This window comes from Cynocephalus volans, chromosome 5 (assembly GCF_027409185.1).
Source record: "Cynocephalus volans isolate mCynVol1 chromosome 5, mCynVol1.pri, whole genome shotgun sequence".
NCBI classification, from domain to species: Eukaryota; Metazoa; Chordata; class Mammalia; order Dermoptera; family Cynocephalidae; genus Cynocephalus; species Cynocephalus volans.
The window spans coordinates 8,932,909-9,004,997 of NC_084464.1; the positions used below are offsets into that span (position 1 = coordinate 8,932,909).

General features: G+C 40.9%; 2 protein-coding genes and 1 pseudogene across 2 annotated transcripts; 2 read left to right on the top strand and 1 right to left on the bottom strand.

The window, feature by feature from the left end:
- Positions 1 to 1,303: 1,303 nt before the first annotated feature.
- Positions 1,304 to 27,594, bottom strand: LOC134378271 (synaptonemal complex protein 2-like). Its single transcript, XM_063097252.1, is given in 19 exon segments — positions 1,304 to 1,452; positions 1,948 to 2,041; positions 3,334 to 3,479; positions 7,386 to 7,446; positions 7,548 to 7,640; positions 12,037 to 12,082; positions 12,785 to 12,837; positions 14,882 to 15,048; positions 15,941 to 15,975; positions 17,893 to 17,981; positions 18,102 to 18,187; positions 20,801 to 20,825; positions 21,233 to 21,337; positions 24,052 to 24,171; positions 24,255 to 24,289; positions 24,292 to 24,391; positions 25,614 to 25,968; positions 26,228 to 26,268; positions 27,298 to 27,594. Coding segments are annotated over 19 exon segments (2,097 nt in total).
- On the top strand, positions 16,694 to 16,805 carry LOC134379307 (U4 spliceosomal RNA; annotated as a pseudogene).
- A 3,752-nt stretch (positions 27,595 to 31,346) lies between the features above and the next one.
- Positions 31,347 to 37,851, top strand: LOC134379278 (chorion-specific transcription factor GCMb-like). Its single transcript, XM_063098472.1, is given in 7 exon segments — positions 31,347 to 31,436; positions 34,844 to 35,042; positions 35,045 to 35,095; positions 35,203 to 35,315; positions 35,861 to 35,985; position 36,392; positions 36,913 to 37,851. Coding segments are annotated over 7 exon segments (1,518 nt in total).
- Positions 37,852 to 72,089: the final 34,238 nt, after the last annotated feature.

Below are 72,089 nucleotides of genomic sequence, written 5' to 3' on the forward strand. Positions count from 1 at the left end.
TGCCGACACTGCCCAAGCTGTTCTGCAGACAACTTCACACAGTGCTCAATCCATGTGCATGCATGCATGTGCGTGTGTGTGCGTGCATGTGCGTGTGCATGTGCGTGCATGTGCGTGTGCGTGTTGTGGGGTGGGGGGCGGGGGGGTAGCCGCAAGAAAGGGGGAAAGTTCACATTAACAATGATCTACATGGTTTATCAGTTTTAAAATCACTTACCTACATTCCTCATCCAGTTTAGGAGTCTGAATTGTGTCTAACGATTTTTGTAAATCTGAAGAGTCCTCATGTTTTGAAGTAACTTCTAATGATGAAAATTAAAAACAAAAAATATTAAACATCTCAAGTAAACCTGTAAATATACTATTCAAGTCTTACTGATGAGAGGTAAAAAATATCTGACCTTGCTGTGTATCATCCAGTTTTAATTTTTCAGGTAAACTATCAACTGTATTTGTTTGTTGCAGAAAAAAAAAATTATTCTGATACCTTTGAGGCCTGTCCTTTGAAAGTCTTTTGTAACCACTTTGCACCTTGTAAGAAAAGCACAGCCACTGAATACTAAGATACCAGTCTCTTTATTCATTAATAAATAAATTTGTTGGTTCCAAATGACTGTTAGCTATTTTAAAATAACTCATATCCACCCTCAGGAAAGCATTTGCCACTCACAAAGACAATCACAGAGTGTGTCACGGGTTCTAAGAAAAACACCAGAGGAAGACTTACAAAATGTCTTCAACAGCATCAGTACTGTTGGGATAGATGCACAGCTTCCCATGGAGACTACATAAAAGGTGACAATTTATCTGGAGGAATAATCTCTGGTATGTTTGTTTTTAAAAAGAATCATGACACCATGTGACACATCCATGTAATGTATTCATGCAGTCAAGCACAGGAAAAAGAGGAATGGACTAAAAACCTATACATGGCACGCAGGGCATCAGGTGCTCTATTGTCATCCTAGGGGGGCCACACCTGTGATTAGCTGTTACATCCATTTTATGCTTGAGAAGCCTCAGGCTCATCGATGTTAAGTACTTTGACCAAGTTCCTATGAAAACCACATCTGAGTCCAAACATTAGCCTCCTTTCCCTACATCTCAGTCTCCAGATCCTGAGTGAGGGAATGAGGCAGAGGCCAGCCAGGTCACGCATTCCGTGGGAATACCAAGTTGTGAAAAAAGAGAATCCATAAACATAGCGGGCAAAAATAATTTAAAGGAGGGGGTGGTTGAAAACTCGACATATGACTGGCCAGGAGAAAATGGTCTACAGACTAGGAGAGGCGGCTCCCACCTGTCAGTACCTTAGTGGACACAGTTCAAAACCTTGACCCCGGCTCCCTGTACTCACAGGCGGCTCAGACTGGTCATTCAAGAAGGTTATGAAGGAGTGGTCATCTGCGGCACTCAAGTCCTCTGCCAGGAGGGTGGATTCTTCTGCCTGCTCTATATACAGTTAGAAAAGAACATTTAAAGTGCTAATAACCACGTGCAACGCTGGCACACCCTCCATCGCTCTTCATGGGACACATACTGCTGGTACATTGCCTTCTTTCAGTAAGAGCTGGTATTTAGTCCTGCCTCAGACCTTAGATCAGCAATCTGTGGGCACTGGGAAAGACAACCTTGGGACATAACTCAAAAGAGATGTAGAATCGAGTGCAGGGCTGGCTGTGTGGGTAGGCAGGACCTTTCCTGTCCTCATCTCCTGCCAGCCACACCATCTGTCTTCCTCTGTCATTTCCACCTGACCCACAAGAAACACTTTATCAGGTGTGGGAAATGATGCAAGCCTATTAGCAGCTCTTCTTTGTCCGGAGCTAAGATGGATCACTTATGAATCTAACATGATCACAGGTTTCTAGTGACCTTTTCTGAGTAAGGTTTCATCAGTGCTTTTATAGGGAATTCAGAGTCAGAACATATTATCTCCCAACATACCTCTTTCTCTTTCACGACTACTAGGAATCTTAGTGTCTTCTTTCTCAAACTTACTGGAACGTTCTGGGGAGATTTTCATCTGGTCAGACAACATCTGAAATGCAAGCCAAGTGACTTTTAAAAGCAGTAATCCTTAAAAAACAGTTTAACGGAAAACTTAAAGCTTAGAACACAGCACACTGATAAATTAGAAGTTAGAGTTCAGCTTGTCCTCTCTAAAAGATGTTTCACTGTTTCCAGCTTCTCCATCCCTGCCTCCCTCCAGCCCCAGCTCCGGCTGATCACCGCCCTGCACCTGACCACACTGCCCTGGCGTCTCCACGACCTCTCTCTCTCTGGCCCAAGTCCAACCCCACTGGTAACTTCCGACCCCTGCACCGCGCAGGGACTGAGTCTCTCTCAGGACGGATCTGCAGGTGAGTTCCCCACAGCACGATCCTCCACCCACCTGGTCCTCACAGGAGCTGCGGCTTCATCCCATGCAGACCCCAACTCACCCCCAGGACATTTTATTCATTTTGCGAAATGTGGAAACATATAATATTTTGGTGTTTTTCATTAGTAAAGGCAAACCTGTCATACAGGTCAATCATATATAATATGACAGAGGAGATTTTTTTTTAATCAGATGATTGATTCACCTTTACTTCTCATCCTCACCCATGACATGGCTTCTCAGAGTCCTTTGAAAACTAAATTTGTGGAGCAACTTACTACATATAAACACCTTCATATACAATTCAAACCAAAAGGAAGCTGGCCTAAGACTTCCTCCCTCTGTGACCCCAAGTTCAGCTCCCTAGTAGCCATGACCAAGTATTTTATATGTCCTCTTTACACAAGTTTCTTTGCTCTGCCTGCCATATGTAATAGAGTAAGGCCTCTTCTTGTATAAAAGTAGGAAACATTATGGTCAGAGAGATGGAGACCATAGCAATCTAGAAGAGGCACAGACCATTTCCACAAGGTGAGACCAGTATATAAAACTGTGGAAAACTCCCTAAGAAACCCCTTTCCTGAAGATCCCCCCCTAACTCCAGGAGGAGCTCAGAGAGGAGGAGACAAGAAGTCCACAGTGAGTATCCTCAGAACTCCAGGAAGAATGTGGGAGGGACGTGATGCCATCCTAGAACAGCTCCTGACTGTCACATCAAATGGAATAAAGCACTTCAAGGCACATAGAGGCTCTGTATCCTACATAGTTAATGACACATGAAAAGGAAGAACTGGGACTAGAACCCAGAACCCTCAACACTTTTACACGGTATGCAAGAGACCGAGTCTTCCGCTCGATCAGATGTTCACATCAAAACCCAATGAGGACATTTAAGAGACATAAAACATACTAAAACATTTTCAAATAATCAGAAGAATGAAACCTGCCACCTGTTTATCCTGTCCTAAAGCTTGAACGGAAGCATGTGATATGTCGAATTGCAGATCAAAATGGATTTCTATTTTTGTCACTTCTTTGCTACTGATAATAATAGGTTTCTTCAGGTAAATGATAAATGTCTTCATCTTCTCAGTTTCTAACAAAAAAAATACAGTATATCAATGTGTATCAACATACTGAAAGGTTTTATCTTGAAATTTTATATTTTTAAATAACTGCATTGGGATACTTGTCAATTTTTCTACGATTAAAAGTTGAAAAGAAATTACATTAAATTACTTAGAAATTATTTTTATTAGATGCACACATGTGCATCTCGTGGTTAACCGTAACCACTTAAGTGGTTGATCTAGCAAAAATAGGAAGCAGTTTTCCCTAGAGGCAAAGAAATGAAGATAGTTTTGTCTTTTGCAATTCAATCAGTTTTTTAAGAGCATTTTGTTTATACAAAGCTATCATCCACAACAGGTATTTTACTTCCAAATATACTAAGCATAACATTCATTCATTCTCTCTGAAATCCTACTTATTTCTAAAATTCAAAATAAAATTCACTGTTCCCAACACACAAAATGAAATAATCCACCTCCGTTTCAATAGACTCCTCTTAAAGAGAAGTGGAAACCTCTTGGAAATCTACATCTCAGACAATAGCTTCCTTGAGGGCTTCCTACCAGATCAGCTCTTTATAGACAAATAATAATTTAGAAGACAAAATGCTTAGATCAAATTTACAAAGTCCAAGAATGAGCCACAATAAGTACAAGGTAAGGTGGAAACAGCAGGAGAGAAAAGGCAGTGAAGTCCGTGAAAGAACAGGCAAAGTGAACAGCCACACACTGATGGGAATGGAAAGTCAGTCCTTTGTGCTGCCCAGCACGGTGGAGCGCTTGAAGCATGGCTCGTATACACTGAGATGCCCTGTAAGCATGTGACACACGAGATTGCAAAAACTTAGTACAAAAAAGGAGAATGTAAAGTATCTCATTAACAATACATTATACTGAGTACTTGTGAAAATAATATTTTGGATATATTGGATTAAATGAAATATAAAAATTAATCCACTTTATTATGTACGTGGTTACTAGACTACTTAAAATTAAATACATGGCTCACGTTATATTTCTATAGGACAGAGTTGGTCAGCAATCTCCCCAAAATACTGATCTTACTGGATACTTACTCATCACTGCAGGGAAAGTCTATAAAACCCTGCAAGAAAAATAATTCTAAAAAAAATCTGAAAATGTAAATAGCTAGGTGGGCTTGTAGGGATCACTGGAAACACATAAGGGTCTTAAGAAAGACCATGAGAACTTCACCAAGCTTCTGACTTACTACATTGCCAACACCTAAAGCAGAAGGGTGTGTACACAAAGTCTTGCTTGTAGAGTTTACTAGACAATCTTCAGTTTCCTTGGCTACAAAACTGGAAACAGTAAAACCTACTTACTCTAGATACTGTGAGGAACTTTGTAAAGTCTCACAGAAATATGGTATATTAATGAAATATAGATTGATTTTGGCAAGTTGGTCCCAAAAACCACTACAGTGGCAAATTTTAGAGTTACAAAATTTAAAATAAGAAAAACAATGTTGGGGCTACCCCAGTCAGGAAACCCACGTCCTCATAGCATACTTATATATTCACTTACACTAAATATCAGTGACATTTTATGTATCTTAAATTAATCCTAACAGGTAATTACTACATAAATTAAGTTACTCTTCTTTATATTGATTACATTTAGTTTGCATTTCTAGTGGGATGTTTGTAAACTGCTTGCCTTTACTCCAGATAGGAGGCCCCTCTAACTCAATGGAGTCTGTCTTTCCAGTTCTGCGACTGCATAATTGCTGGCTTCCACCTCTTTCATCTCTTTTGGTTTTCTCAACTCCCCACCTTCTCACATGCCAACAGGTATCATTGCAAACTTTGTGCTTACTTTTCTTCATCCTCCCTTCCTTCTCCTAGAGTTCACTGTGAAAGTTTCTTCTCTTCTGGCACTTTGTTTACTTTCTAATTTATTCCTTATCCTAAATTCCCTCTTTTTTCTAATAATCCCCAACAGGAGAAACTCAAAATACTTGCACACTGGAACAAATTCTCACAGGCACAGAAAAGAACTACATCAGGGAAAATTGTAAATGGTTTTGAAATGGACCAAGGAGTTACTGGGTGCCTGTCTACCACACCCTCCTGGGTTATCCACGCCTTTCATTGTTTTCAAGCTATTTTAGAAAACTGATAACAATGCAAGGGATTTTTGTCCATAGAAATGCAAACTAATTGTGTCTGTGGAATTCAACTGTCTAGTTTTGCATCTATTTGTAGATGAATTTCAGCATTGTTTATGTAGTTTTTGAATTCTCCCTTGAACTAGTTATTACATCTTACTGATTTCCTTGTTAATAAATTAAAAATCCTCAACACATTCACTTTATAATTGTCATGATTTCACCCTCTCAACAATTATCTTTTAACAGAGCATTTAAGTTAATTCATATATACAAAAAATTCCAGCAAGGGGAACCCAGAGATGAAGGACTATCCATAAATAGTCCCCTGGGAGAATTTTCAGTTAGAGTTCAAGGTTAGAAAGGATTTTTTCTCTCCAAGACTTCTGTGATGAGAATCATATTACAGGTCATGTTTCTCTTATTGCCCTGGCTTCTAGGAAGCTAAGTATCAAATCCCCATGGTGGCCACTGTGGAGGAGCCTTCATGGCAGATGTTTTTATTCTTGTCTGTGGTTCCAATTTTCCATTTCTCTTACTTTGGCATAAATGTATAAGCTGCTTTAAATCCTTTGTAGAAAGAAGTGAAATATAATATTCATAAATTACTTAATATTTAGTTTTAACTCTTTAGTAAACCTAGTTACTTAGAAATGTATGCATAATAAGTTACTTTCAAAAACATTCTTCTATTTTTTAAAGTCAGAAAACATGATCAAATACGACTATAACTAAAATGCTGAACTGGACTAACAGCTTATTTACACACACTCAGAAAAGGATCACTCCTCATCCCACGCCCCTTAGTGCCATCTACCAAGCTGAGCTGAAAGGTGAGAGATGGAGGCTTCAGGGGAAAGAGGTCAGAGAGCTGGTATTTAAGTAGAGGTGGTACCACCCATATACACTCATTAATTATTACTACAGCTCCGTGGGTGAGGAAGGGCGGGTACTATATAATCTATTTTCTTAAATTGTCATAAATAAAACACCCACATGAAATAAAATTTCCCATCTTAGTTATTAAGTGTACAGTTCAGTAGTGTTAAGTATATTCACACTGTTGTACGACAGATCTCCAGAGTTTTTCATCTGGCCAAACTGAAACTCTCCATCCATTGAACAACTCCCTACTTCTCCCTTCCCCAGCCCCTGACAACCACCATTCTACTTTCTCCCCATAGATCTGACCACTTTAGAGAGCTCGTATACTTGTAAGTGTCATCATACAGTATTTGTCTTTTGAGGACTGGCTTATTTGACTTAGCATAATGTCTTCAAGGTTCATTCATGTTGTAGCATGTGTCAGAACTTCCTTTTTTATAAAGCTGAATAATACCCCATTGTATGTACACACCACATTTTGTTCATCCATTCATTCCTCAACGGACATTCGGGTTGTTTTGACCTTTTGGCTACTGTGGAAAATGCTGCTTTGAACATATGCATACAAATATCTCTTCGAGATCCTCCTTTCAATTCTTTTGGCTATATACCCAGAGGTGGGATTGCTCGATCATATGGTAGTTCTTCTAATTTTTTGAGGAATTATGCCATTTTTACAATGAGAAAACTAGGTAAGTGATTTAACCCTAAAGTCCCAAAGTGAAGGAGTCACCAACCCTGTCACCCTTAAATCCTGGCCTTGAGCACAGTACGCCTTACACCGTACTACACAACCTCTCTTCCACCTCAAGGCATGATCAAAATCTGCCCTAGAATGAACTAAGCATATACTGTAAATATAAACAAAAACAATACTCAGAATTAAATGTGGGGTAGTTTAAAATCATCCTCTTACCCATTATGCTGAAATTAACCACTGCTTCCTTCAAAAGTCTCACTGAGTCCCACAGAAGGCTCTTGGGAAGATAAATAAGTGACATTCATGAGCAAATAAAACATATTTATACAGGAACAGTCTCTAACTGGTTACATCTAATCAGGAATCAAACATCATTACCTCAGCATTGACTATATAAAAAGTTACACTCTGACTTCCTAGGTTGAAATCAATCCAAAATTTCTCTAATTTTTCATCTGCTGGTTTTCTCATCTGTAAGAGATAATTTCACCATGAATTATACACATAAAAATTATGTTAAAAGGCGACGTAAAAATTATCCCGTTAAAAACAGAACTTGTGCTTTTCCTGAAACGGCACTATCCTGATATTACAGGACCTCTCTTTATTGCTCGACTCACTGTGCAAAAAGAGGAGGAGGATGTCAGTTTTAAATAAGCCATTTCCAAAATGAAAAAATATTCTGCTTTAGCATATTTAATAGATATTTAAATGTGTCACATAGCTCTAGCCACTCAATTCTTTTTCTGGTGAGAAGCACAGAGAAAATAATTCTGTGTTGAAGCAGTAACAATCTACACTGCACATGTATGGAAACTTCTAGAGAAGGAGGTAGTGTGATAAAATATAAGTGGAGATTTACCATCCATTAGATGTAGGAGAGCTAAGACTTGAAGATTTCAAATTACCTTCATTTAAATTGATTATTATAAAATAAATATAGGGTCATAGTAAAAACAGAGAAGAAAAAGAGTCAAACAGGATGGTGTTTACAGAAACAGTGATTGTCTCCTCTGCCTTCCCCCCACCCCCAGCAACTTACACAGAAACCTTTCATGGCACCATTAACGATGCCTTTGTTTCCTCCCAGAGGTTTTCTAGAATATATCAGCAAGTGTGTATAAAGTTTCTATTCCCTTACAATGAAGCAAACTTTAGACTTAACTATTCTACAACCTGCTTTTCCAATGAGTGGTATTTCTTAGGCATCTTTCCTTCATCAAACATGCCTACTTTTTTAATAGCTATGGAGCTGAATGAAGATTTTTTCGCACAATGTGTGTCGCCAGGAGCCCGTGTAAGGGTCCTGATTGAAACTGATGGAAACGTGGAAGTCCTAGAAACAAGGAGAACCAAGCAGAGAATGGAATCCTCAGACAAACAAAGGAAAAATAAACAGAACTGAGAGACACAGAACAACCTTCCAAAAGCAGTTCCAGAGAGAAGGCACGTGTAGTGCAGTCATGAGCTGAAGGCTCAGCTCACAGAGGCCAAGAAGGGGGCTCTGAACCCAAAACAGAGAAAGAGTTGATGAACACATTCTGGAAACAGGTTCCAGGAAACCTTAGCCAAGTCAAAGTTCCAAGAGCCCTGAATATTTGCCTTGAAACTGAGATGCTGTAGGTTGGGGCTCCTTTACTTGAAGGGCCTTGTTCCTCTAGAAACCAAAAAAGGAGATGAAAATAAACTGGTCAATCTTGAACTATAAAGTACAAGGTTGAATGAACCAGAGAAAAGGAGAGTGACCCTCCTGCTGGAGATACAGGGAGAGGCACCACCTGGAAAGAAAGAAGCAAGAAAATCATCCTTCTTCCTCCAGTGGAGGCATGGATAATGTTTCCCACAGAATAAAATGAGGCAAAGCTCCTGTAATTAACCTTATGTGTACAGTGCAGACCCTAAAACTCCTTTTTCCCGTTCAGGTTGATTATCTCTAATCCAAAAATCCAAAATCCAAAATAGCACCAAATCCAAAACTGTTTGAGCGACAACACAACGCTCAAAGGAAATGCTCTTTTATGCCAGTACCATACTGTTTTGGTTATTATAGCTTTGTAGTATAGCTTAAAGTCAGGTAGTGTTATGCCTCCAGCTTTATTTTTTTTGCTGAGCATTGCTTTGGCTATCCGTGGTCTTTTATTGTTCCATATAAATGTCTGAATAGTTTTTTCCATTTCTGAGAAAAATGTCTTTGGAATTTTGATGGGGATTGCATTGAATTTGTATATCACTTTGGGTAGTATGGACATTTTCACTATGTTGATTCTTTCAATCCAAGAGCATGGAATATCTTTCCATCTTCTTGTATCCTCTCTAATTTCTCTCAGCAGTGGTTTGTAGTTCTCATTATAGAGATTTTTCACCTCCTTGGTTAACTCAATTCCTAAGTATTTTATTTTTTTGGTGGCTATTGTAAATGGGCAGGCTTTCTTGATTTCTCCTTCTGCATGTTCACTATTGGAGAAAAGAAATGCTACTGATTTTTGTGTGTTGATTTTGTATCCTGCTACTGTGCTGAAATCATTTATCAATTCCAGCAGTTTTTTTGTAGAGGTTTTAGGCTGTTCGATATATAGGATCATGTCATCTGCAAACAGGGACAGTTTGACTTCATCTTTTCCAATCTGGATGCCCTTTATTTCCTTCTCTTCTCTGATTGCTCTGGCTAGTACTTCCAACACTATGTTGAATAGGAGTGGTGAGAGTGGGCATCCTTGTCTAGTGCCTGTTCTTAAAGGAAAAGCTTTCAGCTTTTCCCCATTCAGGATGATATTGGCTGTGGGTTTGGCATATATGGCTTTAATTATGTTGAGATACTTTCCCTCTATACCTAACTTATAGAGGGTCTTTGTCATGAATGAGTGCTGAACTTTATCAAATGCTTTTTCAGCATCTATAGAGATGATCATATGGTCCTTGTGTTTGAGTTTATTAATATGGTGTATCACATTTATTGATTTGCGTATGTTGAACCAACCTTGCATCCCTGGGATGAATCCCACTTGATCGTGATGAATAATTTTTCGTATGTGTTGCTGTATTCTGTTTGCTAGTATTTTAGTGAGGATTTTTGCATCTATATTCATCAAGGATATCGGCCTGTAGTTTTCTTTTTTGGTTATATCTTTACCTGGTTTTGGTATCAGGATGATGTTTGCTTCATAGAATGAGTTTGGGAGATTTGCGTCCGTTTCAATCTTTTGGAATAGTTTGTAAAGAATCGGTGTCAATTCCTCTTTGAATGTTTGGTAAAATTCTGCTGTGAATCCATCTGGTCCTGGGCTTTTCTTTGTTGGGAGCCTTCTGATAACAGCTTCAATCTCCTTTATTGTTATTGGTCTGTTCAAATTTTCTACGTCTTCACGGTTCAGTTTTGGGAGCTTGTGTGTGTCCAGAAATTTATATATACGACCCCAAAAGCACGGGCAACCAAAGGAAAAATAAACAAATGGGATTATATCAAACTAAAAAGCTTCTGCACAGCAAAAGAAACAATTAAAAGAGTTAAAAGACAACCAACAGAGTGGGAGAAAATATTTGCAAAATATACATCTGACAAAGGATTAATATCCAGAATATATAAGGAACTCAAACAACTTTACAAGAAGAAAACAAGCAACCCAATTAAAAAATGGGCAAAAGAGCTAAGTAGGCATTTCTCTAAGGAAGATATCCAAATGGCCAACAGACATATGAAAAAATGCTCAACATCACTCAGCATCCGGGAAATGCAAATCAAAACCACATTGAGATACCATCTAACCCCAGTTAGGATGGCTAAAATCCAAAAGACTATGAACGATAAATGCTGGCGAGGCTGCGGAGAAAAAGGAACTCTCATACATTGTTGGTGGGACTGCAAAATGGTGCAGCCTCTATGGAAAATGGTATGGAGGTTCCTTAAACAATTGCAAATAGATCTACCATACGACCCAGCCATCCCACTGTTGGGAATATACCCAGAGGAATGGAAATCATCAAGTCGAAGGTATACCTGTTCCCCAATGTTCATCGCAGCACTCTTTACAATAGCCAAGAGTTGGAACCAGCCCAAATGCCCATCATCAGATGAGTGGATACGGAAAATGTGGTACATCTTCACAATGGAATACTACTCAGCTATAAAAACGAATGAAATACTGCCATTTGCAACAACATGGATGGACCTCGAGAGAATTATATTAAGTGAAACAAGTCAGGCACAGAAAGAGAAATACCACATGTTCTCACTTATTGGAGGGAGCTAAAAATTAATATATAAATTCACACACACACACACACACACACACACACACAAACCGGGGGGGGGGGAAGAAGATATAACAACCACAATTATTTGAAGTTGATACAACAAACAAACAGAAAGGACATGGTTGGGGGGGAGGGGGGGAGGGAGAAGGGAGGGAGGTTTTGGTGATGGGGAGCAATAATCAGCCACAATGTATATCGACAAAATAAAATTTAAAATAAATAAATAAATAAATAAATAAAAATTAAAAAAAAAAAAAAAAGGAAATGCTCATTGAGCATTTTGGATTTTTGGATTGGGGGTGCTGAACCGGTAAGTATAATGCAAATATGCTAAATGTGAAAAAAGTCCAAAATCTGAAGCATTTTTGGTCCCAAGCATTTCAGAGAAGGGATACTCAATTTACAGTAACAGAAGAGCCTTGAACTTTACTGGTAATGCATCCCGGTTACGGTATTATGATCAGTTTGAGATTTGAGATAACTGGGGGAACTTAGTGTCCTTTTTTTAAAAAAGCCCTTTTGAGTAACAAGAGCAGAAGTCCGACCAAACTACATAAACCAATCTATGAGTTTTGTTACACACCGCCCTCAGGACCTCCAAGAGAGACAAACATACCTCATGCTCGTCAGCAAAAGCAGCAACACGGGGAAATGAATAGACCCTGCAAAACACATCAAAATTAAAAAATAAAATATGGATAGACCACAAACACAACCTAAAGATGTTCTGCAACAAGCATTTATACCTACAGTAGCCAGTAAGTCTCCCTGTACAGAGTATGTATTGAACCTGCAAATAGAAATCTACTATGGGTGGATTCCAAACATCCACCTGGCAGTCTAGATGCCACTTCTTAGTACTATGTCTCAACCCAGCTTCTTGGCAAGATTCCCATAGGAGTGAATTTAGAAAATCTTGTCTCATGAGGATTTAACTGTCCATAACACACCTATCCCCAATGACCTCAAGACTTCAGGAAATTATCCTTTATAAAATCTATGGACTCCCTAAAGGATGTAGTGTTAAAAATATCACAAATCATAAATAAATATGAGGGTCTTTGAAAAAGTTCATGCAAGTATTCATATTATCTTTTAATTCCATTTTTCTATGAACTTTTTGAAGTACCCTCATATGCTAGAGACTGATAGAAATAATTTTTGAACACAGTCAAATCAGCCACTAGGCAGAGCGGAGTTGGTCTTTTAAGGTTTCTGTGCAATGAACGTGTCTGGAGCGCTCATTAAACGATGTATCCTATATTCTTTCCAAAAGTAAGATAGGTTCTAGGTGTTCTTTTAAAATGTTAGACAGTTTCAGAATATAACTAGTCAATAAAATAATGCTCGGACAGACATCTTACCTTCTCTGGTCACCAAGTCTATTGTTTAGGTCATTGAGAAACCATCTACAGTCCTGCAAAGTAAATAGTGAAAACTTTTTAACTAAAAAATCAAGGTATCTTATTTAATGCCACCCTGACCAGCACGTGGAGGCCAGTGTTTGCTTCTAAATGTCCAGGACCCAGTAACATCAGGCTTCACAAGGACTCATTATCATATGTTAACAATACTTTATACCACAAAAAGGAGGCTCCATGTACATGTTTCTAGAAGAAATCCTGTCCCCCTTCCTGGGCCATTAGCTATTCAAATGAGGACTACTTAGGTCTCCAAAAGTTACATGCATGATTGTGTTTCACTATGTCATAAGGGTAAGCAAGAGAACTACGAGAGTACTTTTAAAAGTTCTTGGAAAGGGCCGAGCCCGTGGCGCACTTGGTAGAGAGCTGCGCTGGGAGCGCGGCGACTCTCCCGCCGCGGGTTCGGATCCCATATAGGAATGACCAGTGCGCTCACTGGCTGAGTGCTGGTCACGAAAAAGACAAAAAAAAAAAAAAGTTCTTGGAAAGATTCATACCATCTGTTAATTCTATTTTCCACGACCTTTTTAAAGTACTTGCATACATCTCACTGCCAACCTAGATTACAATATTTGACCCATTCACAGCATCCACCTCCCTGACAACTGCCTGGCACAAGCCAACCACAAACACACAGAATCAACCAATTTCAGGTTTATCTGGGTATATTACCCATTGCCAATTTTGTCTTTTGGGAGTTGTCTACCCCCTACTTCCTGGGATCTCTCACCTGGCATATGTTCTAAGAACAAAGACTATTTTTTTCTTTTCAACTATCAGGAAGGTAAATTTGTTGCAAAGAGACATGGGCCCAGGTTTTTGTTCCTTGTTGTTAGCAAGGATTGGCTGCTGTGGTCACACACTCCTCACACTCGGTGTCTAAATTCAGCCCTAAATAGACAGCAGCAGTGTAAGCCCTTCATCTAAGAGCAATTCAATTAAGCTAACGGCTCTGGGGAAAACGATTTTGGAAACATAATTACTTTTCTCCTATTTTCATCAAATCTCCCTGCAGATAAGGGAGTGACACAGATGAGAAAGGAAATCAACATCTGAGTGCCCACCACACTCCAGGGACTTCCTGTTTCTCTCACTGAATTCTCTCCTTTTTGAGATGGGGTTTATTCCCATTTTACAGAAGAGGACACTCAGGCTTCCCCAGGCTGCTGCGTCACCAAAATGCATACATGGCATAGGTCAGGGCAACAGGACTCACACCTGCGGTGGAACTCGAACCCAAGTTTGGGAAAGTCCCGCAGTTCATGGTTTTTCCATTTAGACCACACTGAACCCCAGCTAAACAATCACTACAGATATGTTGCGATAGACTCAGAGCCTGAAACAAAAGGTGCAGATTTATGAAAATCCCGATTACACAGCAGTTTCAACCAGAAAGGCTTTGTTAACATGAGAACTGCTGTTAGTAATTTTACCTTTCCTAAAAGAGTTTACCCTTTATTTTAAGAACTTTTGAAAAGGAAAATGCTGTAGCTATTTCGGGATGAAAGTAGACAGACATCAAAGCCATAAGCTATTTTTGTGCTACTTGAGGACACAATCACAGCGCACCCAGGTTGGGCAGAAAACACCGCAAAGTGTTTTTCCTCCAAATGGTAGAGGCTGGATGCCTCACAATACAGCCATTCCACAATCCTCCTCAGCCACTGGCACATGCCACACCGATTTTAGACTCCTGCCATCACTGCAAGGCTAAAGTGCTCTTTCTTTTCTTCTCCAATTCTTCCTACCTTCCGAGGTTCACTGAAAATTGCTCCCCCTCCAAGACCTTTTCTTTGACTGGATCCATCAAATTCACATGGTTCTGTCTCCAGCCTAAGTTCCCTATAGACAAGTCCTTCCTATCTGTGTCCCCATATTTGGCCCACAAATATTCTGTTTGTATTGTCTTCAAACTTTTGCTTATGTGGGAAACAGAAAGTTTAAGAATGGTAACTTAATCACACTTGAGAAAAAAAACCCTCGCCTAAGTCCAATGCACAGGCAAGTGCTGAGAGGATGCTTATAATAAATACTAACTGAACAGAAATTTTTATGACCAGGAATCTCACCGTCTCAATCCTTAATTTCTTTGAAAGCCTCAGCAATGACATCGTCCTCAAACCACTGATGAGCCAGGTCATCTCTTGACTTTTTAGTCGTCAGTCTACACAGTGCTTCAGAAATAGTCACCTGCTGGTCATAATCTAGAGATTAAAAACATGGTAGACATAGATATTTCTGGGGCACAAAGTAAAAGGAAAAAATGAGTTTCATAGTTAGCGTTTGCTCTAAGAAATTCCATCCTAGAAGACTAGCAGTGTGTCTTATCGTTATAAGCAGCAAGATGCATTATGGAGTAATTATAATCATATAAATTCAATATTTAATAAATATTAGGAGAAAATCTAAATATGTCAGCATATAACAATTTTTAAAATAAATGATATTTCTGGGTTTTATATTTTAGATATATTAAAATAGACATCAAAAGCAGATCAAACAGCCTGAAAAATATTTCTACTATAAAAATAAAATCCCAGTATAAATTGTGGTAATTCATAGCAGATAAACTAAAACTACATGTATCAGCATGTTTAAGTCTCAAATAATTTTGAAGGTAAAAAAGGAGTTGCAGCCAGATATGTCCAATAGGACGGCATTTATATAATCCTTTTTAAAGGGGCAAAACAATAATGTATATTGCTTATGCATACATAGAGTAAAAGCAGAAAAAAATGATTGGGAATGGAAAACAAATCCAAGCCAAGGGATTTGGAACCAAGGAATGAAATAGGAAACATGGACACAGGGAACTTTAGCTGTGACTCTGAATATTAAAAAAAAAAAAAAGACTAGAAACAAATGGGTCAAAATGCTAAAATTGGACAAAGCTGACTGGTGAGTAGATAAAATTCACTAATTTTTCTTTATGGTTTTTCACATGCTAAAATCTCTCAAAATAAATTTAAAATAAAATCTTAATTCCTATTTTCAATGTGACCATAATTTATTCCCCATAATTTCAAGATGCTTATAATGCCCCCCCGTGTCCAATATTTAATATTCCAGGTATTTAAAATTCTATATACTTCTTACCACCCACAGTCAAGATTGTCCTTGCAAGTTCTTTCCTGAAACATTTAGATACATTACATTTTACTCAAATGAACATCAAGAGGGAAAACTTTATTATACTTGTATTAAAATTTAAAATCAAGGTACATATTTATGGAATTATTTCAAATGCAGCATCAGAATTTTAAAAATGTCAATAGTACATTTTTATGGAAAATTCTTCAAGTTTATATATTAATGACATATATGTATTTTTTAAGAAACTAGAGCTACTATACACTGTGAGATTCTATTTGCCCTTCTGTAAAGTGAATTCAGTTTGACAATCTCTAGGATTCATTGAATGCTATGATTCCAGAGTTTTATAATCTTACCAGCCTGTGAAGCTGTATGTCCTTTTCTGGTCGTGTGAGTCTTTCCTATGAGCTGTTTGATCTGATTCTAAAAACTGATAAATTTAACTTAGAGATGCAATGGGATTAAGTAATTACATTATTTTAACAAATACCGACTCCCATATTATATATTCATGTAAGAATTTCAACTAAATACTAACAAATTGATGGAGGTCCTGTTAACACCTGAAATAACTCCCATTTTAAAGAATAGACTTGTTAAAACTTCATGTGAGAGTTCAGAGTCTCATAACAGATTGATTTGTTACTATTAATTAGAAGCCTTAAAACAGTACCAACGAGAGTTGTGCTTAATTTTATGTTTCCAGGTTCTACCTTTGAAGTCCGGAACATTCCAAACTTTCTAGAACACACAAACGGCTTTGTGCAGTGGCAGTATTATAGCTAATGATGTTTATCTGAGGTGTGATTATTGCTAATTGAAAACAAAAACAATAAGGTAGTATGACCAAAGGATTAGTTTGGAAACTTAAGAGACAATATCAGGTCAGCTGCTTTCCAAATCTAAATACACCATTAAGAGTAGTGACTTTACTGAGGTATTCAATAGATACTTTTTAGGAAAAATTCACACACACATGCAAGAAAATAAAAGGAAGAAGAAAAGGCTGGCCAGTGGGCTCAGTTGGTTAGAGCCTGGTGTTATAACACGAAGGTCAAGGGTTCAGATCCCCACACAGGCCAGTCGTCAAAAAAAAGAAGGAAAAATTCAGTGGAAAAACTACATCTTGCATCTGCAAAGACTAGCTAAGTTGACACACACGATGGCAACGAGTGCCAGGCTGACCAGTCACCCTTTGCAGGCCCTACACTGCAGTCAGCTCACGTGAATGATGGCGGGCCCCAACAACAGCCTCCGTGCTGGTGACTGGTGAGCACACTCGTGTGTTCAGGTTCAAACTTCAAAACAGGGTGCTGGTTTTGTTCTTTCCATGATCACTCATTACAACCTTACCTCCCAATTTTATGTTCCAACAGCTATGAAACTGTGACTAGGTCACCAAAAATCAAAACATCAATCACTTGCTAAATAATTCAAATTCAATGCCCTGTGGGTATAGCTAATAACTGGTAACCTTGGAGCATTTACTCTCTACCAGGTAATGTGTCAATCACTTTTAATGGATCGTCTGATTTAACCTTCACAATAACTCTATGCAGTAGGGATTATTGTTGACTCCATTTTACAGGTGAGCAAACTAAGGTACAGTGAGATTAAGGGTGTGCTCATGTGCAACTAGCATAAGGAGCAAAACTAAGATTTGAAGGTAAGTGGTCTGGCTCCATGGTCTGTACTCTTAATATTCTTCCAGGAATCACTGAGTTCACATTTACAGTGAAAAAATTATCTACAGCCTCAGAAAGCATTTTGCCTCACAAATTTGATGTAAAAAAAAAAAAAAAAAAAAAAAAAACAGAAAACCCACGCTACTACAAAAGAAGAGCCGAGCAAAGTCTGCCTTTTCCCCTCCGTCCTTCACTGCCTGGCTTAGTGCCTGATACACAGCGGGACACAAAGCATTCACTGAAGGGACGAATGAAGTCAAGGTCACTTACATAAGACGACATGTGCCTTCTGACAAAGGGAGTTTTTTCCTCTCTTCCCGAGGCACAGCACACAGAATTAAGTTCAAAGTCCTGAGAGCCTTTCGGAATTGGAGAAGGTATTCAGCGGTAAGAAACAAAATGGAGACAACTTTCTGTGCACGACTTTCTCTGAGGTTCCCAGAGCAACTGCTATATCTGTTTGGTTATTTGCAACTCACCTCCTGTTGAATCCAAAGATTTACAGTGTTTTCTGTCCCCAGGAGTCCTAAGCTAAGTATGAAGGAATCCAACATCTGAATTTTCCCTGAAAGTAGAATTTTGAAAGAATCAAATTTATGCTAAAAAGAGTAAGGAAATGACTCCTACACAGCAGAAAGCAGTAAAGAGTGAAAGAGGGACAGTGGCAGTAAACAGTTCAGGATGAATCAGTTGACAGTCTGGGCAAGGGACAAATTACAGTCTGCTTCAGTCACAGAAACCCCCAGACCACAAGAGACTTGCCGGACATAGATACCCACTAAAGAAAATAACAGTGGCGTACGCGAGTGTGACCGTTCATTGTTGTCATCACACCTTGAGCAAAGCTACTTTTTTGTCCAGACGCAGCAATGTGCAAAGGGCAGCTCCTGCACACAGTTTTCTATTGTTTCCATGCGTTTCTTCCATTTGTGAATTTATAAAAATAAAAGTTTTATAAGGTCTTGCACTGAGAAGTAGAAGTGTTTAAATAAAGTGTTGACCTTTATTAAATAGCACAATCACAGAAACTTCAACAGCTATTTATATATTAGCACATAGTAAATAACAGGGTATGTGATAATATTTTATGGTTATCAAACAGCAAATTCTAATTTATGGTTTCATTTATGCACATGATGTTAAGATATAAAATGACAATGGTAGGACATACTGCAAAAACTCACGGTAAGGTCATGCGTAATTGTTTAATTCTGGTATGTGAATTACTCATCACATACTCTATACTTTTTAACTCCCATATAACTCATGAAATTATGGGAACACAAACTAGGAAATAGAAATATAAACGACCCCTCTTCGGTCCAAACGAGCCACATTGATACCACTGGATGATCTCTGGAAGCCAGAAATTTGGCTAGAGTCTTTGCCAACAGCCTGCCCAGCAGCCACCAGCTTACAACTTGAAGGAAAGATTCTAACGGAGCCCAGCAGGACAGCTGAGGACTCTGCAGATACGCGTGCACACTGTTAACTAGCAAATACCAGGTGCTGTTCCGTGCCTTCATTTTAAGAGCAGTAGAGAAACTCGCAGCATACAGCTCCCTGTGAGAGAGAGGAGATGAGCATGGGAACTCAGGAGGAGGCAGAAAAGTGACTTCTAAAAAATGCTTGCTGCAGGAACCTGAAAAATTTAGGAAGCATCTGATTTGTCTTCTCAAAACTCAGAAGAACATTAACTCTGTGTTATAAGAAATTAAGTTGGCCAGAGAAAGCAACCGTCTGAGATGAAAATAGGTATAAACAAGAAAGAAACATTAAGATAAAAATCAAAACCATTCTAGATATTTCAGTCTGTGGGAATTTAATACAGGGAATAATTACAAACAATAGAAGAGCTTGGAAGCCAAACATGGAACAGGGAGACAGCCCAGATGATAGTGTCAGCAGGAGGCCACTACCCCAGCTAAAGGGGTGGATCCTGATGGCATCAGTGCCATCTAGCGAGGGACACCTGAGAGCTTGCTGGCTCTTTCTCCAACACGTGAGGACACAGTGATAAGCCGGGAAGAGAGAACTCACCAGAACCTGACCATGCTGGCACCCTAGTCTTGTGCTTCCAGCCTCCAGAACTAGGGGTAACGAATGTGTGTTGTTTCAGCCAGACTATGGTGTCTGGCTATGGCAGCCTGGCAGACTAATATGGTCATCTATAGCAGTGTTTTCTCTAATTAAGGCAATTAGATTAATAATTAGATGCTATTAATAAGGCAATTAGATAAATAATTAGGATTATTTCAAGGATTATGTGAATCCAAAAATGCTCCAAGCAATGACCCATAGGCTAAATAGATAGCTCACATATGCACTGTTTTTCAAATATGCAGTATATACATACTGTGGTAAGTAACAAAAGACAAGTTTATTTTAAAATGTTACAAAAGTCAAAGTAGTTTTTAACTATTCTATATTTTATCAACAGTAACTATCACTTGTGAAGTTAATAAAGAATTGACTTGAAAATATTTGGATCCACTGACTTAGCTTATGAGGACCTCTTTTTAAAGTCGACCCAGCACCACGCATACTTAATCTTCTTGTGCTGAATTTCCTCAATGATAAGATACCATCCACTGTAGAATGTAGCGTCAATCTAATAACAGCTTTTCAAAAGAAAAATAAAAAACGTACCATGGGAAAAAGACGCATCCATTTTAAGATAGCCCCAACTTCTGAAATATTGCTATTTTAAGTGCATCTTTGAATCCATGGTACCATAATTCACAATATCAAATTACCTTTAACTTGAGTTAAATTGAACAAAATCATCAACCTAACCTCCACGTTTTCTAAAATTTTACCTTTTATACTCTTGAAAGACAGAAAAAGTCATCTGAGTTAGCTCCAAGTTAAATCAGTAACAGCTAAACTCTTGCTGGTTTGGAATGACAAAGTGGCTTTTCACTACCTGAATATAATAAGTGGCCAAATGGGGACCAAGAGCAGCTAAATAAAAGTGTATGTCAAGCAAACCGAGGCATTCTTTGCAATGAAATGTATTTCAACATCACAATAAGACTACCATAAGGTGGCAAATAAATCCAAATATAATGTTTAAATCCACTTTACTTTTATATATCACTAAATATTGTTTTCTCTGCACCAGAATATTCTATTAATGAAAAATTAATAGCCAATTCATAGCCAATAATATGCTTACCTTTACTACTACTCCTGGAAATAATCTAATAAAAAGAAAAAGTAAAGCTCATGTTATTTCAAAACAGCATTATGAACTATAATATTAATGCATTAATGCTGGTATTTCTCTAATAGGCAGGAGTTGACTTTGAAAACAGAGGAAAAGAATTTCAGAGAAAGCCTGTTTGAGCTTCACTTTATTTAAATGAGCATGTCACCTTTAATCAGATGAATCATATTTTTGTGTTAAAATAAATCACCCCTCATTTTTGGGTAACATTGGTTAAATGTATTAGTATTTGATACTATTTCACATAATATTCTAGTAATAAAACATGGGAGTATTTTAACAAATCTCACATCTTATAGAAAGCCAGATTTTATAAAAACCTTGAAGATTCATGCTGATAACCAACTGCACCTGCTCAGTGAAGCATCCACCCCTCCTCACCACAGCAGTGTCCAAGAAGTCTTCTGTAGCAGTAGTCAGCAGTGAGTCTGAGGCTAGCTCTTCCGTGGTCAGAAATGCTGTCATTCTTTCAAACCAGGAACCCATGTACACAGGAAAAGAAACACTTATGGAACCACCGAGGATTGAATAACTACTGCCTAGTCAATAAAATTTCACAAGGTAATTTTCCCTCTAGAGCAAAATAATATTAAAAACCTTTTTCCATTTCATAACATTTCAATTAGATCTGACTCTGAGGCCTCCCATCTAGAACACCTCAAGATTGAACCATACTGCTAGTCAGTTGTAATAAGTAAGTTCTCAGATATCAGCAAGAATTGGAGACCTGGCCAGAATCGACGCCAGAAAACCATATAAAGGGGCTACTGAGGAAGGTTTAAGAGCTAAATGAACCTCCCCAACACAAGAAGAAATCTTGTGATCTAAGAAGCTATAGAAACTATCACAGGAGATGTAGAATTTGGAAAGCACTGAGATTATTGTGGTTACAGGAAATATGCCTTGGGCTTGGCTACTTTTCTTTTGCCAAAAGCTTCCAGTTAATTGGAGAATTTTTTCTATAGAAATATTTCCAATTTCATATTAAGGTGCTAGGATTGGTATGGTTTAGAAATAAACTTCTGCAACCCCTCCTAGAATATTTACTCAGTAAAGCAAACATCATGTTTGAGTCATTTTTGCTGACACCTGTCACTCTTATTAAAAAAAGAAAGAAAAAAATCCTGCAGGTATAGTTAGAAATCAATGTTGAACATAAAGTTAGTAACTGAATTTTTGATGAACAACTCTATCAGCAACAGGGCCTTCCAAATTTTGTGCAATTTGTAGCCAAGAACAAAAGGCACCCAGCTGCAGAACGTAAGTGAACCAATTGGTTCTCAGCCTTGGCTGCACATTAGGAAAACCTGGAGAGCTCTGAAACGCCTCCCCCAACCCCATTCCTGGGACTCATCCCAGACCCAGTGAATTAGAATCACTGGCAGTGGGGCCCAGGCAGTGTTTGTGAAAGCTCTCCACCGTCTGAAGCAAACTTTTCTCTGACAGCCCAAGGAAGAAAGGCCCCTCTATACAGCAGAGCTCACTGCTAAGGCTAGATTTTCTCCCTCCCTATATTCATGCTCAAAATTCTATGCTTTTCAATACATTTTTCTTACCATTCCATCTATCCCCCCAAAGCCTATCTCTCTCCCATGCCCCCAATCTATTTGTTGAGTATAGATATAAAGAAGTGGGGGAAACACCCCATTATTTGACCAATACTTGGGAATAGAAAGTGCTCACTGAGCCCATGGATGGGCCACGATCATACATTATCTAACCGACAACCCCCACTGTCCCCACAGCTGTGTCCCTACCAGAAGCCAGACACAAGAGTAATTACTTATTAGGTGAGGATCTTAAAGTATAGGACGAAATATGTTCCTTTCTATAGGAAGTTCTCATTCTATGGAGAATAACTTCCAAACACACTTTGTGTTGAGTCTGCAAACACAATTGTCTTTAGAGGCACAGAGTCTAGTATCCCATTCTCTTTGATAATTTTGATCTATTCTCCTGGCCAAAACCTACATGAAATAACAATATCTAAATTACAGTTATAAAATTTCCATCACCAACTAGAATTCCAATGGAATATGGAAATTCCTAATTGATTTCAAAACTCTGGAGATTTGATCTGATATTGTTATTTTTTTAAACTTTAGAAGGGCATTCTTAAACCTACATAGAAAAATCAGGTTGGGGCACATTTCAACTCATACCTCCCAAAATCAGCTGAAGGTTTGAAGATACCCTTAGGACATCCCTACTCCATTTCCTTTGGGTTTTTTTCTTTTCTTCCCTGCTTCCTGTTATCTGCATGAGCTGATATACCTTAAAGTGGAATTAAATGCAAAATATATATGGTTTGCATAAGCACAGTCTTCATTCAATACCGCTGGAAAACACTTTAGAAGTCCCTGAGAGGAGGATGGGAAAACCTGGAGTCTACTCTTTCCTCTGAAGAAACAGCCCGATAATTAGAGGCATTTGAGAATGAAAAAGGGCAAAGGCAGATCTTCTTAGCCCAATCTTGTCTTAATAGACTTTCGCATGCTAGAGCCCAGGGGGTATATCAAAGACTCTGCTACCAGCAAGACGATCCTTTCACCCCCCCTTCCTCCCCCATCTCCTCACCAATAAACAAATCACCTCAGGGCTGCAGAAAGCCGAGCACAAAAAGGGGAACTGCAGTAAGACTTTGCAAACTCAGCTTTGCTTCCAGATGCTGTTGTTAAAGGCACATTGCCTCCTGGTTAATTTAAACGGGCAGAATAAAATTTTATAACTGGGGTGACTTTGAATAAGCAAAAATGTTTTTGCTATTTTTTCAGATTCATCCAGTGTTTAGAAAGTGGGGAGAGTGAGGTGTTACAAGGGCAAAGGGAAGTTTTTGATGAGATTTTTTCTAGATCTAATCTTGTTAATACAATAGTTATACAGCCTACGCCTCACTCATTTTACCTTCCCCTGTCGATTTCACTGAAATAACTAAAAACATGCTATTACTGTATAGGCTTATCAGGAAAGGGGTTACGTCTGACTTGCTCCTGGACACTCCCACAGTGCTCTGCCCGGCATATACATCAGGAAACCTGTATTGAGTTTAACGTTTGGTTGGATATAGGCAGTAAGAATGGACACTAACTTCCGGTCAAATTTGATTTCAAAGGAGCATAAAATATCAAACTTAGACAACTGAATCCACTCTAGTTGTTTCAGTTACCCAAAGCCATATAAAATTAAAATATGACACTTATCTTGGGGATCAGTCTCTGCTGAATTAGCAAAGGCTCATCTTCTTTGAGGCCACCTATAAAGAATTGCTGAGTACATTTCAGCAACAGTGAAACATGCTGAAATTCATTTTTATCCAGTTCCTAGGCATTAGACCACACTAGATTAAAACCTTATAAGGAATTATACATTGTATTTTGGCCACAAAACAAACCAACTTCCTTGCCTTATTTATTAATCTGTCAAGATGGGGTAATAGAAGCGATCATATTTTTGAGGTAAGTGGCTCTCTTTCTGTAGAAAATATTCCTTTATTTTCTGAAACTCATTATCATGGAATGCATCAATAATAAGTGACTGAAGCTGGAAAGGTGAAAGTATGCAAATTACTTTTTTCTCCAAGAACGTTTATTTTGCACTAGTACTTCTAGTTAATATCATTATCAATAATAATTCAGTGTGAAATAATACAGGGTAAATATAGAATAAAGATATTTATCTTGTGCAGTAAACAACCATTTAACACGTGATTGAAGTTTCTGTTGGCTTAAGACAGGAGTTCTCAAAAAGGAGACTTGGGTAGGAGCATTCAGGTCATTCTGATGCATGCTAAAATTTGGGAACCACTGACTTAAGAAAAACTACACTTGAATTATAGATATCAATAGGTGAAGATCCTCAGTAATGTTGGAAATTCTAAAATGTTAAAAAAAATTGACAAATGATCATAATAGAAGAAAATTAAAACTAATAATTACAGATAACGGAAGTTGGTAAATATGCAAATTAACCATAATGAATAAAATGGATCTTTTCTGTCTGAATATTAACCAAGACTTACTCCTAGGTATATACACTTGAATAACACACATTTTCTTAAATATCTATACTATAAAAGATATTACTTCTTTATCTTTAAAAAACCCAGCCCAATCCTGCAGGCTGGATCGTAATATGCAATACAATTTTAATAAAGAAGCATTTTACTATACGAGGGTATTCCAAAAAGTTTGTGGAAAAAATAGATTTAAAAGATAGTATGAAACTTTCCATGAATTTTTTGGAGGACCCTAGTATACATTTCAAAAATTCTGCTTATTTTTAGTATTGTTTAAATGGCAAAATAGCATTTGAAATCACTCCATTTTAAAAGAATATTTTCTTTTTTAAGTTACCATATAGTGGGCCTTTTTGTGCCGAGTGTGTTAAGGGTTCTGCAGATGCTCTCATTTAATCCACACCAGCACCCACAGGAGTTAGGTTCTCTGTCTGGGGATACTAATAGCAAGGGTGGGAAAGGTTGCAAGCTTACGTGAAATCATCCAGCTGGGATTCACACTCATTCTCTCTCTCTCAAAAGCCCAGGCTTAAAACTCTGCCATGGCTTCCCTTGTGCTCACAGTAAATCCAAACCCTTTTTTTTTTCTTTTGTCCTTTTTGTGACTGGTAAGGGGATCGCAACCCTTGGCTTGGTGTAGTCCGCACCGCACTCGGCCAGTGAGCGCACTGACTGTCCCTACATAGGATCCGAACCCGCGGCGATAGCGCCGCTCTCTCCCGAGTGAGCCACGGGTCGGCCCCAAACCCTTTGTTTTAATTCACACGGCGCTGATTTGATCTCTATCAACTTCTTCAGTCTGTCTTTGCTGCTAATGAGTCCTAGAACGAGGCAAGCTCTTCCCTGCCTCAGGGCCTTTGCACTGGCTATCTTCGGCCTAGACTGCTGCTTTCCACCACTGTCCACATGGCCGGTCCCCTCAGATCTCACTGTGAGTATCACCTTTTCAGGGAGGTCTTCCAGGACCACCTGAACTAAAGTAGGCCAAGCGCCCGGCTGTTCTTCAGCTTCTCTGATAACCTGTTTCTTTGGCTCTTTGCCAGGCTGTGAACTCCGGGACAGCAGGATCCTGTCTGTTCTGTTCAGTCCTGTCCGCTTCCACCTAGAACAGTGCTGGGCACAGACGGCTTAGATAAGGACGTTGGTGGGATAGTTGAAGGTAAGATTGGACAGACTTGGTTGTAAATTAGATGGTGGAAAGTAGGGGAGGAGAAGAAACAAAAGATTTCTTTGTTTCTGGTTTGAGCAACTGGGGGAACAACTGTGCTAACAGCCTCAGAAAAACAAAGCTACAAAGAACACACACGAAGAACACAAAATAGACGTAATATTTACCCACAAAGCATCCTGGGCCTTCTCACGCGCCATCTTCCGTAGCAGACCGCGAGGGACCTTCGTTTTTCTGTGTGCAATAAAAACATGTTTGAAAAAAAAATTATTTCAAGTTTTAAAAATAAAACAAGAAAAAAAGGTTTGTACTGTTTTCACGAACAGAAACTTTGTTTGCTCATGCCAGTAATTATATGTCTAAGACAGTAATTTAAAAAAAAACCATTATCCAAACTTTAGCCTGATCTATGACAAACACAATACGAACTATCACATGAAGCAAAACAAAGGTCATTTGAATAAATGATCATACAAAATAAATTTAAACTCGATAGTCATGAGTATAAAATAAAAGGAAAGAAAAGCTATGAATGAATAAACCATTTTCATAACGACAGCTTGTGAAATAAAGTTAAATAAGTGTGTCTCAGCCCAGTGGTGAGTTTAAGCTTCCTATTTGTGACATAAATTTTAAATGTTACTCTAGGACTTCCATATTGACATTTCAAGGGTCAAACATCAACAAACAGAAGGAAAGTGTCCTAAACATTTAGCAGTGGATTGTTACACATTTTCTTCAAGAAGTGGTCCCTGGTCCACCATCCTGACTTCACAGCACAGTAGCCCATGTTGAACAGCAGCATCTCATCTCCTCGCCTCATCTCAACAATGAACTTGATTCAAAAGTATAATACACACAAAAAGTTTTTAAAATCTTTTCTAATGAGCTTTAAAAAAACAAAAAACAAAAAACCTACTTTGGGCTAACAGTGCTACTTCTTTATGAACTTGACCAAAACCCTTAAGTGTCAGTGTATTTTACAATATTATCGTCACTATTTATAAATTTGAAAAGCAGGGTGAATTTAAAGACCTAAATGCAAACTTGTTTACTTGTTTTCACCAGAGTATTCAATGAATACTAGTTAAATGATGGCTGAAAAACAGCAGCTCTGGCGGTACCAAGATTCCCAGCTGTCTTAGGTGTTCTCATTTGTCGCCTGCCCGGTGGGTTAATGTCCCCGCACTATCTACGCAGCAAGGGGAAAGAAGGCAGGAAAACCAGCATGGAAAACAAGCCAAGCGACTTGAACTATCTCACTGTTTGCCCGAACGTGAATTTTCTGGTTCCTTCTTCCCTAAGCGCTTTATCAGCGAGGGACCTGATTTCCGTTCTGCCTCGTTGTCCCTCTGAAAGCGACCCATCAACTCCAAGCAAACCTAACGAGGTGGAAGCGCTCAAGGGGCAGCCCAGGACCCGGCGAACGTGCAGACTCCGCGCCCACGGGGCGAGCACTCGGACCAGCCAAGCCCGCTGAGCCCGAAGGACCATACGCTCTCCCGCCCCTTCGCTCGGTGCAGAGGTGGCCCGGGCCTCCTCCTCACTCACCGCCGGCATGCCGAGGCTCCCGGCCCGACGCTGTGCAGGCCCCGGCCAGGGCGCTCTGCCCTTTGCGGTTCCTCCTGGACAACCCGGGCCGATGGAGGGCGCTGCGGCGAGGGCCCGGGTCGCAGCGGCGGTGGGACTGCATCTTCTCCCGGAACTCGGATGGATGAACCTGCCCCTGCGACCCACCAGGACCCTGTGCTTGAGACCCGAGCAGCGCGTGCAAGTCACTAGCGCACGCGGGTCAGGCCACCTGGGCACGCGCACGCGCACCTTACGAGAGAGCGACTGACACAACCGACTCGAACAATGTCCCTTAAACTTTCCTTACGTGAGAAATTCCAAACTGACAGGGGCCCCTTTGCAGAAGCCAATGGAGTTTTCTCTTCACTTTAAACAGCCCGAGGAGCTGTTTTTGGTCTATTGATAAGTATAGGCCCAAGCTGAACTTTCTCATGGGAACCGCACTTGTACCAAAATTATGAATCCATTCCTGACATTACAAAAGAAGCTGTTCGTGGTCGTTCATTCTTAAGTACCTTCGTCATGGGGATTTTTTAAAAAACAAAGCAAATAGTTTGCTTGTTTTCTGCCCACTTCCTTTAACCTGACAAGTAAGGCTACTAAGGCTAGGCTGAGTCTTGTAGGTGGCCTTTTATGTGAACACGGTGGCAAAAATAACTTGGACTGGATTTTTGTAAAACAAAACGACCCCTCAAATCCAAACATTCCTTGCATAAAAATCGCCTTGTGTTATAACTGGATGCTAAGTATTTCATGCCATGTTGACACAAGGTATTTGTCTACATCAAGGCAAAACATACTATAACCGAGTCCCTGTTAGTAAGCCCAGGACTTGAACGGCACCTCCAGCCCGTTCACAAAGACGCTTATGTCAAAGCTCATCATATCCACTTCCTGGCAAATGTGATATAAATATACTTTGATTCATTTGCCTATTTTAATCTAAACCTAGCAAACTCAAAGGCTTGTTCCTTTCCTCTTGAATTAATGGACACTTCCAATATTGAAATAGTAATCAAGGCAGGAAAATCCGTGAATATAAAGTATTTTGAATTGATGCAAATTTACTGCAGGAAAGTATTGAGGGATAAGAAAAGCAGTAATCAAAACGCAGTGTAAATGCACGTTATTGTAGAGAATACAAAAAGCTTCATGTTTTCTTAGTATTTGATAGAAAACGTTATAATCGATTATTTTCAGACTTTGGGGGAAAAGTACAACCTTCCAAACTCTATAGTTCTAAAACATCCAAATCTTCAGGAAAAATAAAAAATAACATCATAGACGACAACACTTTTTCTTTATTTGTCATATTTTCACTTTGAGTGGCTTCTTTTACTAGCATGTTGTATCCATACATAATTTTAGGGCAACTTGTAATATATATTCTAATTCTTCTCAAGCTAAACATGGTGAAGGCTCTATGTAGTTTCTTTGGACACCAGAATTCATCTAGAAATCGACTGATTTGCCTTTAACATTAAAAAGTTAAACTTATTTATATTTTTGAGGGGTAAGGATTCTCTGTGAACATTCCAAAAGCACAGACACAAGAAATAGTCTAACAAAAGTTAGTAATTAGACCAGAAATTAATTTCTACACATTCTCAGAGGTAATTTTAAATGACTATTTTTTTAGTTTTTTTTTAAAGCGTTTTACAATATAAATTTTCTTAAATTATCACATTTCACGAAATACCATGTTTAAAAAGAAGCGTCATCAATTTAACTTAATTTTGGAAGACAAAACAAACAGAAAAATCAACTGCATAACAGGAGTTGCGGGGACCTGCCCCCTCAATTAACAGGATGAAACTAGCCGGTGAAGACACATCTCTGTTCCCACCTGGACCTTGGCGATGACTTGAGAGTGATTCAAATCAGAGACACTGACCGACAGGGCCCCTCGGGAGAAGAGAACTTCTGTGCGAGAGGAGGCTGGACGACGAACACACCACCTTCTTCTGCCAGGACTTCTCGCCTCTGTCTGGGAGAAGGGCCCAGCTAACGCTAGAGGAAGGAGAGGACGCGACCGCCCTAAGCCGGCGTGGCTCCCCCACCCCTCGGACAGCGCTGGCTGGTCCCCGCCACTGGCAGGCTGCTCCGAAACCTACTTCGCTGTGGGATCGGCGTTTCTAAGCAAGCCCGAGTGCCCTCGACTGGGGCGGTAAGAGGACCCAGAGCACGGACGGCCCCTCGCTTCCTGCGTTGTTCTGCGCAGACTGGAGGCTTAAGACACACCTGCGTTTTCTCCTCTTGCCAACGGAAGAGACTAACCTGCGAGAGGCGTTGACAAGGGCGCCGTCCCGGCCGGTCCCGCGCAGCATCCGTCCTTGCGCCCGAGCGCGCTCCGCGGGGCCGTGGGCGCGCCGGTCTCTGGGTTCGGAGGAACGTGGATTCGGAACGTCCTGCGAGTGACCCGCCCGAGAGGCCGGCGGGTCTTCTCTGGCTACGGCCGGGCGTGGAGGTGTGGCCTGCAGAACGAAGGCGCAGGGAATAAATCCCAGCACTTCCTCTTCCCTCGCCGCCCAGGACCCGGCCGTGGGGTGGCCTCAGAGCGACTTCAGTCACTTAAATCGGTCTCTTTTACAGGTCGCGTTCGGTTGCCGGAGTCGCCATAGGTGGCCCTGGGGAGCCCTCAGCGTCCCGCTCCCCCTCCAGGGTTCTCCAGTTCCCCAAAGCCTCCCAAGACCGTCATGGGATAAATACGAGTTTGTGACATTGCACGACAATATCAAATTTTAAAGCGTTGTGTTTAAGTAGGTGACAACCGAGAACACACCGAATCCCACCCCTTACTCAGCAGATCTCGGAGCTGAGCTTCGGAGGCGCCGAGGCTTCCGCGCCCAGGCCCAGCCGCAGAGCGCACGTCCCTCCTCGCCTACCCCGGGCTCAGCACCGCCACCTCCTCCGGGTCCACGTTCCAGGACGTTCTTCCTGCGGGCCCGGATCCCTCCGCTGCCTCGGGAGCGTACGGAAGCTCTTGGCGCTCCCTCGGACGTCCTTAGCAGGCGAGCGTAGACAGACTCCCGGACACGCACGACAGCCACAGAGCGCCGGCAGCTGAGGCCCAAGGGGGCGACCCCAGACCGGGGGGTGCGCGCGGGCTATTCAGGCTGGGGCGCGCGGCGGGGGCCGAGGGTCCCACGTGCGGTCCCCATGCTCTCCTGGAACTGAGTCTTGGCTCTCAGGGTACTTTGCTGGAAAGCCCCGGCCCGGTGCGGTTAGAAAAAAGTTGATTCTCGACCTAAACGAGGCGTTCCAACGTGCCTTCCCCTCCCTCCACCCCCAACATCTTGGCCTCAGTTTCCCTTCACTTTAAGGACAGCTGAACCCCCCCCTTCCTTCTCGGCTCTGTCGGGGAGGGGGTGACTGGGCCCCTGTAGAGTGGGCGCCAGCGAGCGAGGTGACAAAAGGCGGAGCCGCGGGACAGGTATCTTTTAAACCTGCTGGCAGTTGTCACACGCCGCCGCTGCCGTCCGGGGTGAGACCTGTCAGCACGGGGGGGCCGAGGCCATAACCGTCGTCCTCAGCTTCTGGACTTGTCAACAGTGTATGTCTGTCTGTCTCTCTCTCACTCACGCGCGCGCACACACACACTCACGCGCGCGCGCACACACACACACACTCGCGCGCGCGCGCACACACACCCTACTATATTTTTAAAGAGTCACCTCGCGCACCCCTCGTTTTTTCTTCTTTCAGGATTCTGGGCAAAGAGCTTGAGCGAGGTGGAGCAGATGCCGGCGGACGCGGTGCAGGGTGCGGGCCGTGTGTGCTCCTACGGGATGAAACTCAACTGGGACATCAACGACCCGCAGATGCCTCAGGTGAGTGAAATCGAGTGTGTGGGGGCAACGCGTGGTGCTGTCCATCTGAAGAAGGGACAAGGGCATCCCAGTTATTGCAGAGACTTTGTGCACAGACCACAAACACACTGCTGGGGGGCCCTCAAAAGCAGAGGGAACTTCTCTGGACTTTGCAAAATGCAGAGTTGAGTTTAGACGTTTGTCTTCTCCTAGCAATTTTCTTGCTCTTGTCTGAAAACACCGAGGGCAGCAGGAAACGTCAATCGGGCTCCACTTTCTCAGTAGTAAGGCGAGGGCAGGACACCTGCTCCCTTCACTTTCCTTTAACTGGGGTGGAAATCGGGTGCCTCTCTCCTTATACCTCTACTTGAAACCCATGGGAAAGTTAGGGGAAATCTCGGCAAATATAAATACCACTGCTTCTCACTCAGCAAAACTGTGAGATCGGATTATGAATGGAGGTGACCCAAGTCTCAAACAAATAGCTCGACTTGAGCAATTTATTCTGACATCCTCCATTGCCCGGAGGAGGCCCCACAGTCAAGTGAAGGAGGCCAAAGCGCCCAATGATTATTTCTTTCCTAATGTCAAGGAGATCATCATTCTTTTAGGGTGAATTTGTTTTTGTTTTGTTTTAATGGAGCAAAGCAGTTTGGGGCCAAGTCCAGGGAATGAACTTGGTCATACTGGTTTGGGTCAAGACTGAGGAATGACTTTGAACTCCTGGGTGTAGGTGGGGGGTAGAATGGGAGTTATTTCCTAATATTTACAAAGGTGGACTTCCTGCAATGTTGGCACAGGAATGAGACAGCCTTTATTCAGCATCTACTATGTGCCAGATAGATGTTCAGATGAATAACAGTTCATTAGCAAGGTGTGTAGACTCTCAAATCAGCACATTTTGGAGCAGGTTTGTCTCACTTGTTTGTTTTAAAGTCTGCCTGCCTTAGAGTTGTGCTGGACCATTTTTGTGAAAGTGGACCCCAGTACAGCGAGTGAGTCTCATTCTCACTGACTTCAGTCATGTACATCTTCCTGAGAAACCGTCTGATCTTGCATTTTAGAAGAGTCACATCTAAATAACACGATAATGGCTCATCTCTCAGCATTTTCTAGACTTCTTATATAAATAGGAATTATTTTTCTTTTAGGAGACTGGTTCTTAAGAAATGCATGTGATATCTCAAAAGGGACAGACGCACTAGGATATAGAAAGAGAACTGGAGAAAGTTAGCATGGTCCTGCTCTGGCTGCTCAGTGTAGAGAACAAAACTGGCTATATGACCTTGAGAGAGTCCTTGAATTTGCCTTAGTCTCAGGCTACTCACTTGTCATCAAGTGGTGGAACTAGATAACTATCTCACACTCTTGTCCAAGTCTACTGTCAGACAGTTTTGTGTGTGTGTGTGTGTGTGTGTGTGCACGTGTGTGTACACATTCATGTGCCAACACATTTGAACAAATGACATCCAATCCTGGACATCCTCTGCTCTTGTTTTTATTTAAAAACACAGCCTCTATTGCTTTGCCTATGGTGTAACTACCTCCGTAGCTGGTGGGAGGCATGGGGACCTAGTCTATACCCTTATATGGGAGTCATGAAGAAGTACTGTCTTTTGGAAAATCGTCAATTTGTTACTAAGATCCTTAAGTTGAAATGTTCACTTTTGAAACAAAGATGTTTGCATTTAATATAAGTTTAGAGGTGGTAGTACATCTTTATATATTTCACTTTTGAGTTACCTTAAGTCTTGATCTTAAGTCAATGTACTAATTTATGTCAATTGTAATATTTCAGGGGAAAGATAAATAATGCCTATTAGTAATAACAATGATTTCAACAATATCCTTGTGGTTTTGAAAACAACCTTATTACTGTTAGAATATGCAATATTAATGATGTACACAAGTCTGAATTGTCTAACTTATAATACTTTGGCTTTGCAAATGTTCGATTTAATTTTCCTGGGCGGTAGAAATGGGGAGGAGGTACAGATGGTTTACTACTGTGATAATACTCCTCTGACTATCATACCGGTAAAGCTAGTTGTGGCCAGTCTGCCACAAATCTGTTTATATCCCAGCTATGACACTGTGGAAGGTTATCTAGCTAACCTCCACTTTCTTATCTGTTAAATAAGAGGAAGGATGCCCATCTTGCAAGGTTGGTGTGAGGACTGCAGATATTGCATAACATGGCTCTGCAGGCCATCCTGGCTCTGTCCCCAGCACTACTTAATTCAGCACTGCAGTGTGAACACAGCTCTAGACAGTACAGAGAAGAATGTACATGGCTGTGTTCCAACATAACTTTTTATGGATACTGAAATTTGAATTCCATATAAATCTCATGTATCACAAAATATAATTCATCTTTTGATTTCCCCCCACCCATTTAAAAATGTAAAAACCATTCTTAGCTTGAAGTCACAGAAAAACAAACAGCAGATTAGATTTGGCCCATGGTCCCTGGTTTCTAGACCACTGCCCTGATGAATACCTGGTAAATAGTAAGTGCTCAATATAGGGTAATTTTACATTACACTTATATACACAAAAGACATTTATTGCAGTATAAATAATGCATAAAATGGACAGAGACCACCAAATATGAACACTAAAGCAATGTTCAGTATCGTAGATATAACATTATTTCATCCATGTGGCTTTCTTGAGGAGAATGACAGTCCCATATTGCTCTGGGGAGCAGTCCAGTACCAGGCAGGCTCAAGGTTTACTGTTATGGTTAAGTACTTCATCTACTGTGAACCTTTTCAACTCGGAGAGCTAAGTTGGGAGTAGGAAGGGAAGCTGTTCTAGCCTCTCTGAGGGTGCTTTGGGTATCACTGCTGATGTGACTGACAGGTTTAGGATAGAGAATCAAGAGCTTTTGAAGAAAAAGCACTGACTTAAATATACTTACAAGTTAAATTGCATTTCAGTGATAGAGCTTTCCAGTCACTTTTTGTCCTGACACTTCAATACTTGAAAATGTTTTGAACATTTAAACACACCAAGAAGTGGTGTAACAGAGTGGACAGGAGCACAGGCTCTGGAGTCAGACTACCAGGGCACAAATCCTAGAGCCAGGCCTTGCTGGCTGTGTGACCTTGGACAAGTCAATTAATCTCTCTGACTTCCATATCCTATAAAATGTGGATAATAATAATGGTTCAAATGCCTGCACGTGTTGTGAAGGCTAGATGAATTAGTGCAGCATCTAGAAGGTAAGAGCTACATAAACAGTTATTAGCCAGAGAGGCAAACGTAGACTGTGACATTTCGTGACAGCGTAAGTTATGGGTTGTACAACATTTCTGGGTATAAAAAGAACTCATTTCTGTACTAGCTGCTCGTAGAAAACGTCAAGGGTGAGGGGTGCGTTCAGGCTGGCCAGAGCTGACCCCTCGTCCCGCGCTCGTCCCCAGGAGCCGGCCCACTTCGACCCCTTCCGCGAGTGGCCCGAAGGCTACGTGCGCTTCATCTACAGCCGCGACGAGGAGAAGGCGCGGCGCCACCTGAGTGGCCGGGCCATGCGCAACACCAACAACCACCACGGCCACATCCTCAAGAAGTCGTGCCTGGGCGTGGTGCTGTGCGCGCGGGCCTGCGCCCTGCCCGGCGGCGCCCCCTGCAGCTGCGGCCAGCCATCTGCGACAAGGCGCGCCTCAAGCAGCAGCGTGAGGGCGCGGCCCGGGAGGGCTCTGTCCCCAGCTCCTGTCCCCTTTCTTCCTTCAGAAGGGTCTGGGGGAGGCGTTGCTATGATTTCTCCTTCTGGGCTTTGCAGAGAAAGCGTGCCCCCACTGTCACTCTGCTTTGGAGTTGATGCCCTGTCGAGGGCACAGCGGATTCCCTGTAACCAATTTCTGGCGGCTTGAGGGCAACGCGATATTTTTTCAGGTAGGTGGGTGAGAACACATGTTTTGTTTTGTTTTGTTTTCCCTGGCCAGTACAGGGATCAAACCTGGACCTCGGTGTTATCGGCACCTTGCTCTAACCAGCTGAGCTAAACGGCCAGCCTGAGAACACAATGTGAGAACACAATTTTTCATCAGACCATTTAGAGACCAAGTTGCTTGCGATGTGCCTTGGCAGCTCTAAAGCAAACAAACTACAGCTCCAGTGGCCAGAAATAGGTGCTGGAGCTCCCCAGGGACCTACCAGAAGCCCAGGAATTCACTCACCTACTGTGTTCTTTAAGGGCCAGAGATAATGAACCAAGGTATAGCCATAGTTCATTTAATACAGTGAAAGGATTGCGGGTGATCTTTTAAGATGTCTATTATTCATGCTGTTTTAGTTGTTCAAGAATTTTTTCTCTGTCATTTTGGAAAACAAGAACAAAAACTTGGGATCATGGGAAAGGCATTATAAATTTTTGGCCAACATTGCCAGCTTCCTTTAGAGGAATAAATAACATGTGATTTATTTCTTCATTAATGCAGGCCAAGGGAGTTCATGATCACCCAAGACCAGAGAGTAAATCAGAAACGGAAGCTAGAAGAAGTGCCATCAAGAGACAGGTGGCCTCTTTTTACCAGCCCCAGAAAAAGAGAAATCAGGAATCTGAGTTATCGAAGAGCTGGCATTGCACAGGGGTCTGTATTCATTTTCAGGACAAGATAGACTGATAATTATGTGTAATATAAATGTTATATATTACAACAGTTTGATTTTATATGAAAATTATATATCTCTAACAATATATTAAGTCAATGTTTGGATAAGGTTTCTAATCCCTTCTTAAAAACAAGCAACAAAGGATCTCTACAAGCAACAATCAAGTCAGGATGTGTGCTGACATCCTTCTACAAGGACAGTTATCCAGCAGCAATAAAGAAACCTGTGCATACCAGCAGGGAGTTAACAGTGCACCCCTGAGCCAGTCCTTGACATATTTACACAGGAACAGATAACATCTCTTTGGGTTACTTGGTCTGGTTTGGCCTTTCAACAAAAGCATGCCAAGCAGGCAGAGTGGTAATGTGAGGATGACAGAAACTGACCTTGTTCACGCACTTCCTACGTGTCAAGCACATATCTAGGAATTTCACACATTTAATGGTCACAGAAACACTATGAAGAGGTTACTATTATTAAACCCCATTTCTAAAATGAGGACTCTGAAGCTCAGAGAGGTTAAGTAACTTATAAGTAAGGGTCAGAGTCAGGATTCAAACCCAGGTTTATGTGACTCCTGAGTCTACACTACTGTGAACACAGTATGAGTGAGAACAGGACCACTTCCCACTCAGACCCATCCTGCCTGGCTACACTGGACCCCCTCAGTAGTGTGGTTGTCGTGCCTGAGTGAGCTCAAGCTTAGCAACCCCAGGACCATGTGCCTGAATCATGTCCCTGAGCAGTGCAGTATTCACAGCACAGAGCCCACCAACTGGAAGTTTCTTTTTATTTACTTGGTTGGCTATTACTACAAGTGAGGGTGTCCACACAATTTACATACCACATGTCTGTTTTGTTTTCTTTTTTTTTTTAGGCAAGAAAGAATCAAGACAACAGTGAACATTTCAGCAACATACCTCCCCTGGAAAATCTGGAACTGTTTGATGTAATTACTGACACCGGTTTCCCTATTCCAGGGCAGCCTTGCCCCTCCTTCCCAAACTCTGATGCTTACAAAGCTACCTGTGGCCCAGCCACCTTTCAAGGGGACATAATGACCCCCTTTCAAAAATATTCAAACCCAAGAATCTGTTTGCCCAGACCAGCTTGCAGCTATGAATTGGCAGGCCCTGGTTTTACAAGTTTGAGCTCCTATCCCACCCTTTATAAAGATTCCACCAGTGTCCCTAATGATGCAGACTGGATTCATCTTAACACACTACAATATAATGTCAATTCATACAGCAGCTATGAGAGAGGCTTTGATTTCACTAGTAAACAACATGGCTGGAAACCAGCGCTTGGAAAAGCTGGTATTGGGAAGAGGACTGACCATGGGCAGTTCCAGACCATGGCCCCTCACCCTTATTATAACCCAGAGCTTCCCTGCAGGTACCTCACGACTCCCCCACCAGGTGCCCCTGCCTTACAGACTGTGATCACCACCACCACCAAAGTGTCCTACCAAGCCTACCAGCCACCTGCTCTGAAATACAGTGACAACGTGCAGGAGGTTAAGAGCCTTTTGAGCTGTAACTATGCTTCTGAAAATGCGCCGATGTCCATGTATCCAGAAGCCTTGGAACCTCCAGCTACAGTCACCAGGGCAGCCTCTCCAGCAGGGTCACTTCCTTTGAAACTTTCAGGAGATTGCCAGGCCATCAGACCCACTTTGGCTTTTCCTCAAGAGTCAGCTTCCTCCAGGACAGATGGAGTAGAGACTTGGGATGTGTGTCTATCTGGGCTGGGCTCTGCAGTTAGTTGCTCAGACAGAGTGGATCCATTCTTTAGCTATGACAATGAAGATTTTTAAAAGGCAGTCCAGGGGACAATATAGTATTGATGCATGTGCAGGCAATGAAACGTTTAATGGCAACTATTTTGTTGAGTTGGGAGATCCTTACTGTAGGCACAGAAATATAGATTGTAGTAAAAATGCTGATTAGCTGAGGAAATGATCAGTCAGAAATGTTTAGATAATATCAGGAAATGTCACACAGCTTTTTGAAACCAACTAGAGTGCATAGAAGTAATCCAGAGGTGTGACTCTTCCAATTGCACAAATAAACTGGAGACCATGAAGGTTAAATACAGTTTTAAATTTACTTAGCTTATTAGCTGGAGTAGAAGTCAAGAATCCTGATTCTAAGTTTTTCACTTCAGATCATATTAGGGAATTTCACACATCCTTATTTGGTCCTTAGAGGCTGCCAAAATACCTTCAGGAAGAAATCTTTGCAATCTTATCAAACATTTCATGAAATTTTTGTTTATCATGTAGAACCTGTTAAAATAGCATCAGGAAGTGATTTTGATCCTTTTATGTCCGAAGTATATATCTACAGCTTTTTAAAAAATTTTTATAAATCTCTGGCAATGTTAAAGTGCAATTGTTTTTAAAAAGAATTTTGGTTCTCAGTATTAATTGAATACCTTTTAATAATGTGATGGTTGTTATAACAGAAACAGCCTAACAATTATGTTTCTTTAATGGTTTATTCTTGTTCTAAATATATTTTTTCTGATTAGGTTTCAAAATTAGAATTGACATATAGCTTTACTGTTTCTTTGTTAGTCTTCATTAATGTAATTGATAATGTTGTACAATTAAATGTAATAAAGACATTTTAAAGTAATGTAGCTGATGCTTGAGTTATTTCAAAACAGAAATAGAAAAAATATTTTTCATATTGTGACCTGGAAACAGATGTTATAAAATATTAAAACTTATTAGTTTGGCAGTTTTGTAGTTAATTTTAGAAATACCCGTTTGCTGTACTCTCATAACAGAACCCTCCTGAACATTTGGAGAGTGCACACACAGACTCTTGCACTGCTCCCAATACTTAGTGAAAATATTCGATTTTCAAATAATGATAAACTACATAAGAGGTAATTTTTGATAAGGAGGGGAGAGACATCATCTTCAAATTTGCATAAAATACCAATTTGCATAACTAAATTGCAGTAAGTCAGATGCCATTTTAAATCACTGAGTGTTCTACATGGGCCTCCTGATTCATAGATCCCTAACACCCTGACGTGAATACGTGCAGCTCTCACCACAAGGCTAACTGAGTATGAGTGCACGCCTATGATTTCCCAGCCAACATTGTCTCAAAGGAGAGGATGCCTCATATACTCATGGGCTATTTTGTCCTGTAGACGTCCATTGCCAAGACCGACAGCTTATCATTATAGTTAACATTCTTATAGGACTTACCATGCTCCAGACACTGTTCTAAGCCCTGAACATATATTAATTTATTTAATACAGCTGTCCCCTGGGCCACCTCAGAGAGGTGGAATGACATACAATGAGTGGGAGGCCTGGGATTTCAATCCAGGTTGTCTCCAGAGTCCATGTTCTTAATCAATACATTATACTAGCTTTGATTATAGTCATTTATCGACAAAGTTTCATTTATACTAAAGTGTTGTACTTGACACAGAGTGGTGAGTTTAATTACTTGTAGGTGTCTGTGTTTCAAAATGGGACCTGAGGAATCTGAGCAGGACAGGGTGGAGGAGGCAGGGGTGGGAATGAGCAGACATGGTTGGAGGCCCAGCGGCAAGTATTTCCCGAAGCATGGTACAAGGGTGCCCTGGGGTACAGGTGCGTCTAGACAGTCCACAGATACTGTAATAGTTACAGATATATTTTAACATATAGCAGGAAATATATAAATAACACATTAAACCTACGATTTCAGGATATTTTTGCCCAAAGTAAAGTAGATTTTGCTTTAGTTTATTTGAAAGCAAAGCAACTTAAGAAAAAATATTAAGCAAATAATACTACAGGTATCACAAGGAAATGCCAAAAGTTGTCAAAATGGTTTGAGGACTACTGAAAAATGAGACATACTGCCCTCGAGCAAGGGACCAGGGGCTGAAGGGAAATGGCTCAGCTGAAAGGGGGAAATGGTGATGACAACAGACTCTATAAAGCAGGAGCCGATGGGGCAGCAAGCTCAGGTGTAACTTTTCACAGCTGAGAGCTGAACCACAGTCCCAAGGAGCTCAGACAAGAGGTGCTGGGTGCCGAGGCTGTGACATACGTCATTCTCTCTATCTCCCTCTCTCTCTCTTTTGGCAGCTGGCTGGGTCAGGGATCAGAACCCTTGACCTTGGTGTTATTGTTATTGTTCTTTTTTTTTTTTTAAAGATGACCCGTAAGGGGATCTTAACCCTTGACTTGGTGTTGTCAGCACCACGCTCACCCAGTGAGCAAACCAGCCACCCCTATATGGGATCCGAACCCGTGGCCTTGGTGTTATCAGCACCACACTCTCCCGAGTGAGCCACGGGCCGGCCCTGGTGTTATTGTTCTGATCGGCCTATGAACCAGAACGAGCCAAGCCTGCTGCTGGACCCAGAACTCCATCAGCTGTTGAGAGCAGAAGAAGATAGAACAAAGGAGGGGAGGCCAGGTTGAGAGCTGACCCCTTTGATCAAGGCAGGCTTCCCCAGGTAGACCTCCCCAGTGCCGAGGGACACTAAACAAAAACATGAGTTACTCATGTAGTCGCTTGAATTATGTCCTCCCAAAACTTATTGAAGCTTGAATTGTGTCCCCCAAGTTTTACATATTAGAAGCTTAGCCCCCACTGTGACTGATAAAGGGTGGGAAATCCTGCTACGGTAACTGAAAGGTGAAGCCTTGAAGAGGTGATTGGATTGTAGGACCGGGCGGAAGTGAATGGATTAAAAATGGTGATCAGGGCTGTGGTGCTGAAGGATTTAAAAGAAGAGGAGAGTCTGTCTCTCTCTCTCCTTCTCTCTGCTCCCATCATTTTGCAACATGAGACCCCTGGGACACTGTTGCCACCATCAGATGGACTTCGGATTTGACAGCCTCAGAAACTGTAAGCAATAAATTTCATTTTCTTTACAAGTTACCCAGTTCCAAGTGTTTTGTTATAAGCAATGGAAACAGACTAACTCACAAACCATTCTTCCTTCTTCATGAAGAATCCATAGTCTTGAAGAAGACCTGATGTACTTTACTGGAAGAACCTCAAAGCATGGAACTGAACCTCTGACAAACAGTTTAATGTTAGCGTTTATCAGAAATGCTCATGACTTCTTTTCATAATTAAAAAATCTTACAGAACAATATTAGCTAATAATCTGCAAGCCATTACACTTAGAAAACCATTGCAAATAGAATCCACTACTAAAAAAAAAATTGGAAAAATTGTCTCTCGCTGCACCCAGGTACCTCCCTCCCTCTGGGATACCCAACCTTGGCTGCACGTTAGAATCACCTGGGTGATTTAACAATCCCTGTATCCAGAATGCACCTCAGACCAATTCAATTAGAATCTCTGGGGGCGAGACCCAGGCATCAGTATGGTTTAAAGCTTCCCAGGTGTTTCCAATGCACAACCAAGGTTGAGAATCACTTCCGATAGTTTGCCAGAATGGTACTGGAAACTTCTTTAGTGTAAACATTCCCGGGAAGCTGAAAGCAATACATAGTCTCATGAAGGCTTGGAAGAAAGACAGTATTCTGTATGATTAATTTTTTTTTCTTTCATTTTTCTTCTCCCTTTAGAGTCTTTGTTTTCTTTAAGTCAATTTTTTCTATGTGCTCTAGTCTGTTTTTTTAACATTTATTTGTACATATTTGTGGGGTACAGTGTGTTGTTTCAGAACATGCATATACTGCGCAATGATTCACTTAGGGTAGATAGCATAGTTTTGTACCCTTTATTCCACCATTTCTCCTGGCCCCTAACCCCCTCCTCTTCCAGCCACAGGTAACCATTATTCTACTCTCTACTTCTGTAGGGAAAGTGAAGGTAAATGGTTAGTCTCCCTTGGGTGTTTGAAATCTTACCAAGCATGGCCTAGCCTGTTTTCTTTAAATGTTAACTGTGCATGTGCGACCAGGTGTTCCTTGGCTACTGTCTGACGTAGATGTGCGCGGGCACCCAGGTGTTTCTGGGTTGTCTGACTCACACTCAGGTGTTCCTGGGTTATTGGACTTAAGTATAAAGGACAAAGGGCTCTGATCCACAGTGCTCTCTACCCCTGGTATGTCCCAGGGGGGCAACAAGGGGGCTGCTACTGTTGCTGGAGGCTGTTGCTACAAGCTGTCAGGACCCCCAGGATGCCCCTGAGAGGCCATCAGACTGCCACTGCTGCCGAAGCTGCTGCTGAGGAAGCTAAGGGCTGAACTCGTGTCAGAATGAACTGTGTCAACTCTGCCAATGGCTCCCTGGATCTTTTTCCAATTACTTAGCTTGTGACTTGTTTGTGAGGGGTCTGTGACCCATTCTGTACAATAAGTTGAAAGGGTTGAGCCCTAGCCTGAGAACTTCTATGATAACCACTTTTATTATTATTATTCTACATGAGTGAAATCATACAGTATTTGTCTTTCTGTGCATGACTTCACTTAATGTGATGGTTTCCAGTCTTATTTAAAGGACAAATTTAAAATTGGGCCTTAAAAACAATAAAATTGTGGTATATCACCCTGCCTCTTAATTGTATCATCAGCTATTTCATTGTCATTCATTCAACAAGTATTTATTGAGCCCCTACTATTAATCAACAATGTGCTGGTGTTAGATATATAGAGGCAAGTTAAATAGAAGTCTCTGCTCTTGGAGCTTATAGACTGATGGGCTACACAGCCATGAGGAGGTGGTAAGCAAGCTGTAATTACAGATCAGAGCAGTACAAAGGAGAAAACATGCTGAGGTAGAGAATAAGTGAAGGGAAGTGAACCTGTTTGGATAAAGTGGTTAAGAAAGAGCTCCCTGCAGAACTGAGATTTCAGAAATGAAGTATGAGAAAAGCCAGGCCAGGTGAATAGCCAGCAGAAGAGCTTATAGATGGGGAAGAGCAAGGGCAAGGGCCCTGAAGCAGCAGAGCATGTGGGGTCCCAGAAGGACCAGAGCGTAGGGTGCAAGAGGAAACATGGTGTAAAATGGTTTAGAATGGAAAGCAGGGCCCAGAGCCTCGAAGTCTAAGACAAGAAATTTAGGTTTTATCCCAACAGCAATGGTAAACCACTGGAGAATTTTTAAGCAGAAGTGACATGATCCAAACTATGCATTGAGAGGAATCATTCTGATGCTGTGTGGATGATGGATTGAAGCTGGGTTCAGGAAGCAGGAAGACTATTGTAAGTAGTCTAGGCAAGTCTGTCCACCATTACCAGGGTGATGGTTTGAACTAAATGGTAGCAGTGGAGATGGAAGGAAGTGCACAGATCCAAATGTAATTTGGAGGTAGAACTGGCGGAACGTACTTATGGTTTAGATGTGGGATAGCAAGGAAGGGGGAAAAGTCAAGACCGACTCTCAATCTCTGGCTTTGATGAACTGAGCCATGGGTGGTGCCATTGTCTGAAGTAGCGGCAGCTGAGAAAGAATGCTTAAAGCTTGGGAGTCATCATGTTATGAGATGGACATAACCCTTGAGCTCTGTGCAGAGGCCTGAGCTGCAGAGAAAAATCAAGAAATCATCAGCATAAAGATGTCTATCAAAGCCAAGAATAGCTCACCGGGAAAGATAATCTGGAGTTGCACTGTCCAATATGGCAGCCACTGGCTGTGTGTGGCAATATAAATTAATTAAAATTAAATAAAATTAAAATTCAGTTCCTCGGCCACACTAACCACATCTCAAGTGCTCAGTAGCCACACATAGCTAGTGGCAACTGCACTGGATAGCGCATACATAGAACACTTCCATCCTCACAGAAATTTCTTCTGGACAGTGTTTGTATAGAAGAGATAAAGGGGGAACCTGGTATGAAACCATGAGGAGTTGCTAACTTGGAGTCAGAGAAAAATATGACAGAGGAGATGAGAATTAATGTCTGGATAGTTGGAAAACCAGAAGGAGTCAGAGAAGCCAAAGCTAAAACTCTTCCAAGTAGGGGAAGGAGGTCAATGTCGCCTAATGCTGCTGAGAGGTTAAGATGAGGACAGAAAAGTGCCCACTGGATCTGGCAACATGGAACCACTGGTGACCGTGACACAAGCAGTTTCCGTGGGGTGAGGGTGCTCTGTGAGGCACATTGGAACTGGCTCAGAGCTGATGGGAAGCGAGGAGCTGGAGGCAGCCGGTGCACCCTGTCCCTGATGGAAAGCTGGTTTCCAAGTACACACAAGTCATGTGCTTGATCACAAGCTGTATTGAGAGCTTCAAATTTCTTCCAGTGAAATTTGTCCTGGTGATACACTTGCCAGAGTTAGCAAATAAAAACACAGTTCACCAGTTTAATTTTAATTTCAGATAAATGAATTGTTTTTGAGTATTCATGTGTCCCAAATATTGCACGGACATAACAAAAATTACCCATCGTTTATCTTAAATTCAGATTTAACTTTGTGTCCTGTATTTTATTTCACACTTTACTCAGCAGGAATATTATAATTTAATTTCATTCTTGTCCAAAATATGGTGAATGACATTTGATAAACTAAGAGGCTAAAAGTGTGTTTATATAAAACAGTTTGGTTGCTAAACATTTATGAAGAAATAACATTTACTTTGTGTACTTTGGGAGAAAATATATTTTTATCATTTTAAAGTACATATATCATAGATAAACTTAACACAAAATTTTAAAAAGCCAAAAATCACCCTTTAACATTTCTATATATAAACCACACCAAATTAACAACCTGAGTTTCTACCACTGACGCTGATAACCGCTACATATACTCATATTTCCATTCCACTTTGTTTATTTATTTATTTATTTTTACCGGTAAGGGGATCATAACCCCTGGCACGGTGTTGTCTGCACCACGCTCAGCCACTGAGCGCACCAGCCATCCCTATATAGGATCTGAACCCGCGGCCTCGGCGCTAGCAGCTCCGCTTTCTCCTGAGTGAGCCACCGTGCCAGCCCCATTCCACTTGGTTTAAAGCAACAAAATGTCCTTTGGATGCTACATCAGTAATGTGTTTTCCTTTAATCAGCCCATTAGAGTTGGGTTTTCTGATCCTCAGATAGCTGAGCTACCCACATATCTTTGTGTTTCATGGTTTGTTTGATAAATCTTTCCAAGCATGAGACATTGCAGGGCCATGAGTATGGGGGAAAAGAGGGCAGACAGCCCCCTTCTAGCCTTAGCCACCTGTGGCTTTCCTGACAGCTGTACTAGAAAGGCACTACTGAATTAAAGTGCCACCCATCTGCCTATGGAGGTCTCTGCCTGTGGAAAATAAATTTTCTACTGGTTCTTAAGGGCAAGGTTTTAAAAACTCCAATTGAAAAAGCCTTCTGCCTGGACATGGCCTATTAGACTACAGTCCTGATCCAGGTTTCCATAAACACTTGAATTCCTTCTCTTCACCACCCTAAGCACTATGCTTTTAAAGATTCTTTCTGGCTATTGCTAACATGTAGCAATAAAGCTTCTTCATTCAAGTGTACCCAGCATTGCAAAACCAGAATGGACGTGCATAAGTCATCTCTTCCAGCCTTCCGTCTCCAGGCTTGAGGGCTCTTGCGGGCTTCCAAACAGAAGTCCATCCCTTTCTGCTTTGGGTGTTACTATCCTCATTGCAAGAATACCTCTGTCCTCATGGAATTCCAACAGGAGCTTTTAGAATAAAGGTACAACTTTATGTTTGGTTTTGTGATGTTTTTAAAATGCAAGTTCACCTCAGAGAATGTATCTGCAAAGATGATTCAAAAAAAAAAAAACCCACCATGCATATTCAACAGAATATATTTTCACCACCTAGGTGCTAAGTGTTCACTACAGATATTACAGAGAAACATAAAACATAGTCTCTGCCTTCAAGAAATCTGTAGTAATCAAGAGAAATGAGACATTTCAAATAACATGTTAAATGGCAGTGCAAGGCAGAACATTATCACACGCATTATAATATTTTATAAATAGGAAAATATAGCAATGTTTCTAGGAATCTTTCCTTGCTAATTTTAGGCTTGTTGAAAAATTAAAACCATGAACATTGAATTTGCCTCTGCAGCTGGAGGAGCTGACCGGAGGGACCTTCTGCCAAGGAAAGGAGGCAGGGGAGTCAGGACAGTCCCGCAAAAGAGGCAGAGAGGGGAGATGAGCAGTATTTGCTTCATCTTTAAGCTTTTCTTATTATAATATTTCCTCATTAGTATTTTCTTAAGATGTTCTTCAAAAACTCTTCATGCACACATTCTCTGAATTCCTAAGTCATTTTTTATATAATAATCTTTATGGAAACATTCTTCATGAATATAAATATATTCAATGACTATCTTCATGAATATATTCTTCTTAATTATGAATATTATAATTCATTCATAAAAACATATACTTACAAGGAAGAATATGGCACAGTTCTGATTTATAAAATATCTGTTTTTGAAGCTAGATGTTGAATACGTTCACGTTCATAATGAACATACTTACGACCGCTTATTTGAACAAGTTTTTTGAGCATCTGTGATGTCCTAGACGCTGACCATTTCCAGGTCCTCACGATAAATTGATAGCACATAGGCACGGCCCTTGCTCTCATGGGGCTTACATTCTTTGTGAAGAGTATGTTCTCAGTAAAGAAAAAAGTGCTATGTATATTCGTGTAAATAAGAAATATTAGTGAAGAATATACTCGTGTGCCCACGTTTCCCATCTCTGCCACTCAGTGCTCCTTGTCTTTCCCCAGCAGAAGGTCTCCTTTCTGCCCAACTCCCTCTATTGCAGCAGCAGACATTTGAGGCAGAGACTATATGAATATTCCTCAAGATGCTACTATGAACATAAAACGAAAACTGGCCTACCAAACATTTGCAGAAATCCTAAAAACTTAAAAAAAAAACCACCCTCATCATTTTACTCAATAGTAATTGCTGTAAAACCTTATAAATTGTTAAAAACAATTCAGAGTATTGGCTGGGATGTGGCTTCCAGTGAACGTCCTTCGTGGAGGAATTTGCTCTCTGCCATTGTGTCATCTTGCACTGGACATCCCCTGGGTCCCACATGCCAGCTGGTCATCACCACACCCTGTCGAAGCTGAAATACTTGAGACCTTGTGTTGCAAAAAGGAGAAAGGGAGGAAAGAGAGAGAGAGAACACCAAGGCAGCCAAAGCTCAGCTTGGAAGCCGAGGAGAGTCTCTCTCCCATCGTGTGTTTCACTTGGCTGCGGGCGGTCTCAGCAGTGCTGCTTGTGTGCCAATGTCTCAGGCAGTTTTAAAAAAACAGCTCTGCTTCCAAGTGAACAAGATGAGACTGGAGCATCTTGTGCAGAGAGTAAAGAAGTGCTTAAAAAAACAACTCACAGTGATGGGATCATGTCAAAAGAACACAGGAGTGAACTGAAAAAGCTCCCCATGGCCAAAGCCAGAACAATTAAAAAATATAATGTAGTATGAGTTTATAACCCAATCTATTTTCAGATGCATGAATCCATCCTGATGTAAACACATGACTGAGAGAGAGCTCTCCTGTGCAGAATAATTCCAAGTACTCTACATAGATAATCCACCCTCAAGGAGATGAAGCTTAAGTCCCCACTCCTTAAGAATGGGCTCTGCAGAGTGACTTCCTTCAAAAGAGGACAGTGTGGAAAGTAGGCAGTGGGGGGAGGACCTTTAAGTGGAGACACTGGACAAACACTGCCAGGTTGATACAGGAGGGGCTCGGTGTCCCTGGGCTGGGGTTTCAGGACAGGCCTCTGCATTTCCAGCCACTCCCTGAGGTCTCAGGCCCCCTCCTCTGAGCTCTCCCCTGGAGGAAAGTAACTATTACCAGTTAGACCTATTTTTAGTACCAACAGGAAAATGAGACCACAGGGGCCTGGCTTAGCAATCCAGTGGCTGGGCGTGCTGGAGAGAGAGCACAGAACATTCTGCTGCATACAACTGGGACCCGCCCCCTTAACTGAATATTCACTAGATAGAAAAACTACCAAAGCTGAATCCCAGCTAAAGGCAGGGTTGTGGCTGCTCATTTTCCTGGTGACAGCCTGCACTTTGCTGGCTGAAGTGTGTATAATTTACTTTGCATCTAGCTTACTTTCAGCAGCAGCTATTCATTCTCTTGAGCCAACCTACACTTTGTACTGAACTTTAAGTATGTTTTTCTTGCTTTCGTGTTAGAACTGATATCTGGGGCCGAGCCCGTGGCGCACTCAGGAGAGTGCGGCGCTGGGAAGCGCGGCGACGCTCCCGCGGCGGGTTCGGATCCTATATAGGAATGGCCGGTGCACTCACTGGCTGAGTGCCGGTCACGAAAAAGACAAAAAAAAAAAAAAAAAAAAAAGAACTGATATCTGTACTGAACTTACTTTTCTGTTAAACTTGGTGTGGACCCTGCTCGATCTCTGGAGCATGCTGCAGTCTCTCTGTGGAACCGGTATTCCTTATCTGTTATGTTAAACCTGTTCTCACTTTCCACTGTGACTCTGCCTTTGAATTCTTTCCTGTGGTGGAGTCAAGAACCTGGTAAGAGGACTGGGTGGGTTGAGGCTGACTACCAGGCTCCCTGCACCCTACCTCCAACATCAAGGTGACCTAGTGATCACGGTCAGTATCAACAGTGAAGTGTCATGTTGGTAGCATGTACCTTTGATATGATGTGATGAGACGGTCGCTTTACCTCTGTGACCTTCCTCCCAAAAAACATGAAACCTCAGTCTAATAATGAGAAAAATGTCAGACAAATCCCAACTGAGGGATGTTCTACAAAATACCTGAGCAGTGCTCCTTAAACCTGTCAAGACCACCAAAACAAGGAAAGTCTGAGAAACTCACAGTGCAGAGGAGCCTAAGGAGATACCATGAATCAATGCAATATAGCCCCAATGGGATCCTGGAAAATAAAAGAGACATTAGGTGAAAACTAAGGAAATCTGAATAAAGTATGGAATAATGCATCCATATCCATTCATTAATTTTAACAAATGAACCACACTAATGTAAGATGTTAATAATAGAGGGAACTGGGTGCCAGACACATGTGAACGCTGTACCATCTTCTCAACTATTTTGCAAACCTAAAACTATTCTTACAAAAATAAAGTTTAATAAATACTAACTGAACAGAAATTTTTATGACCAGGAATCTCACCGTCTCAAATTCTCGATCCTTAATTTCTTTGAAAGCCTCAGCAATGACATCATTCTCAAACCACTGATGAGCCAGGTCATCTCTTGACTTTTTAGTCATCAGTCTACACAATGCTTCAGAAATAGTCACCTGCTGGTCATAATCTAGAGATTAAAAACATGTCTACCATGTTTGGTCTCATGGACATTATTGGTCTCCTGGGTTAGGTTCAGTTGCTTAGAGTACAGTCCAGTAATACCAAGGGCAAGAGTTCAGATCCCATACCAGCCATGTGCCAAAAAAAAAAAAAAAAGTATACTGCACCAAAGAATGACAGAGGCTTCTAACACCAAGGTCAAGAGTTCAGATTCTAGTACCAGCCAGCATCCCCCCAAAAAAAATTTTTTAAAAAAAAGGATGCTAGAAAGATGTCTAAAATATATTACGGGAAAAAGATTACTGAACGATATACTGTATATAGAATAACTACTGGAAATATAAATATATGCATATATGTGCACTTGTGTTGGTAAATATAGTGGTAGGAATACATACACATTATCATTTACTAAAAGGCTGCACAGGCACATGTGCATTGATAAAGAAGCTATATTACTGAAACATACCTAAACTGAATTGTGATAAATTAAATAATTTTAAATGCATTAAGAGAGATTGCCATTTGAAGGAATTATACTGAGTATTTTTGCAAAGCAATGTTCATTTCTTAACACACCCTTTTGGATGATAAGTGCGATGTAAAGAGGAAAAAAAGCGTGCACTGGGAGTCAGGAGTATTGGCACTCAGTTTCTCAACAAGCAACTGTACAGCACTTACTATACACGCATCAGGCACCATCCTAGGTGCGTGACATACATTACTGAACAGACAAAAATCTCTGTCCTCACGAAGCTTGCACTCAGGTAAGAAGGGACAAACAAAAAACACACGATATGTAAATAAGTAAATAATTAGAAGGTTCCAAGGGCTTTGAAAATGAGTAAACTGTTAGGTTATAAGTGCTGTGGAAAAAAATAAAGCAGTGTAGGAGGATCGGGTGTGTATAAATATGGCAGGGTGGGTTCCAGTTTTAAGTAGAGTGGTTAGGGGAGGTCTAATTATGAAAGAGTTAAGAAGATAGACATATAGCTCCCTGGGGGAAAGACCCACGCAGCCCAAGGGAACAGCCAGTGTAACGGTGCGGAAACCCCATCATTTGACTCTAACAAAACAATCTTGTGAAAAAGATAACGCCCCACTTACCAGGTGAGTACAGTGTCTCAGAGTGACTTCATCAAAGGAATAAAGCTAGTAAATAATAAAGCCAGGACTAGAAACCAGTTTCTCAACTCCTGGTCTACGGCCTTTATTTTGTGCCTTTGTTCACCAGACACAGAGGAAAGTGCCCTGTTTCTTATAAAACACTATATTAATGTAAGAGGGCATCACTGTTGTCGTGGTTGTTGCTATTATTAATCAGTTTCATGGATATTTCTCGAAAGGTAGCTAAAGATCAAAGAGCAATTTCACTTTCCCATCCCATTGTTGATTTTTCTCCTTTACCTGTGCTTTTCTTGGGTGGATCACTTTTATATCAGATTGCCAGTGGAAGTAATTATACTTTTTTGGATATTTGATGAAGGAAAGGTGTTAAGCATAGGAAAAAACAATAAACTGGAAACCATTTATGACTTAACCAGACACAGGGCTGAGGAAAGAATGAAGAGTGTGGGGCCCAGTGATTCAGACAGAGAACTACATTGTCACGAGGGGCAGGAAGGAAAACAGTTAGAAACAGATGACAAAAGAGCAAACCTGTAGGAAAACAGTGATGGAAAGGGAGCTGAAGATTAGGGGAGAGGAGATTTTTAAATACTGTCAGGTAAAAAATACGAAAATATTATACAATAAACAACATAAAAGAAAAAAGAGAGTAAGAATCAGATTTCAGACACGGTAGACTTAAGAGCTGGTGGAATTACTAACGGCAAAAGGGAACAGAAAGGAGAGTGTGACACATGAGCAGCTTTCTTCTTGCAACGCTGGGTTTAACGTGGCACCAGGTTCTCACAAATGGGAAGGGTCCGGCAGACACACGTCTTTGGACGACATGTACTATCTAGAGCTGTTTTGTCCAGTATGGTGGCCTCTAACCACATGTGCTAGTGAGCAAATGAAACGTGACTAGCCTGAACTGAGACGTGCCATTAACTATAGAATACATACCAAATTTCTAAGATTTTACATGAGTAAAAGAATGTAAAATATCTCATTAACCTTTTGTTTCTTTGTTTGGCATTAATTCCACATTGAAATAATAGTTGCATGGATTAGGTTAAATAAAATTAAAATTAATTAAATTTTAATTTCACCTGTCTCTTCATCTTTTTAACGTGACTACTAGGAAATTGAAAATTACATATGTGGAGGGGTTTCAAGATGGCGGCGGCTGCGGCGGCTGGCGCGGAGTAGCTGAGGTGGAAAAGGTGGCCACTGGGCCTCAGGCAGCCGGGAAACTTGTGGACCTTCCTCTGGCCATCTCTTAAGGGAGGACTGCTGCTGCTGGCCGGTCGTGGGGGCTCAACGCCACTTTGCCCCCGGCAGGAGAGGCTGCCTCATTTACAGGCAACAGCTTTGAAGTGTGGAGCAGGAAAAGAACTGATTCTTAGCTGCAAAAGTGAGTCTTGAAACAGGGAACACGGCGCCAGGGCTGCTGTGGATGCAGCCAGGATCCCGGAGACCGGGGCCGCGCTGAAGAAGGCGGCCAGCTGCCCTATTCAGGATTCGAGGTTTCAGGCCGGCATTAAAGAAGATTCCTGGGAGCGCCCGAGCGGCGCTGTGACTGAACAGCCCGAGGCGGCAGCGCCGAGAACACGGAAGGCAACAAACCAGAGACAGAGCGAGCGCCCGACCTGGCACAGCACTGTGAGTGATCCCTGGCACAGCTCTGTTCGGGGGGGGGTGGATGCCCACGCGGCTTCCGCCTGCACCACCAGGCCACTCACTGCCACGGTGCTGCCTCCATTTTCCCAGGTGCGGGCAGCTCCGCCCTGCTCGGCCATCACTGAGCCCATTTGCTTGGCCTGGCGCGGGGCTTTCCGGACCCTGCGGGCCGACCTCCTCTCCCACTCCCTCCGCGGTTCTCTGGCAGGGCTGGGGGTGTGGGGCGTCCCGACCAGTTTTGGGAGGGCTAGGAAGTACGGGCGGGCGACTGTCACTCCACCACACCCTGGACTCCGCCCCGGTAAACTTCCTGTTACTGGGAGGCAGATACCATCTCTGCGACCACCAGTTTGGAAAAAAGCCTAACGAATTTCTGGTTGGGAATAGTGTGGTAGGAGAGTTCCCAGGTCCGCTTGAACCTGCCGGAGAGCAGGCTGCAGGCGGGCACTAGACTCGGTTTATACCGGGGGGATACAAAGGTGAACAAGACCCGAGAAAGATCTACACAGTGCTACAAAGGCACCCAGAGAGACCGGTCGTCTGTGCCTAGCAGAAACCTGGTAGACTTCCTGGGCGAGGCGGTGCTGAGCAGGGTCTTGAAGGCCCAGCTGATAGACGAGGGGTGCAGAAGACACGCCCCAGCCCAGCACAGTGTGCACAGAGGGGGGAGACGTGCGGCCAGGGAGGCGGAGACTCGACAGGAACCACACACCCTGTGGGGTCGCCACTGCACGATCTAACAGCCTGGGCCAGAGCACACTGAACGGGGAGAAGTCCTGTACAGAAAGTGAAAGCTCAACAGAGATCACACACCCTGTGGTACGTGATCCACCAGCCCAGCAGAGTACAAGCTGACCAGAAAGGTGGCTCCCCGGAGAAGCCCAAGACCCGAGGCAACCACACACACAAGACACTAGAGGCCAACTGAGCAGTCACGGCGGGAGCCATACCAAATTGTCAACCACAGCAACATCCTAGTTAGTCATTAGTCTTAAACCGGTGGACTGTGAAACCCCCTGCCACAATGAATAAACACCAAAAAAAAGACACCAGAAATACAAAAAATCAAGAAAGTACACCACCAAAAGTTAATAAATCTCATACTCTAGATCCTATAGAACAAGAAGCCCTTGAAATAACTGACAAGGAATTTCGAGTGATAATTCTAAGGAAACTGAATGAGATACAAGAAAACTCAGCTAGACATCATGATGAAATGAGGAAAAGTATACAGGATCTGAAAGAGGAAATATACAAGGAAATCAATGTCCTGAAAAAAAATGTAGCAGAACTTGCTGAACTGAAGAAGTTATTCAGCGAAATAAAAAACACAACGGAGAGTTTAACCAGCAGGCTTGTCGAAGTTGAAGAGAGAACCTCTGAACTTGAAGATGGGCTGTTTGAAATAACACAAGCAGACAAAAAGAAAGAAAAAAGAATCAAGGACATGGAAGAAAATCTGAGAGAGATATCAGACAACCTCAAGCGCTCAAATATCCGAGTCATGGGTATTCCAGAAGGGGAGGAAAATGGAGATTCCATTGAAAACATATTCAACAAAATAGTGGCAGAAAACTTCCCAGGTATAGGAAAAATCACTGGTCTTCAGATCCAGGAAGCTCAACGATCTCCAAACGTATTCAACCCAAAAAGGCCTTCTCCAAGACATGTCATAGTCAAATTGGCAAAACTCAGAGACAAAGAGAGAATCTTAAAAGCTGCAAGAGAGAAGCGTCAAATCACCTATAAGGGAGCCCCAATCAGGTTAACATCAGACTTTTCATCACAAACCCTAAAAGCTAGAAAGGAATGGGATGATATTTTCAAAATACTAAAAGACAAAGATTGCCAGCCAAGAATACTCTACCCTGCAAGGCTATCCTTCCGAAATGAGGGGCAAATAGTATATTTCTCAGACAAACAAAAACTGCGGGAGTTCACTACCACAAGACCACCCTTACAAGAAATCCTCAAGGGAGTACTGGGTTTGGTTCCTGAAAAATAACTACCATTGCCATAAAAACCCAAGAAAAATCAAAACCCGCTAGTACAATAAAAATGGCATTCATGAAGAGAAAACAAGCTAACAAAAACACTATCTACAACCTAAGGAACCAACAAACAAAGAAACCAAACAGTAAATCAGAAAGCAAGGAACAAAAGACACCTAAGACAACCAAACAACCAATAAAATGCTAGGAATAAATCAACACCTTTCAATAACAACTCTTAATGTTAAAGGCTTAAATTCCCCAATTAAAAGACACAGACTGGCTGACTGGATCAAAAAGCAGGACCCAACTATATGCTGCCTACAAGAGACCCACCTCACCCATAAAGATTCACACAGACTAAGAGTGAAAGGATGGAAAAAGATTTACCATGCAAACAGAAAAGAAAAACGAGCTGGAGTGGCTATTCTTATATCTGACAAAATAGACTTTAAACTAAAAACCATAAAAAGAGACAATGAGGGACACTACTTAATGATAAAAGGACTGATCCATCAAGAAGACATAACAATCATAAATATGTACGCACCCAATGTTGGAGCAGCCAGATTTATAAAACAAACTCTATTAGACCTAAAGAAGGAAATAGACACTAATACCATAATAGCAGGGGACCTGAACACTCCACTGTCAATATTAGACAGATCATCTAGGCAAAGAATCAGTAGAGAAACACAAGATCTAAACAAGACTCTAGACCAATTGGAATTGGCAGATATCTACAGAACATTCCACCCAACAACCTCAGAATATTCATTCTTCTCATCAGCACATGGATCATTCTCCAGGATAGATCACATATTAGGTCACAAATCAAGTCTCAATAAATTCAAAAAAATTGGAATTATCCCATGTATCTTCTCAGACCACAATGGATTAAAACTAGAAATTAATAACAAACAAAACTCTGGAAACTATGCAAACACATGGAAATTAAACAGCATTCTACTTAATGACATATGGGTCCAAGAAGAAATCAAGCAGGAAATCAAAAAGTTTATTGAAACTAATGAAAACAATGATACATCATACCAAAACCTGTGGGATACTGCAAAAGCAGTATTGAGGGGAAAATTTATTGCATTAAATGCTCACTTCAGAAGAATGGAAAGATGGCAAGTGAACAACCTAACACTTCACCTTAAAGAACTAGAAAAACAAGAACAATCCAATCCTAAAGTTAGCAGACGGAAAGAAATCATTAAGATCAGAGCAGAACTGAATGAAATTGAAAACCAAAAAACAATTCAAAAGATCAACGAATCAAAAAGTTGGTTTTTTGAAAAGATAAATAAAATTGACAAACCATTAGCTTGGCTAACAAAAAAAAGAAGAGAGAAGACTCAAATAACAAAAATTAGAAATGAAAAAGGCGATATTACAACTGATTCATCTGAAATACAAGGAATCATTCGAGACTACTATAAACAACTATACGCCAACAAATTTGAAAATCTGGAGGAAATGGATAAATTTCTGGACACACACAAGCTCCCAAAACTGAACCGTGAAGACGTAGAAAATTTGAACAGACCAATAACAATAAAGGAGATTGAAGCTGTTATCAGAAGGCTCCCAACAAAGAAAAGCCCAGGACCAGATGGATTCACAGCAGAATTTTACCAAACATTCAAACAGGAATTGACACCGATTCTTTACAAACTATTCCAAAAGATTGAAACGGACGCAAATCTCCCAAACTCATTCTATGAAGCAAACATCATCCTGATACCAAAACCAGGTAAAGATATAACCAAAAAAGAAAACTACAGGCCGATATCCTTGATGAATATAGATGCAAAAATCCTCACTAAAATACTAGCAAACAGAATACAGCAACACATACGAAAAATTATTCATCACGATCAAGTGGGATTCATCCCAGGGATGCAAGGTTGGTTCAACATACGCAAATCAATAAATGTGATACACCATATTAATAAACTCAAACACAAGGACCATATGATCATCTCTATAGACGCTGAAAAAGCATTTGATAAAGTTCAGCACTCATTCATGACAAAGACCCTCTATAAGTTAGGTATAGAGGGAAAGTATCTCAACATAATTAAAGCCATATATGCCAAACCCACTGCCAATATCATCCTGAATGGGGAAAAGCTGAAAGCTTTTCCTTTAAGAACAGGCACTAGACAAGGATGCCCACTCTCACCACTCCTATTCAACATAGTGTTGGAAGTACTAGCCAGAGCAATCAGAGAAGAGAAGGAAATAAAGGGCATCCAGATTGGAAAAGATGAAGTCAAACTGTCCCTGTTTGCAGATGACATGATCCTATATATCGAACAGCCTAAAACCTCTACAAAAAAACTGTTGGAATTGATAAATGATTTTAGCACAGTAGCAGGATACAAAATCAACACACAAAAATCAGTAGCATTTATTTTCTCCAATAGTGAACATGCAGAAGGAGAAATCAAGAAAGCCTGCCCATTTACAATAGCCACCAAAAAAATAAAATACTTAGGAATTGAGTTAACCAAGGAGGTGAAAAATCTCTATAATGAGAACTACAAACCACTGCTGAGAGAAATTAGAGAGGATACAAGAAGATGGAAAGATATTCCATGCTCTTGGATTGGAAGAATCAACATAGTGAAAATGTCCATACTACCCAAAGTGATATACAAATTCAATGCAATCCCCATCAAAATTCCAAAGACATTTTTCTCAGAAATGGAAAAAACTATTCAGACATTTATATGGAACAATAAAAGACCACGAATAGCCAAAGCAATGCTCAGCAAAAAAAATAAAGCTGGAGGCATAACACTACCTGACTTTAAGCTATACTACAAAGCTATAATAACCAAAACAGTATGGTACTGGCATAAAAACAGACACACTGACCAATGGAATAGAATAGAGAATCCAGAAATCAACCCTCACACTTACTGCCATCTGATCTTTGACAAAGGCACCAAGCCTATTCACTGGGGAAGGGACTGCCTCTTCAGCAAGTGGTGCTGGGATAACTGGATATCGTTATGCAGGAGAATGAAACTAGATCCATACCTCTCACCATATACTAAAATCAACTCAAAATGGATTAAGGATTTAAATATACACCCTGAGACAATAAAACTTCTTAAAGAAAACATAGGGGAAACACTTCAGGAAATAGGACTGGGCACAGACTTCATGAATACGACCCCAAAAGCACGGGCAACCAAAGGAAAAATAAACAAATGGGATTATATCAAACTAAAAAGCTTCTGCACAGCAAAAGAAACAATTAAAAGAGTTAAAAGACAACCAACAGAGTGGGAGAAAATATTTGCAAAATATACATCTGACAAAGGATTAATATCCAGAATATATAAGGAACTCAAACAACTTTACAAGAAGAAAACAAGCAACCCAATTAAAAAATGGGCAAAAGAGCTAAGTAGGCATTTCTCTAAGGAAGATATCCAAAGGGCCAACAGACATATGAAAAAATGCTCAACATCACTCAGCATCCGGGAAATGCAAATCAAAACCACATTGAGATACCATCTAACCCCAGTTAGGATGGCTAAAATCCAAAAGACTATGTACGATAAATGCTGGCGAGGCTGCGGAGAAAAAGGAACTCTCATACATTGTTGGTGGGACTGCAAAATGGTGCAGCCTCTATGGAAAATGGTATGGAGGTTCCTTAAACAATTGCAAATAGATCTACCATACGACCCAGCCATCCCATTGTTGGGAATATACCCAGAGGAATGGAAATCATCAAGTCGAAGGTATACCTGTTCCCCAATGTTCATCGCAGCACTCTTTACAATAGCCAAGAGTTGGAACCAGCCCAAATGCCCATCATCAGATGAGTGGATACGGAAAATGTGGTACATCTACACAATGGAATACTACTCAGCTATAAAAACGAATGAAATACTGCCATTTGCAACAACATGGATGGACCTCGAGAGAATTATATTAAGTGAAACAAGTCAGGCACAGAAAGAGAAATACCACATGTTCTCACTTATTGGTGGGAGCTAAAAATTAATATATAAATTCACACACACACATACACACACAAACGGGGGGGGGTAAGAAGATATAACAACCACAATTATTTGAAGTTGATACAACAAACAAACAGAAAGGACATGGTTGGGGGGGAGGGGGGGAGGGAGAAGGGAGGGAGGTTTTGGTGATGGGGAGCATTAATCAGCTACAATGTATATCGACAAAATAAAATTTAAAAAAAAAAAAATAAAAAAAAAAAAAAAATAAAAAAATAAAAAACACAACGGAGAGTTTAACCAGCAGGCTTGTCGAAGTTGAAGAGAGAACCTCTGAACTTGAAGATGGGCTGTTTGAAATAACACAAGCAGACAAAAAGAAAGAAAAAAGAATCAAGGACATGGAAGAAAATCTGAGAGAGATATCAGACAACCTCAAGCGCTCAAATATCCGAGTCATGGGTATTCCAGAAGGGGAGGAAAATGGAGATTCCATTGAAAACATATTCAACAAAATAGTGGCAGAAAACTTCCCAGGTATAGGAAAAATCACTGGTCTTCAGATCCAGGAAGCTCAACGATCTCCAAACGTATTCAACCCAAAAAGGCCTTCTCCAAGACATGTCATAGTCAAATTGGCAAAACTCAGAGACAAAGAGAGAATCTTAAAAGCTGCAAGAGAGAAGCGTCAAATCACCTATAAGGGAGCCCCAATCAGGTTAACATCAGACTTTTCATCACAAACCCTAAAAGCTAGAAAGGAATGGGATGATATTTTCAAAATACTAAAAGACAAAGATTGCCAGCCAAGAATACTCTACCCTGCAAGGCTATCCTTCCGAAATGAGGGGCAAATAGTATATTTCTCAGACAAACAAAAACTGCGGGAGTTCACTACCACAAGACCACCCTTACAAGAAATCCTCAAGGGAGTACTGGGTTTGGTTCCTGAAAAATAACTACCATTGCCATAAAAACCCAAGAAAAATCAAAACCCGCTAGTACAATAAAAATGGCATTCATGAAGAGAAAACAAGCTAACAAAAACACTATCTACAACCTAAGGAACCAACAAACAAAGAAACCAAACAGTAAATCAGAAAGCAAGGAACAAAAGACACCTAAGACAACCAAACAACCAATAAAATGCTAGGAATAAATCAACACCTTTCAATAACAACTCTTAATGTTAAAGGCTTAAATTCCCCAATTAAAAGACACAGACTGGCTGACTGGATCAAAAAGCAGGACCCAACTATATGCTGCCTACAAGAGACCCACCTCACCCATAAAGATTCACACAGACTAAGAGTGAAAGGATGGAAAAAGATTTACCATGCAAACAGAAAAGAAAAACGAGCTGGAGTGGCTATTCTTATATCTGACAAAATAGACTTTAAACTAAAAACCATAAAAAGAGACAATGAGGGACACTACTTAATGATAAAAGGACTGATCCATCAAGAAGACATAACAATCATAAATATGTACGCACCCAATGTTGGAGCAGCCAGATTTATAAAACAAACTCTATTAGACCTAAAGAAGGAAATAGACACTAATACCATAATAGCAGGGGACCTGAACACTCCACTGTCAATATTAGACAGATCATCTAGGCAAAGAATCAGTAGAGAAACACAAGATCTAAACAAGACTCTAGACCAATTGGAATTGGCAGATATCTACAGAACATTCCACCCAACAACCTCAGAATATTCATTCTTCTCATCAGCACATGGATCATTCTCCAGGATAGATCACATATTAGGTCACAAATCAAGTCTCAATAAATTCAAAAAAATTGGAATTATCCCATGTATCTTCTCAGACCACAATGGATTAAAACTAGAAATTAATAACAAACAAAACTCTGGAAACTATGCAAACACATGGAAATTAAACAGCATTCTACTTAATGACATATGGGTCCAAGAAGAAATCAAGCAGGAAATCAAAAAGTTTATTGAAACTAATGAAAACAATGATACATCATACCAAAACCTGTGGGATACTGCAAAAGCAGTATTGAGGGGAAAATTTATTGCATTAAATGCTCACTTCAGAAGAATGGAAAGATGGCAAGTGAACAACCTAACACTTCACCTTAAAGAACTAGAAAAACAAGAACAATCCAATCCTAAAGTTAGCAGACGGAAAGAAATCATTAAGATCAGAGCAGAACTGAATGAAATTGAAAACCAAAAAACAATTCAAAAGATCAACGAATCAAAAAGTTGGTTTTTTGAAAAGATAAATAAAATTGACAAACCATTAGCTTGGCTAACAAAAAAAAGAAGAGAGAAGACTCAAATAACAAAAATTAGAAATGAAAAAGGCGATATTACAACTGATTCATCTGAAATACAAGGAATCATTCGAGACTACTATAAACAACTATACGCCAACAAATTTGAAAATCTGGAGGAAATGGATAAATTTCTGGACACACACAAGCTCCCAAAACTGAACCGTGAAGACGTAGAAAATTTGAACAGACCAATAACAATAAAGGAGATTGAAGCTGTTATCAGAAGGCTCCCAACAAAGAAAAGCCCAGGACCAGATGGATTCACAGCAGAATTTTACCAAACATTCAAACAGGAATTGACACCGATTCTTTACAAACTATTCCAAAAGATTGAAACGGACGCAAATCTCCCAAACTCATTCTATGAAGCAAACATCATCCTGATACCAAAACCAGGTAAAGATATAACCAAAAAAGAAAACTACAGGCCGATATCCTTGATGAATATAGATGCAAAAATCCTCACTAAAATACTAGCAAACAGAATACAGCAACACATACGAAAAATTATTCATCACGATCAAGTGGGATTCATCCCAGGGATGCAAGGTTGGTTCAACATACGCAAATCAATAAATGTGATACACCATATTAATAAACTCAAACACAAGGACCATATGATCATCTCTATAGACGCTGAAAAAGCATTTGATAAAGTTCAGCACTCATTCATGACAAAGACCCTCTATAAGTTAGGTATAGAGGGAAAGTATCTCAACATAATTAAAGCCATATATGCCAAACCCACTGCCAATATCATCCTGAATGGGGAAAAGCTGAAAGCTTTTCCTTTAAGAACAGGCACTAGACAAGGATGCCCACTCTCACCACTCCTATTCAACATAGTGTTGGAAGTACTAGCCAGAGCAATCAGAGAAGAGAAGGAAATAAAGGGCATCCAGATTGGAAAAGATGAAGTCAAACTGTCCCTGTTTGCAGATGACATGATCCTATATATCGAACAGCCTAAAACCTCTACAAAAAAACTGTTGGAATTGATAAATGATTTTAGCACAGTAGCAGGATACAAAATCAACACACAAAAATCAGTAGCATTTATTTTCTCCAATAGTGAACATGCAGAAGGAGAAATCAAGAAAGCCTGCCCATTTACAATAGCCACCAAAAAAATAAAATACTTAGGAATTGAGTTAACCAAGGAGGTGAAAAATCTCTATAATGAGAACTACAAACCACTGCTGAGAGAAATTAGAGAGGATACAAGAAGATGGAAAGATATTCCATGCTCTTGGATTGGAAGAATCAACATAGTGAAAATGTCCATACTACCCAAAGTGATATACAAATTCAATGCAATCCCCATCAAAATTCCAAAGACATTTTTCTCAGAAATGGAAAAAACTATTCAGACATTTATATGGAACAATAAAAGACCACGAATAGCCAAAGCAATGCTCAGCAAAAAAAATAAAGCTGGAGGCATAACACTACCTGACTTTAAGCTATACTACAAAGCTATAATAACCAAAACAGTATGGTACTGGCATAAAAACAGACACACTGACCAATGGAATAGAATAGAGAATCCAGAAATCAACCCTCACACTTACTGCCATCTGATCTTTGACAAAGGCACCAAGCCTATTCACTGGGGAAGGGACTGCCTCTTCAGCAAGTGGTGCTGGGATAACTGGATATCGTTATGCAGGAGAATGAAACTAGATCCATACCTCTCACCATATACTAAAATCAACTCAAAATGGATTAAGGATTTAAATATACACCCTGAGACAATAAAACTTCTTAAAGAAAACATAGGGGAAACACTTCAGGAAATAGGACTGGGCACAGACTTCATGAATACGACCCCAAAAGCACGGGCAACCAAAGGAAAAATAAACAAATGGGATTATATCAAACTAAAAAGCTTCTGCACAGCAAAAGAAACAATTAAAAGAGTTAAAAGACAACCAACAGAGTGGGAGAAAATATTTGCAAAATATACATCTGACAAAGGATTAATATCCAGAATATATAAGGAACTCAAACAACTTTACAAGAAGAAAACAAGCAACCCAATTAAAAAATGGGCAAAAGAGCTAAGTAGGCATTTCTCTAAGGAAGATATCCAAAGGGCCAACAGACATATGAAAAAATGCTCAACATCACTCAGCATCCGGGAAATGCAAATCAAAACCACATTGAGATACCATCTAACCCCAGTTAGGATGGCTAAAATCCAAAAGACTATGTACGATAAATGCTGGCGAGGCTGCGGAGAAAAAGGAACTCTCATACATTGTTGGTGGGACTGCAAAATGGTGCAGCCTCTATGGAAAATGGTATGGAGGTTCCTTAAACAATTGCAAATAGATCTACCATACGACCCAGCCATCCCATTGTTGGGAATATACCCAGAGGAATGGAAATCATCAAGTCGAAGGTATACCTGTTCCCCAATGTTCATCGCAGCACTCTTTACAATAGCCAAGAGTTGGAACCAGCCCAAATGCCCATCATCAGATGAGTGGATACGGAAAATGTGGTACATCTACACAATGGAATACTACTCAGCTATAAAAACGAATGAAATACTGCCATTTGCAACAACATGGATGGACCTCGAGAGAATTATATTAAGTGAAACAAGTCAGGCACAGAAAGAGAAATACCACATGTTCTCACTTATTGGTGGGAGCTAAAAATTAATATATAAATTCACACACACACATACACACACAAACGGGGGGGGGTAAGAAGATATAACAACCACAATTATTTGAAGTTGATACAACAAACAAACAGAAAGGACATGGTTGGGGGGGAGGGGGGGAGGGAGAAGGGAGGGAGGTTTTGGTGATGGGGAGCATTAATCAGCTACAATGTATATCGACAAAATAAAATTTAAAAAAAAAAAAATAAAAAAAAAAAAAAAATAAAAAAATAAAAAACACAACGGAGAGTTTAACCAGCAGGCTTGTCGAAGTTGAAGAGAGAACCTCTGAACTTGAAGATGGGCTGTTTGAAATAACACAAGCAGACAAAAAGAAAGAAAAAAGAATCAAGGACATGGAAGAAAATCTGAGAGAGATATCAGACAACCTCAAGCGCTCAAATATCCGAGTCATGGGTATTCCAGAAGGGGAGGAAAATGGAGATTCCATTGAAAACATATTCAACAAAATAGTGGCAGAAAACTTCCCAGGTATAGGAAAAATCACTGGTCTTCAGATCCAGGAAGCTCAACGATCTCCAAACGTATTCAACCCAAAAAGGCCTTCTCCAAGACATGTCATAGTCAAATTGGCAAAACTCAGAGACAAAGAGAGAATCTTAAAAGCTGCAAGAGAGAAGCGTCAAATCACCTATAAGGGAGCCCCAATCAGGTTAACATCAGACTTTTCATCACAAACCCTAAAAGCTAGAAAGGAATGGGATGATATTTTCAAAATACTAAAAGACAAAGATTGCCAGCCAAGAATACTCTACCCTGCAAGGCTATCCTTCCGAAATGAGGGGCAAATAGTATATTTCTCAGACAAACAAAAACTGCGGGAGTTCACTACCACAAGACCACCCTTACAAGAAATCCTCAAGGGAGTACTGGGTTTGGTTCCTGAAAAATAACTACCATTGCCATAAAAACCCAAGAAAAATCAAAACCCGCTAGTACAATAAAAATGGCATTCATGAAGAGAAAACAAGCTAACAAAAACACTATCTACAACCTAAGGAACCAACAAACAAAGAAACCAAACAGTAAATCAGAAAGCAAGGAACAAAAGACACCTAAGACAACCAAACAACCAATAAAATGCTAGGAATAAATCAACACCTTTCAATAACAACTCTTAATGTTAAAGGCTTAAATTCCCCAATTAAAAGACACAGACTGGCTGACTGGATCAAAAAGCAGGACCCAACTATATGCTGCCTACAAGAGACCCACCTCACCCATAAAGATTCACACAGACTAAGAGTGAAAGGATGGAAAAAGATTTACCATGCAAACAGAAAAGAAAAACGAGCTGGAGTGGCTATTCTTATATCTGACAAAATAGACTTTAAACTAAAAACCATAAAAAGAGACAATGAGGGACACTACTTAATGATAAAAGGACTGATCCATCAAGAAGACATAACAATCATAAATATGTACGCACCCAATGTTGGAGCAGCCAGATTTATAAAACAAACTCTATTAGACCTAAAGAAGGAAATAGACACTAATACCATAATAGCAGGGGACCTGAACACTCCACTGTCAATATTAGACAGATCATCTAGGCAAAGAATCAGTAGAGAAACACAAGATCTAAACAAGACTCTAGACCAATTGGAATTGGCAGATATCTACAGAACATTCCACCCAACAACCTCAGAATATTCATTCTTCTCATCAGCACATGGATCATTCTCCAGGATAGATCACATATTAGGTCACAAATCAAGTCTCAATAAATTCAAAAAAATTGGAATTATCCCATGTATCTTCTCAGACCACAATGGATTAAAACTAGAAATTAATAACAAACAAAACTCTGGAAACTATGCAAACACATGGAAATTAAACAGCATTCTACTTAATGACATATGGGTCCAAGAAGAAATCAAGCAGGAAATCAAAAAGTTTATTGAAACTAATGAAAACAATGATACATCATACCAAAACCTGTGGGATACTGCAAAAGCAGTATTGAGGGGAAAATTTATTGCATTAAATGCTCACTTCAGAAGAATGGAAAGATGGCAAGTGAACAACCTAACACTTCACCTTAAAGAACTAGAAAAACAAGAACAATCCAATCCTAAAGTTAGCAGACGGAAAGAAATCATTAAGATCAGAGCAGAACTGAATGAAATTGAAAACCAAAAAACAATTCAAAAGATCAACGAATCAAAAAGTTGGTTTTTTGAAAAGATAAATAAAATTGACAAACCATTAGCTTGGCTAACAAAAAAAAGAAGAGAGAAGACTCAAATAACAAAAATTAGAAATGAAAAAGGCGATATTACAACTGATTCATCTGAAATACAAGGAATCATTCGAGACTACTATAAACAACTATACGCCAACAAATTTGAAAATCTGGAGGAAATGGATAAATTTCTGGACACACACAAGCTCCCAAAACTGAACCGTGAAGACGTAGAAAATTTGAACAGACCAATAACAATAAAGGAGATTGAAGCTGTTATCAGAAGGCTCCCAACAAAGAAAAGCCCAGGACCAGATGGATTCACAGCAGAATTTTACCAAACATTCAAACAGGAATTGACACCGATTCTTTACAAACTATTCCAAAAGATTGAAACGGACGCAAATCTCCCAAACTCATTCTATGAAGCAAACATCATCCTGATACCAAAACCAGGTAAAGATATAACCAAAAAAGAAAACTACAGGCCGATATCCTTGATGAATATAGATGCAAAAATCCTCACTAAAATACTAGCAAACAGAATACAGCAACACATACGAAAAATTATTCATCACGATCAAGTGGGATTCATCCCAGGGATGCAAGGTTGGTTCAACATACGCAAATCAATAAATGTGATACACCATATTAATAAACTCAAACACAAGGACCATATGATCATCTCTATAGACGCTGAAAAAGCATTTGATAAAGTTCAGCACTCATTCATGACAAAGACCCTCTATAAGTTAGGTATAGAGGGAAAGTATCTCAACATAATTAAAGCCATATATGCCAAACCCACTGCCAATATCATCCTGAATGGGGAAAAGCTGAAAGCTTTTCCTTTAAGAACAGGCACTAGACAAGGATGCCCACTCTCACCACTCCTATTCAACATAGTGTTGGAAGTACTAGCCAGAGCAATCAGAGAAGAGAAGGAAATAAAGGGCATCCAGATTGGAAAAGATGAAGTCAAACTGTCCCTGTTTGCAGATGACATGATCCTATATATCGAACAGCCTAAAACCTCTACAAAAAAACTGTTGGAATTGATAAATGATTTTAGCACAGTAGCAGGATACAAAATCAACACACAAAAATCAGTAGCATTTATTTTCTCCAATAGTGAACATGCAGAAGGAGAAATCAAGAAAGCCTGCCCATTTACAATAGCCACCAAAAAAATAAAATACTTAGGAATTGAGTTAACCAAGGAGGTGAAAAATCTCTATAATGAGAACTACAAACCACTGCTGAGAGAAATTAGAGAGGATACAAGAAGATGGAAAGATATTCCATGCTCTTGGATTGGAAGAATCAACATAGTGAAAATGTCCATACTACCCAAAGTGATATACAAATTCAATGCAATCCCCATCAAAATTCCAAAGACATTTTTCTCAGAAATGGAAAAAACTATTCAGACATTTATATGGAACAATAAAAGACCACGAATAGCCAAAGCAATGCTCAGCAAAAAAAATAAAGCTGGAGGCATAACACTACCTGACTTTAAGCTATACTACAAAGCTATAATAACCAAAACAGTATGGTACTGGCATAAAAACAGACACACTGACCAATGGAATAGAATAGAGAATCCAGAAATCAACCCACACACTTACTGCCATCTGATCTTTGACAAAGGCACCAAGCCTATTCACTGGGGAAGGGACTGCCTCTTCAGCAAGTGGTGCTGGGAAAACTGGATATCGATATGCAGGAGAATGAAACTAGATCCATACCTCTCACCGTATACTAAAATCAACTCAAAATGGATTAAGGATTTAAATATACACCCTGAGACAATAAAACTTCTTAAAGAAAACATAGGGGAAACACTTCAGGAAATAGGACTGGGCACAGACTTCATGAATACGACCCCAAAAGCACGGGCAACCAAAGGAAAAATAAACAAATGGGATTATATCAAACTAAAAAGCTTCTGCACAGCAAAAGAAACAATTAAAAGAGTTAAAAGACAACCAACAGAGTGGGAGAAAATATTTGCAAAATATACATCTGACAAAGGATTAATATCCAGAATATATAAGGAACTCAAACAACTTTACAAGAAGAAAACAAGCAACCCAATTAAAAAATGGGCAAAAGAGCTAAGTAGGCATTTCTCTAAGGAAGATATCCAAATGGCCAACAGACATATGAAAAAATGCTCAACATCACTCAGCATCCGGGAAATGCAAATCAAAACCACATTGAGATACCATCTAACCCCAGTTAGGATGGCTAAAATCCAAAAGACTATGAACGATAAATGCTGGCGAGGCTGCGGAGAAAAAGGAACTCTCATACATTGTTGGTGGGACTGCAAAATGGTGCAGCCTCTATGGAAAATGGTATGGAGGTTCCTTAAACAATTGCAAATAGATCTACCATATGACCCAGCCATCCCACTGTTGGGAATATACTCAGAGGAATGGAAATCATCAAGTCGAAGGTATACCTGTTCCCCAATGTTCATCGCAGCACTCTTTACAATAGCCAAGAGTTGGAACCAGCCCAAATGCCCATCATCAGATGAGTGGATACGGAAAATGTGGTACATCTACACAATGGAATACTACTCAGCTATAAAAACGAATGAAATACTGCCATTTGCAACAACATGGATGGACCTTGAGAGAATTATATTAAGTGAAACAAGTCAGGCACAGAAAGAGAAATACCACATGTTCTCACTTATTGGAGGGAGCTAAAAATTAATATATAAATTCACACACACACACATACACACACACACACACAAACCGGGGGGGGGGGGGGAAGAAGATATAACAACAACAATTATTTGAAGTTGATACAACAAGCAAACAGAAAGGACATTGTTGGGGGGGAGGGGGGAGGGAGAAGGGAGGGAGGTTTTGGTGATGGGGAGCATTAATCAGCTACAATGTATATCGACAAAATAAAATTTAAAAAAAAAAAAAAAAAAAAAAAAAAGGTAATTTAGAAGGCCGGCCCGTGGCTCACTCAGTAGAGTGCGGTGCTGATAACACCAAGGCCACGGGTTCGGATCCTATATAGGGATGGCCGGTTTGCTCGCTGGCTGAGCGTGGTGCTGACAACACCAGGCCAAGGGTTGAGATCCCCTTACCGGTCATCTTTTTAAAAAAAAAAAAAAAAAAAGTAATTTAGAAAAAATTACTTAAAAAAATTTAAAAAACCCGAAAAACCCTAGTAAGTAGGAGAAGGGAAAATGTAAAAAGGTTATGGATATAAAGATGCAGTTTTGGTTTAACAGGTTAAACAAAGAGAGAGAATACTATTATATAAAAAGGCATCTTGTGTAATAAACTTTTGTTCTAAAACAAAATGACTGGTTATTTAGGAAAGGGAAAATATATGACAAAGCAGAAATTCTGAAACATGTCATGGGAATGTCTGAGTAAGTTGTAATATTGGTTTGTAAAGGGTGAATTTATGAAAAAATTTTGTACATGATTAAGTTGACTATAATTAGAAGGGGAATTATTTCTAAGTCTATCTAAAGATTGAACTTTGATACTAAAAGGACACTGATACAGAACTAAATTCCCCCCACCCCCATCCCCCATGTTAGAACAAAAAGTTTCTTTTGACATATTGGTCTGCTCTTAATAAAAGTGCAAAAGGTTTTGATTTAAAAAAAAAAAAAAAAAAAAAAGAAAATTACATATGTGGTTTACACTGTATTTCTATTGGAAAATTCTGATATAGAGCAATACTAGATACATGTTAAGATCACATAAGGGACAGAGAAGTATGAAGTGAATCAAAGATGAAGCGTCTCGACTGAAAACAGATATGGAAGAAAGAACACGCACCACCGTACGAGGTAATATCCACTGAGCACTCTAAGCACCACACTGGACACACAAAGTGCACCATCTTATTCGTTCCTCTCAGCAAACTCATGAAATAATATCATCTTTTATGGAAAACATACTGACACCCAAGGTCATACAGTTAAATGTTGGTGTTCACACTGATGAAGGACCCCAAATCTCAAGCCCTAAACTGCCACCTCACTTCCAGAACAAGTTATGCTCAACAGTTATAAAACTGTTCGGTTTTAAATGTTACATTTAAATCAATAATTTATTAGAATGGTTCGTTGTCAGAATCAGTGAAACACCCATGATATTCAAATTTGATCAAGGAGAAAATACTGATGAGCTACTGATGTTATATTTTCACCACGCTGGGCCACTAAATAAGTTTCCAGTGCAACTTCTTTCCCTTTATCACAGGTTTCCTAAACACGTCAAGTTAGACGGTACATATCTCACTGCCCAATAGAAATGATCATTAGCACAACCCTGAAGAGCAGGATCTTGTTTTCTGTACATAACTAGATATGAGATAGATCCACTTAAATTTTCCACAGTCTCTTTCAGACCGTGAAAGAACCTGAACCCCCAAACTGATTAAAATGATTTGAAGGAAGCTGGATTAAATTGCAACCATTTGTTGGAGAACCAAAAATTAAATTTACCAAACCGTATACTTTAAAAATGGATTTTATACTCCTTGAAAATGCTACACTTTCTAGGAACAGAAAATTTTTTAAAAGCCTTGACATTTTAAATGGAATCAAAGTAAAATCTACTACAAATATAAGTTGGGATCAAAAGAACATGTATCTTTCATTTATGTCTGGTTGATTGGTTTTAATTTCAAAGCCAAACTTATCTTTCACTTCCTTTTGAGCTCTAATGTCTACTACCCCTCTGGACAAAATGGTAATCACAGAACTGCTGAACTTGGATAGTTACAGCTATAATTACATCACCTTCGAAAACTTCCCCATGGAAATTTTATTAAGCAGTTTGTCTTCAATGATAATAAACACACTTGCCCAGACTAAATAACAAACCATTGCCATAAAGTCACGCGACAGAAACGCAAAAAAAAAAAAAAAAAAAAGGAAATCTGAAGGAAAACATTATTTTAGAATAATGAGACTAACCGGCAGAGATAGCTTAAGACACAGTTCATATTGGACATGGATTCAAAAGGGTGTCTCTCTGAACTGCCTAATTCATTTACGAATTCAACTCCACGGTGTCAAGAGCATGAAGTGACAGACCAGGCATGGGAGATGGCCACCTATACTCATCCACTGAAGGTCACCAAACGGTGTCCCTCCTGTCCAAGAGGAGACCTCCTCCCAAACTTCACTTGAGATTCTCCTCATTACCACCGTCAACTGATAATCCCCGTACTTGCATTGCTGGTTCCCACTTGTGCATGAGCACAAAGTATTTTGCTTTATTGGGTGAACTCAAAGAATAGTTATTGAGCACCTACTACGTGCCAGGCACTGTCTAGGTACTGGAAATATAGCAGTGAACGTAATGACAAAAATCTCTGTCCTGAAACTTACATTCTGGTGGGGGAGATGTCCAGTAAACAAGACAAATAAACGACACATGTAGTATGCTAAACAATACATGCTAAAGAGAAAACACAATGAAGCAGGCCAGGGGCATATGAGCTGTCACGAGTGTGGGTGGGAAAGGTTGAAAATTTAGAAACAACTTCACACACAATCAGGTGGACTGTGTGTGCCTCAAAGAGTAGCCAGGGCAAGATCGAGGCTTAGTGTCCCGAGACTGGGAAAAGAAAGGAGCTCAGCTTATCTCGGCAAGTGCAGAGGAAGCGTATGGGAGCAGAGAGGCAAAGACAGGACACGGACCACTGGGGACAAACGCGGAGCGCGCGCTTTGCCTACGACGGCTTCTCTGAGCTGCCAAAGCACATTTTCTCTTCTGTACTCAAAGAACCTGGCTCCGCTGCTGAAACTCTCGGGCAGTTCCTCGGACAGGAGGACACACGGGGACACGGACGCACGCACACGCTCTCCAGGAACAGAGCTGAACGTCCAGGAGAAAGCGTCAAGAGCCAGAGTCCCGGCAGGGAGAGGAGTCGCTGCAAAGAGCAGCCAGAGGCCCCTCCACGCGGGAGCCCGATGGAACCCGCCCCGACCCCAGTGTGCGACCGCAGGGAGGCTGGGGCGGGCACGGGACACACCCCCGGGATGCGGGCGCCTGCAGGGAGGCGAGGAGGCCGGACCCCGACCGCGCCGAGGCAGGGGCAGGGGCGGCTCCTCGGGCATCCCGGGAGTCCGCCACAGGGGGCTGGACGCCAGCGGCCACCTCGAGCCGCCGGGGCGGCAGCCGGGAGCGGGACAAAGTTCCCGAGCCCCGCCGCGCGCCCCCGCGGGCCAGCCCACCCCCTCGAGAGCGGCGGGTTCCAGCGGTCGAGCCCACAGCGCCCGCGCGACCCTTTCCCGCCGAGCGCACAGGTCGAGGAGGGAGAGCAAGAAAGGGCAGCGGCGGCGTCCCGCACTCACCATGACCCTGGGTGGCTGCGGCGCGGCGACCCGGCGGCCGGCGATGCGCGGTCCAGGGTGGCGGGCGTCTCTCTGCCCCGCGCTCCCGCGGTGCCCGCTCTACTCACCCCCATCCGCACCCACGCCCGGCGCGCGCACGCCCGCGCCTCCCCGCCCCCTCGGGCTCGCGCCGTTGCCGCTGTCGCTGCCGCGCGGCGCTCCCAGCCTCGGGGCCGTCTCGCCTCCGCCTTCCCGCCCCTCCCCCAGCCCGACCCCGGAGCCTTGCGGGCCCTTTCCCAGGCGCGCGGCTTCTCTTGCGCAGTCGCGGCGCCCCCTGCCGGCCGGGAGGCAATTTGCAGGCCCAGCCGCCGCTCCGGGAGGCAGCGACGGCCGCGGGAGCCTGGGGAGCCGGTGGCGACGTGGAGGACGAGGCACTGGGCTTGCTTTTCGTTGGTCTCCGTGGTTTTGAAGCATGTGTTGAGGGGCAGTGGATCTTGCTCAGGTGGGTTTTCAGGATGTCGGGCTTTTAGGTATAGTGAATGAGGTGGATTCCTT